This window comes from Rhineura floridana, chromosome 4 (assembly GCF_030035675.1).
Source record: "Rhineura floridana isolate rRhiFlo1 chromosome 4, rRhiFlo1.hap2, whole genome shotgun sequence".
Taxonomy (NCBI): Eukaryota; Metazoa; Chordata; class Lepidosauria; order Squamata; family Rhineuridae; genus Rhineura; species Rhineura floridana.
The window spans coordinates 167492781-167564869 of record NC_084483.1 but is presented as its reverse complement, the minus strand read 5'-3'; the positions used below and the strand labels follow the sequence as shown (position 1 = coordinate 167564869).

Sequence of the window (72089 nt, the reverse complement as noted above, 5' to 3'; positions counted from 1 at the left end):
AACAAATTTGGCAGAAAGCCACAAATTATTAAGATCTGATAATGGAGGAGAATTTGTGCCCAGGACTATGCAAGACTTTCTACATGAGGAAGGCATAGAACACCAGACGACTATTGTTTATACTCCAGAACAAAATGGGGTTGCGGAACATATGAACTGGACTCTTGGACAGAGGATTCATTCCTTGTTGGAAGATGGACAGTTACCACAGAAGTACTGGGGGGAAGCAGCTGTTACTGCCACCTATCTGCACAACTGACTTCCGGCATCTGCAACCAACAAAACACCTTTCGAGCAAGGCATGATCGGACACCAAGTGTGTCTCACCTTCGTGTATTCAGCTGCAAGGCCTTTGTACACATTCCAAAATAAAAGAGGTAAAAATTTGACAATACTGCCAAGGATGGAACATTCATTGGATACTCTTCAATGCAGAAAAGATACCAAGTCATAGATCCCAAAACTGGTGAAGTTGGAGTATACAGAGCTGTCCACTTTGAGGAAGGAAAGTGCGTACACCAACCAGAAGGGGTGCCACACCAAACAGTGAAAAGGAAGAAGAAACTGAGCTGTGATTCCACAACAGAAGGAATCACAGTAATACACCAGCAGAAGAAGACTAGGAGTCTGAGCCAGAACAGGCATCAGAGCCAGAAGGGACAGCCGAAGCACCAGCACTCAGATGCTCTGAACACACCAACAAAGGTGTACCACCAGAAAGACTTGCTTACCTCATGAGAGGTAAACTTGCAGAGCCAGAGACCTGGAAAGAGATCAAAGCCTTACCCAAAGCTGAAGCTGAGAGGTGGAGGCAGCCAGCCAAGGAAGAGCTGGAAGCTCTACACAAGAATAACACTTGGACACTGGCCAAGCTTCCTCAAGGAAGAATAGCTGTAGGCTGCAAGTGGATATTCAAGAAAAAGCTGGATGCTGAAGGAAATGTTGAGAGATACAAGACAAGACTAGTAGCCAAAGGATACTCTCAAAAGTATGGACAAGACTACTATCAAACATTTGCTCCTGTAGTCAAACACACAACTATCAGAACTCTTTTGAGTATTGTTGCTAACAAGAAAATGTGGATAGAGCACATCAATATAAGAACAGCATTCTTGCATGGAGAAATAGAAGAGGAAATCTACATGCAGCAACCACCAGGGCTTGAAGTTCCAGGAAAAGAAACCCTAGTGTGTAAACTTCAAAAATCCATCTATGGACTTAAACAGGCTGCCAGAGCCTGGAATGATAAACAAGCAAAATGCTCTTGAAAGAAGGCTTTGTACAAGGCAGAGCAGAGCCATGCCTGTACAGCAGATTCAGGAACGACAGATGGACTTACTTACTGATTTATGTTGATGATCTTCTGTTGGCTTATCAAGTACCACTGGACAAGGAACAACTAATGAATCATCTCAGTAAGGAGGTTGAAGTGAAGTGCCAGGTGCTGTCACTCACTACCTGTATTCCATGGGGCTCATGTAATCATTGCTTTTGCATATGTATGGCTATTATTATGTAGACTTGCCTTTAAGAGGTTAAGATTGCAAATGAAAGCTTATAATGTTGTTTTTCTCACTTTGAGCACCTGCAAGGAGGGCAGCGCGTTAGAGATTGAGTTCAAGTAGAGAGGAGCATGGAGAGGTCAAGATGGCCAAGTGGGTCTAGATAAGCTTTAATGAGCTGCATGTGTCAGGGAACAGGGGTGCATGTGCCAAGAAAGGGTGGCATAGACAGGACAACATGTCCTGTTTACACCAGCACAGTGTTCTTGCATGAAGATGGGATGGTCCATCAAGTGTCTTGACACCCCAGATCAAGGGACTGGGATACTTCGAAGATAGTAAGATAGTAGCATAGACTTCATTAATCATAGAATGGCTTTGATGCGTAGGTTGATGTAGCATAATCAATCATGTACTCTGTCAAGATATGATGATGTGATGTAAGATAGCGGCTAACGATGTATTCCATCACCATGTATGCCTTGCCAAGATTTTCTTTATGAAAGATGGCTGTGCTGTTAGCTCAGGGTTCAGACTTCAACGTCTCTGCGAGGGACCTTGACAGTCTGTTCCATTGGGTAGGCATGCCTGTTATATACCCAATAAAGTCTCCTTTGTAAGTAAACCGTAAATCTGTCTCGTTGACTCCTTGGTATTGAACTTAAAACTTAAGCAAGCCCAGGGCCCGGGCAATACACTACCTTGGAATACAAATGGAAAAAGAAGATGATGGATCCTTCTTGCTGAGACAAAAGATCAAAAGACAAAAGATCCAAGGCCTTCTCAAGAGTTTAGGACTGAAGGATGCACTTCCATTGGAAGTAGGATTCCTGAAACTGGACCACAACAAATAACCATGGGAAGACCATGAGAGCTACAGACAAGCCATTGAGAAACTGTTACCAGGCCAGATGTGGTGGTAGCAGTGGGATACCTGTGCAGAAAAACCGGATTGCCAACCTAGAAAGACTGGGAAGCAATCAAGAGAATGGCAAGATATCTGAAGGCACTACAACCATGAAATTGAAGTCAGCAGCTACCCAAGATCCCCAACTAGTGAGATATGCAGATGCTGATTGGGCTGAAGACACTACAGATCAAAAATCCACCAGTGGAAACGTCTTCTACTATGGATATTCTGTGATCAGCTAGGCAAGTAAGAAACAAGAGATTGTAGCACTTCTTCCACAGAAGCAGAATATATGTCAGCTTCCGAAGCTAGCAGACAGATGACATGGCTGCTTGAACTGTTAAAAGATTTAGGCATCTCTATACTGGGCCTGTTCTGATGCATGAAGACAACCAAGGATGCATCAGACTCATGGAGTCAGAAGGGGTGAGTTCATGAACCAAGCACATAGGGGTGAAGCACCATGTCATTAGAGATACCTACTGCAGAGGACTACTCAAGATGGAGTATTGTCCAGTGGAAGACCTGACAGCAGACACTCTGACGAAGGCGTTGGGCAAAGTCAGATACTGCAAGCTGGGAGACAAGATGAACCTCATGGGCTGAACCAAACACTCGTTGAGAAGGAGTGTTGGACGTGGGGCAAGAGCAACTCCTGTTTGGGTTCTTTTGTTTGTATTCCAGAAGAAAGATAGAGTTAAGGTCCTCCAGCTGGCTAGGCTTGCCTACCTTTACCTGTGCAGTTCTCTACCTAACTTCCTGCCATAGTAAACTGATATGCTCAGGGAAGCTGACCTGCTTCTCCTTCGTCTTTTTCTTCGACTGTCTGAGGAGAGAGGAGATATCTTTGTCTTTGGTCTCTCTCCTGAGCCAGGATGGCAATACCCAAGTCTGGGCATTGCAACTCCAACTTAGTTAGTTAGTTAGAACTAGGTATGCCCTTCCTATCTGCTATGTATTTCTATAAATAAAGAAGCTTTTCTTATTTTACTAAGTCTTAAGTCTCAGTGATCTAAATGCAGGGTAAAAGCTTGCTTCTAAGGTAAATATAGACACTGGCACACACACAGCTCAGACCACTGAGTATCTCTGCATATATATACACATATTTCTATAACTGAACTGAGGGTGCACCCAGGGCCAGCACTACTTTCAGATGTAGTGAGATGACTGCCTCAGGCAGCAGATGTTGGGGAATGAGGAGTGGCAGTGAGGAGGTTGGAGGGGACCCTCAAAATGCAAAATCCATCTTCAGGCGGTAGAGAATCATCTTCTTCTGACTGAAAATTCCTAGATTCACAACTCACCAGACTTGTACAGTGGAAGGAGATCAAAGAAATTAAAAAAACCCAAATGTTGAAATAGCCAATGACACTGTGCCCCTGCTTTTAATCACAGTCAATAGATAAACTGCATGGACAGATTCAGAGAAGGAGCAGAGTTGTTTGTGTGTGTTGGACATATTGCTGTTCTTAGCCAGTTGTCACTATTTATTCATGGAAGCAAATTAACTTTAATATATGCCTATTGCACATTTAGTGTAGGACAACAAAGAATAAATGCACAAGCCTAATCTGATTTTCCTGCTAGTTTCATATTCCATGTTTCCTACTTACATGAATGTGGTATTGTTGGATCAGATCACAGCCCATGTAGTCACGATAATGTAAGAAGATCTGTGTCAGATCAGATTAAAGGTCTATCAGTTCAGCATACTGTTTCCCACAGTGGCCAATCAGATGTCTCTGGGACACTCAGAAACAGAACATGAGGGCGATAGATCTCTGCTACCCTTATTCCCCTGTGACTGGCATGCTGTCTCTGATCACGGAATCTATATATAAGCACCATAACTAGTATACCATATCCTTCACAGATTTGTCTAATCCTCTTTTACAATGGTAGCCATCACTTCATCTTGTGGCAGCAAATTTCACAGTATTATCAATCAATCAATCAATCAATTAAATTTATATCCCTGCCTTCCTCCCAGAAGGAGCCCAGGGCAGCTATGCACTTTGCGAAGGAAGTACTTCCTCTTGTCTGTCCTGTATTTTATATTGTTTAGCTTCATCAGATGAAGACAGAGAGAAAACTTTTTCACTACTTTCACCACACAATGAATGATTTTGTAATTCTCTATCATGTCCCCCATACTCACCTTTTTTTATGATTTTAGTTTCTATGGGGGCAGGAAAAAGGCTGCTGAGCCAGGAACAGTTTTTTCAAGCCTTTCGATTGGCTTGGGAAAATTGCTCAAATTCTTTATATTTTTTTCTCTCCAGGATGAATTTGAGAAATTTCTAGAAAGGACTTACAGCCTGGTGCAGAAAGGTTATATTTGAATATTATCATAGTGTGCTAGAATTATGCTTAACTGAAAAAAACCCTAGTCTATTAAAAACAGAAAAAGGTAGTTGAACAAATAATTAGCTCCTATTTCCAAATCCTCATAATCTGAAATAACCACTTGCACATTTGACTGTTAACATTATTTTCCTTTCAGCACACAGATGGTTTATGAATCTCCCACTTTCATGATTTTCAGTGGGGCAATATTATATGTGCACAGTAAGAAAGCAAGGAGAAATAATTTATCCAGTCCTCGACTGCATACTAAGTTCATAAACTTTACTACATTTCTCTTGTCCAAAGTCCAAGAAAGCCTGCTCCAAGCTGGTTTCCCATTTCCTCTTAATTAGGGAGTTCGCTTTCGAGGTCAAGGAAAAAATAGTGGAGTACATTTTCATAACAATTCTATTCATAATAAAAATTAGCTAAGAGGAATCCGGCCAATTTTCTCTGGAAGAAGGGCAAGAAAAAGGGAATGCAGCGAAGAGTTATTGGATACCTTATCTGGAATTGCCACAAAATGTGTGCATTTTCCAAGGAACACATAGCACATTCTGGATTGGAGGAAGAGGAGCCAAATACTGAATTAACTGTACAGTTTCTCTTTCTACAAACTGTATTTACCATTTGAAAAAATGTAAAAAAAAAAAAAAGAGAGAGAGAAGATTAATTTAATTGGGGGGTCTCTTTCCCACCAAATACCATGGGAGAAAACCAGACATTATAGGAATCTCACATGATAATAAGAGACACATTGCCCCCTCCAACAGTGGAGACCTTTGGAGCAGTGGTGGTGGCGTGGGGACGGGGCATGGCCTGGGAGAGCTTGAGAGCTTGACAGAGAAGACTGGAAGGCTGCATTCATCCCCTGGACCTGAGAACTACCCCTGACAAATAAAGTGTTATATAGCCAAAGGAACTATCAATCTACCTCTTATGTGTCGGAGTTGGGAAGCACGGGGCATTTACACACTACGGATGGGGTTCACTGCCTAGTTTATTTTATTTATTTATTTATTAGATTTATATCCCGCCCTTTCTCCCAGTAGGAGCCCAATCTGCTTGTATTGTGATAGTCCGTCATTGGATCCTGATCCGCCCTTTTTTTAAATTTCAGCTTGCTTTGGCACTTGCTGATTCGATCCACTGTGTTTTTTGGGGGGAGGGGGGTTGGTTGTGAAAAAAATGTGAAGAATTTTTAACATAAACGCTTATGTGAATGATCATGGTGTTCCACATGCTTTATTTTTTCTATTGATCACACCTACACACTGTTATGAATACATCAACGTAGAGGAAATTATGAAGATAATTATGTAAAATTAGGAGGGGAATCGGGGGGGAAATCAGTGCCAATTATAGTTGCAGCCCGCTGCAAATAAAATCTGTGCTGATTATAGCTGAAGCCTGCCGCAAGAATTCAGTACTGGTCCAAAAAAATAGTGGACTGTTGAATTCAGTTGGAATCTGGTACCAGAGCTTGGCAGTACGAATTACTTGTAATTCATTACTTTTTTGAGGAACAAGTGGGTAATTCCTGTACATTTTGATTGTAATAGAACTAGGAGTAATTTTATTACTTTTGTGGAGTAATTGTAATGTTTCCAGCATTACTTTTCGGCATCACTTGGGGGAGAGCAGGGGAAGTCTTATGCTCCTCTGATTTGTGGATGAAAATGTGCCTCAAACTGGGCTTCTGTGCAGCGTTGCTCTTCCCTCATGCTCTGTGGGTGGGTAGGAGGCAACAAGGGAAGAGATGTAGAGTGAGACAGGGTGGAGTGGAGAAAACAATTGTCTAAAAAAATGGATGGTGGTGGTGAAGAATGGAGTGGAGGGAAAACGGAGCCGGAGGGCAAGAAGATGGATAAAGAAGGAGAAGGAGGCAGCAGCAGAATGGAGATAAAGAACGGTGGAGGTGAAATATGACAACGTGTGTGGTGTGTGTGTGTGTGTGTGTGTGTGTGTGTGTGTGTTTGAATACTGTGTTTGCACTTGCCACACAAAGTGGCCTCCACAACCCTCTCCGGCTACTGTGCTGCATTTGCAGTATTTTAACTTTTTTGCATTTCAGGGGAAAATGTTTGCTTGGGTGAGTGTCCCATAGTTGGTGGCAGGGCAGGGTCTGGGAGGTGGTTAGGTGAGAGAGATTATGCTTGCTGGCTGAGGTTGCACTTGGTTTGCACATGGTTTGACATGCAAAGATCTGAATAGTGGCCTCTGCTTCCCTCACCACCTCCTTTAGAGACCACCATTGCTATCTTATGGATAAAAAGAATTATTCTACTACCTCTGTATGTGTGTGTTTATTTTTAATGTTGTTTTAGGCTACTTACATGTGCAGCAGCCAAGACCAGCACCTTGTAGGCATTTTTTTAAAGTAACTGAAATGTAATTGTAGTGATTACTTTTGAGAAAAAGCAAAGCAACCAGTTACTTTCAGAACTATTGCAAGTGTAACTGTAATTACTACTTTTTTGGGCCATGTAATTGTAACTGTAATTTATTACTTTTTAAAAGTAATCTTCCAAGCTCTGTCTGGTACTAAGTCTGATTTAGTGGGTATTCTCCCCCATCCCAAGTACACAGATAGGAAGCTGCCTGATTCTCAGACTGTAGGTTCAGCTGGTATAGGACTGTGCCTATGCTAATTCGAAATGGTGGTCTCTCGTATTACATATCATAGTAAATATCTTTGACCTTAAAAAAAGAAAAATAGCAAATCTCAGTCTACATTACAGATAACAAGCTGATATTGATGCTACTTGTGAATGGCCTTGTTCTTGCTAATGCATTGTTTAGCCTAAATTTACCACCCTATAGTTTGTAAGAATTGCTCCTAGACTGGTCCTCTTCCTGGGTTAGGGTGAACACTTATTCCCTTTATCTTTCCCCTTCCTGCCCCCAATCCTTTTTAATATTTGGAAACTGACAGCAAATCTCCCCTTAATGGAAGCTATTTACAGTTGTGCATTCATATGCCTTTGGACGACTAGCTCCACATGCTCATCCAATTATAAGTGGGATAACAGTCCCTTAGCAAAACAGGCAAGAGAAAGGTTATCACTCATTTAAGGCCATCACTGCGACTTCCTCTGCTTTTTCCACTCCATTGCTGCTTATGTGAGTAAAAACAACAACCTCAATGGAGACCTTCTTGTCACCTGGGGCCAATTAATGGCACGTGACTTCCTCCTGGGCTTCCATGAAAATAACTATATTATAATGGTCTGCAATATTAATATCGGCTTTGGGAAAGTTGAGCAGCAGCTCCATAGGGAAGGAAGTGGCATGAGCTAGTTTTGTGGAATATGTAGCATTTGTCAGAAGAGACAAGGTGTCCTTTTATAAGTTGCATCTTGCTGTTTTTGGTTGGTTTGGTCTTCCTTTGCTCTTTCTGCCCAGCAGAGGACAAAGTCCTGTTCCTATTTATTTGTGAGCTGTTGCTTGCATAAAAAAACTTGGTTAGGATGACATAGAGAGGGCATTGATGCATCACAAAAGCAAAGAGGACAAAACAGGACATAGATTTGCATGAAATTTGGATATAATCTTAATAATCTGGATCCTTGCCCTTCTTGGCTAATAAAAGCTAGCAGGGATGGAACAGCCAGCTGGGCCAGGGAAGCGATTAATGCCTCTCTGCGAGAGGGGATGGTCCCTGGCTGCCTGAAAGAGGCAGTAGGGAGACCACTCCTGAAGAGACCCTCCCTGGACCCAGAAAATCTTAATAACTATAGGCCGGTAGCAAATTTTCCATTCCTGGGCAAGGTCCTTGAACGAGTGATTGCAGGCCAGCTCCAGACATTCTTGGATGAGACCGACTATCTGGATCCATTTCAGTCGGGTTTCAGGCCTGGTTTTGGCACGGAAACAGCCTTGGTCACCCTGTATGATGACCTTTGTCGGGAGAGAGACAGGGGGAGTGTGACTCTGCTGATCCTCCTTGATCTCTCTGCGGCTTTCGATACCATTGACCATGTTATCCTTCTGGGGAGACTGGCTGAGTTAGGAGTGGGAGGTACTGCATTGCAGTGGTTCCGCTCCTACTTCGCAGGTCGCCTCCAGAAGGTGGTGCTTGGGGAACATTGCTTGGCACCCTGGACTCTCCAGTATGGGGTTCCGCAGGGGTCAGTTCTGTCCCCCATGCTGTTCAACATCTACATGAAACCGTTGGGTGCAGTCATCCGGAGCTTTGGAGTGCGTTGCCATCAGTATGCTGATGACATGCAGCTCTATTTCTCCTTTTCATCTTCTTCAGGTGAGGCTGTCAATGTGCTGAACCGGTGCCTGGCTGCAACAGTGGACTGGATGAAGGCTAATAAACTGAGGTTCAATCCAGACAAGACTGAGATGCTGCTAGTGGGTGGTTCTTCTGACCAGATGGTGAATGTCCAACCTGTCCTGGATGGGGTTGCACTCCCCCTGAAGGAGCAGGTTCCTGGCTTGGGGGTTCTCCTAGAACCATCTCTGTCACTTGAGGCTCAGGTAGCCTCGGTGGCACGGAGTGCCTTCTACCAACTTCGGTTGATGGCCCAACTACGTCCCTCTCTGGACAGGGATAACCTGGCTTCAGTTGTCCATGCTCTGGTAACCTCCAAATTAGATGACTGCAATGCACTCTACGTGGGGCTGCCTTTGAAGATGGTTCGGAAACTGCAGGTTGTGCAAAATGCAGCGGCCAGATTGGTAGCAGGGACCAGACGGTCCGAACATATAAAACCGATTCTGGCCCACTTGCATTGGCTGCCTGTATGTTTCCGAGCTCGATTCAAGGTGCTGGTTTTGACCTATAAAGCCTTACACGGCTTGGGACCACAATAACTGATGGAACGCCTCTCCTCATACGAACCCACCCGTACACTATGTTCAAGATCAAAGGCCCTCCTCCGGGTGCCTACTCCAAGGAAAGCTCGGAGGGTGGCAACAAGGGAGAGGGCCTTCTCAGTGGTGGCCCCCAAATTATGGAATGATCTCCCTGACGAGGTGTGCCTGGTGCCAACACTGTTATCTTTTTGGCGCCAGGTCAAGACTTTCCTCTTCTCCCAGGCATTTTTGCATTTGTTTTAAATTGTTTTTAAATTGTTTTAAATTTAAAATTGTGTTTTAAATTGTTTTTAAAATATGTGTTTTAAATTGTATATTTGTTTTAATGTTTTTGATTGCTGTAAACTGCCCAGAGAGCTTCAGCTATGGGGCGGTATACAAGTGCTATAAACAAATAAATAAATGTGTAATATAAACAGTACACAGAGAGAGAGAGAGATGCAATTTTAGAAATAATTACTGTGATTTCAATAGAAATAAATCATAATAGATATTTCAATAGAAATAAATCATATCATAGTGCATTATATCATAGATAACCTGTGTGCCTGCTCAGTCTGGTGTCCAAGTCCTAACAACAAAACCTCTGGCATACCTCAGACATTCAACAACATTAAAAAGCCCTTACATGCATAGAATGAAATCATGATTGCAAGATTTATTCAGCCATTATACCAATGAGCAGCATTATGACATTTCCTTAAAATCCAACAGGACACATGGATTGCCCACCACAGAGCTCACAAAGCTAAACTGCAATGCTGACTTGGTAGTAGGCCTGGCACTGGCACCCAGCATACTAGGGCATTTGCCAGGGTCCACATAAGAACATAAGATACGCCTACTGGATCAGGCCAGTGGCCCATCTAGTCCAGCATCCTGTTCTCACAGTGGCCAACCAGATGCCCATGGGAAGCCCATAAGCAGGACCTGCATACAAGAGCACTGTCCCCTCCTGTGGTTTCTGGCAACTGGTTTTCAGAAGCACACTGCCTCTGACCATGGTGGCAGAGCACAGTCACTGATAGCCTTATCCTCCATGAATCCCGGCACAGACATTAAGCTAACCAGTCTGTAGTTTCCAAGATTTCCCCTGGATCCCTTTTTAAAGATTGGTGTTAAATTGGCCACTTTCCAGTCCTCAGGTATGGAGGTGGATCTAAGGGACAAAATACGTATTTTTTGTTAGAAAATCATCAATTTCACATTTGAATTGTTTGAAAACTCTTGGGTGGATGCCATTCAGCCCCAGCAATTTGTCCATTTTTATTTTGTCTACTGAGCCTAGAATTTCATCTCTCGCCACCACTATTTGCCTCAGTTCCTCAGACTCCTTTCCTGCAACTGTTAGTTCAGGTTCACAGATCTGCCCTATATCCTCCACTGTGAAGACAGATGCAAAAAAAAAAAAATTAGCTTCTCTGCAATCTCCTTATCCTTCTTTAGTGCACCTTTGACTCCCTTGTCATCCAAGGGTCCAATTGCCTCCCTAGAAGGTCTCCTGTTTTGAATGTATTCAAAGAACTTTTTGTTGGTTTTTATGTTCTTAGCAAAGTGTTCCTCAAACTCTTTTTAAGCATCTCTTGTTGTCTTCTTGCATTTGTTCAGAGTTTGTGTTCCTTTTTATTATCCACGTACGCTGGCATGGCCTGCCATTGTCTGCCCTTCAGTGCCTGCCACCACTTGGATGCTACTGCTGCAGCCAGCAGTCTTTCCCCTCTCCCTTGCACTTGCAAGTGATCAGGCTTTGCCATTAACTTCCCACCCCCTTGTGCTCACTTACATTCAGGCTGGGGGCCTAGCGGCCTCCTACAGTGCTGCCATTGGGGAAGCCCACTTGTAAGTGTGCACATGAGCACAAGGAAGAAGGTGAGGCTGGCAGCTTCAGCAGCATCACTGGGGGGGATAGAGGTGGTGCTGTGGGGGACTGGCTAGCCCTCAGGGGGGCCACCGAGGGCATCCTGCCGAGGATCTCACAAAAATTGGAATTGGGTCTGATGGCAGTAAGTCCTACTGTGTCCAGTGAGACTTGCCCATAAGTAAGTGTGTGCAAGATTGCATTTTGATTTGTCTTTGTTGGTTTTACATATCACTAAGATGAATACCATGTGGTTAATAAAGATGGAAGGATCTGTCAGTTTCGGTTGTTCGGAATCAAATGTTAAATTTAAATGTTAAATTTGATTCTCCACTTTTCTGCAGCAATTTGATTTTTTAAAATAAAAAACCTCATGAAAATTCAGCAGCATTGTACTGAAAATTTCTTCTACTAAACACATTTTTGTATGCAGTTTTGACTAATGTACACATTTTTGCAAGACATTTCTCCTAATATCATGGATTTCTGCATATTATTTTTACTAAGGTATTCATTCTTAATCACACTTTTACCTAATGTATGTGTTTTTGTAAACATTGGTTGGAGAACTGCATCACAAATCATTCAAAAGGATGGCTGTGTTTTGGTTTTCATCTTGTTTCAAAAAGTGCTAATTTGATAGATTCAGCTTTAAATGTAAACTGAATTTAATATCTCTTCCCCCCCCCAGTGGTGGGGTGGTAAGAAAAAAGTAGTAGCACTGTACAACAGGGGCCACCAACCCTTCACCTGCAGGTGCCATGACACCCCAGAATCTGAGCTTTCATTTTAAAAAAAGAGTAATTTCTAGGCCTCCTAGAAAGAAGGTTAGGGAGTAAAATGTGCAGGTACCCTTCTAAGTTATGTATGTGAAATGAGCCAACCTGGCTGTTCCTACCTGTCAGGGTTGTTGTTGTTGTTGTTATCATTTATTATCCGCCCTTCACAGATCCCAGGGCAGGTTACAACAATTTTAAAATACACCATTAAAAACAATTAAAGACGACCTAAAATAACAATATAGGGTGAGTCCTAAAAATATATGTCTCAGTTGTCAAAGGCCAGGATGAAGAGCTGTGTCTTCAGCATTCACCTAAAATTGTACAATGAAGTTGCCAGACACACCTCAGTGGGGAGGGAGTTCCAGAATTTAGGAGCCACTGCAGAGAATGCCCTCTGCCAGGCCACCCCCCCAACATCTGAGGGTGGTGGAATGACCAAAAGGGCCCCCTCTGTTGATCTCAACAGCCAAGAGGATCTGTAGGAAAAGAGGCGGTCTTTCAGATATTTGGGACCTAAGTCATTTAAGACTTTTAAACACTAGCATGAGCACTTTAAATTGAGCTCAGAAACAAACTAGCAACCAAAGCAGCTGTTTTAAAACAGGAGTTATATGAGATCTAAAAGCAACCCCAGCCAGTAATATGGCTGCTGCATTTTAGACCTGTAGACGTTTCTGAGTCGTCTTTAAGGGCAGCCCCATGTGGGGCACATTGCAATAATCCAATCTGGAATTAGCCAATGAATGAAGTCAAAGTTGTGATTGATGTGAGTTATTTGGATACCAGGCAATAGGCATCCCTGGGGTCCCAAAGAGTGCTGTTTTGCTCTCCCATTTAGTGCAATTTTCCTGCTGCTGTCTTTTTTTCTAGTCCTTGGAATCTCAATAGTTTGTCCTTTTCCTCCCTAGCAACCAAGATGCATCTTTCCTGTGCTGGATTCACCTAAGATCAGACAGTGCCTAGAAATTATTTTATGCAAATATTAATACACAATGAGTGTGAGTGAATGTTAAAAAATCCTCCTCCCACCCCCAAAGCAAATATGAACTCTTTGCAAAGAGGCATAGGCACGTCTCCTGCTTTGCAGGAGCTAAAGATTAGGTAAGGACTGATCAAGAATACACTGTATACTTAATTTACAGTATGAATGAATGAATGAATGAATCTTTATTTTTACCCCGCCCTTTTTCCAAAACTGGAACTCAGGGCGGCTTACAAATAAAAACTACACATAGGTAAAAAACATACAAAAATATACAATTAAAATAGAATTAAACTATTCGTAACATTAAAACCATAAAACATACACTTAAGATACTAAGACAATTTAAAACATTAAGAATAGTACAATTACAGTTAAAACATTAAGAATATTACAATTATATACATGTCTACTCAGAAGTAAGTTTCTTTGTGTTTAATGGGGATTACATCCAGGTACAGGGTGGCAGTCTAGGCTTTGGTTTAGGGTTGACTTTGGGGGAAACCAGTGGAGGTTTTTAATTTTTGTGCTTTTAACAGTATGGCAGACAGAATTCAAGAGGTCAAGTCTTTTCTAGTATGGAAATACAATTATTGGAAAAACTTCACCATGACTACTCTCTAATTTTGTGTTATGCAACCCCCATGGTAGCCATTTTATGTCATGTCATTCCCCCATGGTAGTCATTTTGTGACTGGTGCCCCCAGCACTCTCTCAAAATTGGAAATGTGCCCTCTGGTCCAAAAAGGTTGGCAACGCCTGCTGTATGATGATACATTTAGCCTATCATGGGTGCCAACCAGTCACCATTCTGAAGTTCTCCTTTGTCTATCCTGAGAGACTGCTCCTAGGGGCAATGAATGTGGTCACCTCCAGACTGCCACTATTTTGTGGGAAGGATCCAAGTGCATAATAGAAATTTAGGTTTGTGGAATTAAAGTAGATGAACTGCTCTGTCACCCTAGCACAACAAATCCACTTTTAAAAATGACAGACTTTTGCTGTTAGGAAAGTGATGAAATGAACTGAAAAGTGAGGAAAGAATGAATGATTAGTGGGATGATGTATAAACTGTGCAAGCAAATCAGGGTGAATGCTCATTGTATAACCTCCCTGCAACAAATTGGAACGAATGCTCGATAAAGAAGGATCATATGTACAAGTGCATCAGGATGAATGCTCTATAAATAAGAAGTTGTCTAGAGGAGCCCTATGTTTACGTAGGTGATAAATAGGCAGCTTCTACAGTGGCTGGCTAAATATATATATATGAATTTGTTTAAATGCTACTGGCAGAAGTGGGAGCTCTGTTCCCACCATCAGGAAACTAACACAACAACATTGCTGTAGTGTCAGGAACACCATTTATGGAACAATTTAGCATTGTGGCTTTGATGATTTCTTCAGACCCTGGAAGTAGACTGACAAATGGACTTTCAAGTGAAAGGTCATTGAAAAGAACTGAGAATAAAAGCATCTGGAGTTATAATTTAAAAATATGCAGGGGTTTAATGTTCTACCAGGTTTTCTGTGTAGGTGTTGTTCTGTCATGTAATTTGGCAGCTTCTTTAGCCCTCCAATTCAGAATATAGAAAATAAAAATTCTTGGTGGTTTGTTTGGATTTATTAGCAGTGTGTGCGTGTTGTGGGGAAGTAGATCAATTGCAGAGTTTTGGCAAGTTCACCATAAAGAAATGATGTGCTGGAATTGTTTCATAGTGCAGGTGACCTCAACAGTGAACTGTATAAGGAAAAATAATAGGCCTCTATTGTATAAGAACATGCATATGTTGAGTCAGTTATACACACAGATATATCATAGAATCATAGAATAGCAGAGTTGGAAGGGACCTATAAGGCCATCAAGTCCAACCCTCTTCTCGATGTAGGAATATATAATGTTGTGCACCACCGCAGTCTCATAACAATAATATATAATAGACATGATGCAGGGTTATTGATCTTGAAGCATCACTCACTGAGCCTGGGGTCCTTTCCTATTCTTGCAGCCTGAGAATCAAGTAGCAATGTCAGATCAAGGCATATGCATTCATCCTGCACCATATTATTTCCCCCCACCCCCCCAAAAAAAATTGATGAGGAGGAAGCGGCGTATTTTATACATAAAGTCAACCCACTCAAAAGCATCAACCAAGGTGAAGCTGCATAACTGTCATGTTATCAACTTGACACCAGTAGGCAGTGGAGGAGGTAGAGGCAGTCACCACTATGCTCAGGGAGGTGGTGGTAACTGGTTCACCATGCTATAGGCTATGGAATATCTTGCTCTGGCTCTGATATGATGTTCTTCATCATCTTATTCCCAGACTGTCATGTATTCCTTCTAGTGCTCTGAGTCGAAGGTATTAGTGCCTTCCAGCCCTTAAAACTCGCAGAGGCAATGACTGCTGGAGGTGCAGTATAAACCTCTCTCCCCATTCCTCCCACAGGTCCTGCATATGCTGCAGAATGTTGCAGCATGTTTACACATCAAGCCTTCCCATTTCCAGATTTGGGGAAATGACTTGCAAACCTTTTCCTTGTCTGAGGCGGTCACCCACAACAGTGAATATGTAATCTATTTACTTTCAGAACAGACAGTCACAGGTATTCATAGCATCCCTATTCTACTGACCTTTCCAACAATCATCAAAACATGGACTGCCTTCAAGGCAATCCCAACTTATGGCAACCCTACAAATAGGCTTTTCGTGGTAAATGGTTTTCAGAGGGGGTTACCATTGCCTTCTTCTGAAGCTGAGAGGCAGTGACTGGCCCCAGGTCACCCAGTGAGCTTCATGGCTGTGTGGGGATTCGAACCCTGGTCTCCCAGGTCATAGTCCAACATTCTAACCCAAGGCATACAAAGCCAAAGCAAAACGAGGAGCCTGTGTTCTGGGAACCCACATTTAGACAGTTTCCCTTGGAACTGTTAATGGAATTCAAGGGTGGGGAACCTTTTTGGCCCAGTGGGTCAGATCTTTATCTTTCCCCACCTCACAGGCCAACTTTGACAGGTGAGCAGGACCACCCATCTGTCAATCATCTGATGTTATAACCACAGCAGGTGACGGACAATGATCAAATTTAGCCTGTGGAAGTGGGGGGGGGGAGATAGTTCAAAGGGCCTGTGCTTTCCAAATGCCCAACAACCAGCTTATTGTCAGGTGTAAGTACTATGCAAAGCCCTTTGCCATCCCTGAGCATAGAGCTTCCCAAAAGCCAAGCATAGGGCTTCCAAAGCCCTTTGGGCAGTGCTTTCAAAGTAACCAACAATCAGCTGGTTGTCAGCTATGTGGGAAGCAGAGCTTGGAAAAGTTACTTTTTTTTAAGCTACAACTCCCATCAGCCCCAGCCAGCATGGCCACTGGATTGGGCTGATGGGAGTTGTAGTTCAAAAAAGTAACTTTTCCAAGCTCTGAACACTGCTGCAAGGGATCATGGCACATTAAAGTGGAAGCCTCCCTGTGCTGGTGTTGCCACCCACCATTCCTGCCAGGCAAGCCTGCCAGGGGTCCCAGTCAAGGATGGGGGCCACCAGAAGTCACTTTATAAGCCCCCCTTAAACCTTTAACAGGCCCTTCTTTTTGGTATACCATATAACAGTTTTTTATACAAAGCCATATCTGTGACAATTAGCTTTAGATGGTACATATATTTCCTTAATCCAGGGGCTGCTAAAATGGTGCCTTTCAGATGTTGCAGCATGACAATTCCCATTATCCATGAGCATTGGCCATGTTGACTGGGCTGATGGGAGCTGCAGTTGCACAACATCTGGAGGGCACCATGTTGGCTATTTCTGTCCTGGCTTAAAGCTATCCTCTTCTTAAAATCTGCTAATATCTTGATCTTCTAGATCTGATGGATTTAGCAGATAAAGAGAACCCTGTAGTAAATTGCATCATTTCCCCCATTTATAGCAAATGTTCTGCTTACCATGAATAATGGGTCTTTGTAGCAATTTCCCCATAAACTCACTCAGTGCCATCAAAAATCAATGGTGCTCTTTTGAACTCTCCCTCTTTGCTTCCCTCGGTTTTGTGTTGGCTTCCCTCTCCTGCTCCCAGTTTTGACTCTCTGGTATGATTGTCATCCAGATCTTCACCTTACACCTTCACGTAGAGGGGAACAATGTATTTAAAAACCAGATATGCCAACAAACATCTGCAGCTCACACTCCTGTTGTGTTACTGCTATATGAGCGAACCATTGCAAATTCTTTCAAGTCTGTAACTTGCTCCACGTTAACATACTGTGTGTTTTTACAGCACTGTTTCAAAGTTTATGGCTCTTTCCCCTTAGGTGCTTGTTCCAGTTGCATCTTATATTTCATCAAATATGGTAAAGAAACCAAGAGAATGAATTGATGCTCCATATGAACTTCTTTCTGTAAATGGATGGTGCCAAATTGCTACAAAATGGTTTTCCTTTTGAGCTTTGCTGAACTGTTAGTAGGTTGATGAGATCAAACTCTGCAGGGAATCATTATGTCCATGTAAGGTATCCTAGCCTTTTATGCTTCAGTACGAAATGCCTAAGGGTGAGGATTTAAAATGGATGAAGTGGAGAAATTTGCACTTCCTTAAGAAAACATGGAGCATTTCCTTCCATGTGTCAGAAATGAAAACGGAAAATACAAACTAATTCATCATGAAAATTTCATTTTATAGTTCTCTCTTTGGCCTGCCTCCCCTCCAACCCAATGAGCCGTATTTTATCTCTTTTTTTCTTGTCAGCTTTATGGCTTATAACTGTGATGGACGATCTTCCCCTCTATATATCATGTAAAAGAATTCCATCTAAAAAGTCTACTTATGTTCACTGCTTGCCTTCTGTTGCCCCACCAAGCCTCTCTACAACACATGGAGGCAAGTATCACATAGGGACATCAGCACAGCAAAGGATGACATTTTATTGTTCAGAATTAATTGGCCACTAGTGTAAAATGAGGAAACTGTCATGCCTAAGAGTTAATGTGAGTTAGTGATATATTGGGATCCATTATTTAAAGAACATTCATTCAAAATCTGAAACTTTACTTTTTTTTTTTTGGTCTTTCATTCAAACAGGCTTTTTCAAATGTAATTTCCTCTCCCTCTCCTTAGCCACTGTGTAAATGTCAAGAGATCCATAGCACCAATTGCAATACAACAACACACATACAACCATGGTTCAGTTGTGTAACTTGGAGTTGACATTTGAGAGAGCACAAAATTAGCAAAATGGTTGCCACTTTGAAATGAATGGTTTTGTACCTGTTTGGAGTGATACATTCTGAGTGTGATGATGAGAGCAATGAGCTTAGTGCCACAGGAACTGTTATATGGGGTTCTGTAGAGTCAATTCCATCACCTATATTGTTTAACATCTATATGCAGCTGCTGGGTGAGACTGTCCAGAGCTCTGGAGTTGGGTGTCATCAGTATGCAAATGATATCCAGCTCTGTATTGCATTAACTAAGCTTCTATAACCTGCTGTCTCAGTGCTAAACCAGCCTCTGGTTGAAATGGACGAGGAAGAGTGCTGCCTTTGAGGGTGGAGGGAAGAGAGCGACCCACTTTTGCTACTAGACTGTCCTTCATGTTCTTGAATGGACAGATGGGCTTGTGTTCAAGGTGCAGAGCTGGCCAGGCAGGAGTCTCCCCCAAATTGTTTTTTTTAAAGTGTTTTTAAAATTCTATATTTGTTTTTAATGTTTTTAATTGGTGTAAACCGCCCAGCCCCCTTTAGGATGCACACCTTAATGTGGTGAGGGGGTTTGAGAGTGTTGAAGAAGCTGAGAGCTATGCCATCAGGAGTCTAGACCAAGAGGCTAGACTCCTAGCAGGGGCACCCATGGCGGAATGGTCAAAGCTGAGACACCAGACTAAGATGCATCCATACTCAGAGGAAGGCAATGGTAAACCACCTCTGAATACCTCTTACCACGAAAACCCTATGAACAGAGTATCCAAAATGAGATGCTCTTGGAGGTCGCTGATTCATAGGGTCGCCATAAGTCGTAATCAACTTGAAGGCACATAACAACAACAACAACACCGCCCAGAGAGCTTCGGCTATGTGGCAGTATACAAATGTAATTAATTAATAAAATAAACCAATGGGTCATCAATGGGATAAGAAGAAATTGCCTAAGGCTAAATCCAGGCAAGATCCATGCCAATGTGGGCTCTCAAACTGCAATGCACTTTATATGGGGATGCACTGGAAGATAACTTAGAAGCTTCAAGTGATGCACATTTAACCAATCTGAATTGGTTATCAATTCAGGGTTCTGGTTTAATCTTTAAACCTCTTCATGACCTAGTTCTTACATACCAAATACTTCTCACAGTATATGTCCCACCCTTAAATAGGATCTTTTTTTCCCTGGTGTTCTTATTCAGCCTTCAATCTTTGTAGAAACTCATAATGTCCTCAGGAAGAAGACTTTTTTGGTAGTTGCCCCAGCGTTGTCTCTCAGAGGAGGTTTGGCAAAACATATCTTTGATGGCTTTTCAAAGGGATCAAGGGTGTAGTCATCCAGGATCTCTGGGGATCTTAGACCCTTTACTTTTATGGAAACCAGGTCCCAGCAGGGTCTCTATGTCTCCAGCATCCTATTTATTAATTTATTATTTATTATTTGATTTATATCCCGCCCTTCCTCCCAGCAGGAGCCCAGGGTGGCATACTATGAGCCAATCAGCGTGAAAGGGGAGTATATTTGCCACTGAGAAGAGTCTTTTAACATGCTTCCTTGTCCTTTCCTGCTGATTGGAGCCAATCAGAGTGAAAGGAGACGACTCTTCTCTTCTCAGTAGATAGCACACTCCCCTTTTGTGTTGATTGGCTCCTAGGAACATTTGTTGTTCTCATAAGAATCTCATTTTCACCAGGGATCAGGAATTTCCATGCTGACATTTCCTCCTAAAACTCCTAAGCTCTGCCCAAGTGCAGTTATTCTGAGTAAGGCAGCCAAGATGGGAAACTGTACATAGGGAGTTCCTCACCTTACACCATGATGATGATGATGATGAAAAACTAACTGCGCGAATGGGCTAAAACCTCTGTCTTTTTCTAACACTCTAGGTATGTGTGGAAGGAGGGGAGGTACCACAGGGAGATAGGAGAAGGGGGTGGAAAAATCCCTTCTTCTAGAAGGTGGCAATGTTCAAAATACAAATTCCTATGCAAAAATGAATGCCTGGTCTGCTTAAAGAGTGTGAATTCCTTCATTTAGGAAAAACAGGCTTTGTCTTAACCCAGCAGCAAAAAAGCCCCCAGAGAAAGAGGGGGGGGAGGCAATGCACCCAGCAGTTTTTAAATAGTTTGTAGGGCTTCCTGGGTCAGTTATGCAGGCCAAATGAGTGTAGATTGAAAGGAAGTCTTTATTAGCTCCTGCTTCAAAAAGGCAAGACAAGTTGTGGAGAGTGAGAATTCTGTAATTGCAGAAGAGAGAGTGCATTGTGATGACAGCATCCCATCTATATCATCAAGCAGTTGGGTAACAGCAGGAGATCAATGTGTAAACACTGAATTTATTAATTCAAGCAATGGTTCTGACAGTGAGAAATGACAGACAAATAGTGACCATGACAGAGGAGCAGAAAGCAATAAACAAACCTGGCCACATCATGCTACAATCTTAGAAGGTTGTATGTACAATCTTAGAAGGTGGCATGGCTGTGAGGGATGTGGCTGTGACTATCATGAAGACAACCTGCACTTCTGAATTTGCTGCTACACTATTGGAAGGGGTCATAAACCTGACTCTTCTGTAGTGATGCATATAGAGTTTGGATGGTAGAACTCATGATGCCGAACTCAGGGATTCATCCCCCTGAGCCCATTCCAAGCTTAGCTTACAACTTCATCTAAGTAATTTAGCACTGGGGATGCATCTCTCCTCTTGCCCTAATCAAATTGTCCACAGTGATCTTGTGGTGAAGAATTTAATCAAGAAGCATCCAAAGAAGGTATTATAGTAATGGATGACTTAAATTACTCTCACATACACTGAGTAAATAAGTGTTCCAATCACGATAAAGAGGTAAAATTTCTAGATACCATAAAAAAACAGTGTGCCGTAAGTCATGCAACTGACCAGAGGGGAGAGAACCTGGATCTTAAGTAGCACCCAAGACCCAGTGCAAGAGGTAAGTGTTGTTGAACTGATTAGAAACTAGGGCTTTGCTCTGGATTCTGCCCAGGCCCAGGCAAAATTGGGCGTCTTCAGAGGCATTTGGGCCTCAGCCGAATCAGGTTGAGATAGCCCTGTATCTGTATGGGTCAGGTATGGTAGCCCAGAGTGATCTGGGGCTATCAGAGGGCGAGGCATTGGGTAGAAAGGACAGGCAGGCATACATGGGAAGGAAGAGAGACTGGAAAAAGGAGGCACCTCTTTGCGGGAGAAGGTAGGTGCCTTCCCCATCTGAGGATTCATCCTGTGTGGTGCCAGTTGCTGCTCATTCGTGGGTGGCTTCTCTGCATACAGAGACACTCTTTGCGAAGGAGCAGTGACCGGCAATGTGTAGGATGGAATTGTCCTGCACACCAGCTGGAAAGCAAAACAATGCCATCCTGCTCTCAGGCGGGTGGGGAGAAGGAGATGTAAATAAATAAATAAATAAATAAATGAGCATGGTTTTTGTATGCACTTTCCCCCTAACATAATGGATTTGTGTTATTTTCACCAGTATATCAATTTTTTTTGCACACTTTCCCCTAATTATATATATTTCTGTAAACACTGGTTGGTTGGAGAACTGAATCGCAAAATTCAGAGAAGTGAGACTTTCAAAGGATGACTGTGTTTTGATTCTCATTTTCTTTCGGTAAGTGTGAATTAGGTAGGCTCACCTCTAACTGTGAACTGAATTTAATTCCTTCCCCATTCCTAACTGGCAGTAAACTGGCAGCCCAAACTTTAGCAGAAGTTCTAATGAGCTACCCCTACTTCACAAAGATACATTTACAGGGTTGGTAGAAAGGGCTGGCAAAGAGATTGCCTAGGCTTGGTCCTTCTGTGTTTTCTTGAAGAACTCTTGTAAAGACTCTGAGCTATCCCACAAAGTTTCCAAGGAAAATCAAGCTAATTGTGAGGTGAGCCCAGATGGGTGGATTAAAGGTCACTCCGCCCATCACTGCTCTTAAGGAAAGCATTTGAAAGGGCTTTCCAAGAGATTTGAATAACAAACTGCTGTTGCAAATTGGTTTGTTTTATGGTTTTTATAAGCTCCTGATAATGTTTTCTGTTTTTTTCTTGTTCCCTGCTTTGAGTACAGGAGAGCTAGGTTATAAATATTTTAAATAAATAAAACAATTCAGAATCAGGAATTTTCCCCCCCAGATAATTGGGTGATCAGTAGATGTAAAGAATAAAAGTAATCCTTATTGTCTATTCTCTCCTTTAATGAGGTCTCAGTTCGTTCAATACTCTTTTGAAGCATTGCTGTCCAACTGTAATAAAAATCAAGACATTAATCTTCTGTCTTATTTTTCATTTTCCCTACTTATATTTCATTGCATGATTTGGAAGTCAAAAACAGGATTTACCTTTCCCTTGATGGTCAATTCTGTTGCACTTTTTTCCTTATCAAAACTGTGTGGACTCCTGCCAACGTCAGCTGTAACATCCCACTTCACTGCCTATGCTCTTAATTCCTGCATTTTATGATCAGATATACAATACATGGAGCTAATCAATTTGATTGGAATTTCATAGCAGTAACTAGCATTATCATGTTAGTAACATGATGTTACTAATGAATTCAAGGCCTTTCCATTTCATTAATGTAGCACTATTTTTATGATCACTTTCTGAAACATTCACATATGTCATTATTTCTCTCTCTGTGTCTCTGTCTCTCTTTCTCTCACACACACACACACACTGTGGATATACACACACACACACACACACACACACACACATACTGCACTGTTGTTGTTATGTGCCTTCAAGTCGATTACGACTTATGGCGACCCTATGAATCAGCGACCTCCAGTAGCATCTGTCATGAACCACCCTGTTCAGATCTTGTAAGTTCAGGTCTGTGGCTTCCTTTATGGAATCAATCCATCTCTTGTTTGGTTTTCCTCTTTTCTACTCACTTCTGTTTTTCCCAGCATTATTCTCTTTTCTAGTGAACTATGTCTTCTCATGATGTGTCCAAGTATGATAACCTCAGTTTCATCATTTTAGCTTCTAGTGATAGTTCTGCTTTAATTTGTTCTCACACTCAATTATTTGTCTTTTTCACAGTCCATGGTATCTGCAAAGTTCTCCTCCAACACCACATTTCAAATGAATTCATTTTTCTCTTATCTGCTTTTTTCACTGTCCAACTTTCACATCCATACATAGAGATCGAGAATACCATGGTCTGAATGATCCTGAGTTCAGTGTTCAGTGATACATCTTTGCATTTGAGGACCTTTTCTAGTTCTCTCCTAGCTGCCCTCCCCAGTCCTAGCCTTCTTTTGATTTCTTGACTATTGTCTCCATTTTGGTTAATGACTATGCCAATGTATTGATAATCCTTGACAAGTTCAATGTCCTCATTGTCAACTTTAAAGTTATATATCTTCTGTTGTCACTACTTTAGTCTTTTTGACGTTCAGCTGTAGTCCTGCTTTTGTGCTTTCCTCTTTAACTTTCATCAGTATTCGTTTCATAACATTACTGGTTTCTGCTAGTAGTATGGTATCGTCTGCATATCTTAAATTATTGATATTTCTCCCTCCATATAATATCCATATAATATACTGCATTATATCTTTAAAAAAACCAACCCTGACTTGTTTGAGGTCAAAGAAATACAATCAAATTTACTGCTTCTAGCTGATGTTAGCAAAATAAACTCCATATGTTCTCAGAACTCTTAATATACACTATATACTTTTGTTAAGAAATGTATGTGGAACATTTTATAGATCACTACTATTGTGCTGGTAATGAATCAGTGAGCCAGGCTTAGAGGCTTGCTTCCCCACTTGCTGATTCAGAATAAGATCTCTGCTACTTCTCTGTCAAGCAAGTAGTGCCCTGCAAGAACATGTTGCAGCATGGAGTGTTTCTGTTCAGAGATCTGGCCACACCAGGATTTTTTTGTTCTTTTATTTTTTCTTTGGGTGGGGGGCAAGGATAGACACAATTGTGCCCAATCTCAGGTATAGTAAAATCTTTGATTTTTCTAATGATGTCTATGGACAGCTCTCACTCCATCTCTGGAGAAATTTTGAAATAGCTTTTCAGTATGAACCTGAAAATGACCTACCCAGACAATGAGACAATTCTATCTACACTTTTTATCTTCATGTGTTTCTTTCTCCCTCCAGCCACTCCATTCAGTTCTCCTTTCCCACCTGGTTTAAATTTTCCCCAGGCTGTACCATTCTATTACTGTTCATACCCAGTTGGCTGATTTTCCCCTCTAAAGCTACAGTCCTATAATGTTAACACTTATCTGGAAGAAAGTACCATTAAACTCAATGGGACTAACTTCTGAGTAGATGTGTATAGGATTGTGTTATAAGTCTGTCAACATTCCATGCCATTGAGTTATCATTGGGCACTGGGGTGGAGGGTCTTCATCCTTTAGGCTTTTTCAAAAATATTTTTATTACTCTCTCAAATAAACCTCATAGTCTGCTGATACATCCCATGCGTGTGATGGTTTTGGCTACATTTGCACAAGCACAGGAAAACTTGAATCAAGTATGAGAAAGAATTATGATGTTCAAAAACATCTAAGACAAAACTGTGTTTAAGAACTGATTTAGCAGTCATGAACTTTTCTGGCAGCATCTTTTGGAAACAAAGTCTGTAAATTTTATTACTATTAAATGTTTCTAATGGGAGTTGACAAATAGTTGAATGGATTGCTTATTCTTTGTACTTGGCAAAAGGAAAAGGAAAAAGTTTCCTTCTTATACAATGAGAAATGCTTCATACTGAAACCCATTCATCTCAATTCTGTAGAAATATCTTTTAAGAGTTTTTACAACTGTTGGTGAAATTACAGTGAGCTGCAGGGAAGTTGCAAAAATTTTATGAGTGTAATAAAATTACAATGACAATACCATTTCAGGGTGCAGGGACAATATAGATATTTTTGAATTACCCATTGTCTATATGCCAGGGCTTTTTTGGGAGGGGATGTCCAGAAGGAGGAATAATGGCTTGTAATAGAGACAGTTGTTGAAAGAAGGTAAAGAACTGGAATCCAGAGAGCTGGAGAAACTTTCTAAGAGCATTTGGCTCAAAGTTAATGTTACCATTTGTATCAACAGTACTGAAATCTGTACAGACAGCATGCTTTTTATCTTGGAAAAATAATAGCCAAAAGAGTAGCTAATTAATGGCACATTGCTTTGGGTAAGCCAGTGTTGCAACTGATAAATGATTACTGTGGTTTCATTAAGACTTGTCCTTCTGGTAGTCTGAAGTCTGGCTCCTGGTAATCGTAGAAGAGAATGCATGGTGGTCTGTATTAATTTCTATGCAGTTCGCTGTCCATAAAGGTCTTCAGTTCATCATGAAATCTTGCATGAGTTTAAAATAGTGCTTTCTACCAAAGTTATCTGGCACTTCAGAAAATTCTCACTTTTCTTGCTGATGCAACCAAAAATAAAAATAGAAACAATGGGAAAATAAAATGGGAACCTTAACCTTGTAAGCAAGCTATTTTTCATTAGCTGGGTTCACAAAAGTATTTTAAAAAATGAAATAGTTCAAGTGCTGCTCTTGACTGAGAGACAGACAGATGTTATACACGGAAGATTACACTTCCTCCAAATCCTTGAATTTGATTCCCATCCTCTCTTTCTTTTGTAGATGGAATGAAAAGCTTCTGATGAGACCATTATGTTTTAGTCTGAAAAAATACATAAAATATATCATCATGGATGAGAATGCATTCAGAAAAAAATAATAATGGAAATCAAAGGGATGTAGGAGAGATGAGATGTGAGACGAGCTGTACAATTTGTAACTTGATCTTCAATCCCTGAATGGATATCCAGATCTAGACGTTTGCATTAAACCTCCTCCCCATAATCACTTGAAACAATAATATGACATTTATTGTTGGTATCCTAAGGTCATTCAGTTAATTGCTTCTAATCTAGTTAATTCTGCCTGATTAATATAATGTGCCTTGTTATAATGATCTCTTATCCCGCATCTAACAGAGATTCTGAGCTTGGTTACTTATTTCAGGCAATTCACATTACTTTTCATACCAAGGGCTGTATCCACCACTGGCCTGATCCAGCAGGCTTTTCTTATGTTTTTAGTAGGAGTAGCACTGGAGTCAAAGACTAGGGGCCTGTCCACAGGACTGTATAATCTGCAGTGTTATTGCTTTGTGACCTCATTAATTCACCATTGTCCATATAACATTGCCATCTAGTATGGATTTTCGCATTCACAAATCCACATTAGAAATACCACCAAAAAACTGATATGCTTTCTTGTATTGTTAAGTAATCACATTAATGTTTGTGTGCTCGTATGCAATACTGGAGACTTTCCTGCAATAGGCGATTCATGGATGTTCCTCCATCCAACCCCCCCATCTCCTTCTCACCCAATAGCAAATCCACAAACCTGAGCATGTGTGGGAATTAAAAAAAGGATATACATTTCTGCACTCTTCTGAAAAAGCACACAAAAAGCAAACCACTGTTGTGGATCAATCACTGAAAAGGGGTGGACTTAGGGGAGTGGCCAATGCTAAAGCAATTTAGGCCAAAAAAAAGCCCACACATATGGATGCTTGATAATAGAGTTTTCACAATAATCCAACCATGTATGCATCTTGAGGCCACCAAGTGAGCATGAAAACATGGATTTTGCAGTTAGGTATGGCTGTGCCCTAGGTGTTGACTCAAAGAAGGCATACAATGCTACTATGCAAACAAACGAGAACAATAGCCCCACTAACAGCTCAAGAATGAGTCAGTGGTCTGATTCCATGTAAGGCAGCTTCCTATGTCCCTAAGGATAGACCTTCTGGGAACAAGTTCTTCTCTGGGGCAAAGCAGAGTTTATCTGTGGGAAAATAAACTCAAATTTCACTCAGCAATGAAGGTCACTCGGTAGCCTTGGGCAAGTCACTGTTCAGCAATCTAGGCTACCTCACAGGATTGGTTCAAGGAAAAAAATGAGCTCACCCTTCTATGAATAAATTAGTGACAATAACATACACAAATGCATTATATTAGGAGACATTGCTTGCCAAAAAAGTGAACATGAGTCAAAACTGCATACAAAAATGTGTTTTCAGGGCCGACTTATCCATTAGGCACAGTAGGCACAGTGCCTAGGGCCCACGATACTTTTAGGGGCCCACAAAAATGTTTTATTTTCTTTTAAAATCAGAAGAAAAAATCAAACTTTTAGGGTCGAAGAAAATCTTTTAATTTTTTTCTCACAAGAAAAAAAATGAAATTTTTAGGGCCCACAAAAATCGTTTAAAATTTGCCTGAAATAGAAAAAAAATAAAATGTTGAAGTATTTAAAGTTATATCAAAATAATTTTTAATATTGATATTATTATGGGGGAAGGGGCCCACGAAGGCAAAAGTGCCTAGGGCCCATGAAAGTCATAATACGGCCCTGTGTGTTTCTTGGGGAAATGCACATCTAAAATAATGAAGAATGTTCATGAGGATTTTTATTTTATTTTGCAAATTGCTGCAGAAATGCGGAGAACTAAATTCAAACAGAAAGAACCGATATGAACAGATATGTTCGCTGATATGGTGAAATGCCTTTTCCTAACGATACTGCCAGTGCTTCCCTCCTCAATAATGACAAATCTTCTGTTTCACACCCAGGTTTCATGCCTTGTCCATGAAGCATTTCCATGTGTTGCTGAATCCTTTTATTTATGCTTCCTTGTCTTTGGCTGCTTCCTTGGCAATCACAGGACAGTAGATTTTATAAAGCATGGCCAGCATATTTAATGAATATTTACTGAATAGCCTGTTAGGGTCCTCCCTCTCCCAGCTTTCTCTTCTCTTTTTCTGCTGCCCCTTAGTTTTTCTGTGGAATGATAATAATACACACACAGCAACATTGCTGGCTACAAAAGGATGAGGGGGAAGGCAGAAAAACAAGCAGTAAGAGGATCTTTCTGTGCTCACACCTGTTTTAAGATTTGTTATGATTAAAAAAGAAAGCTGTAGGGATTCACTCTGTTTCTTCCTTGTAGACCCCAGTGGAATATGCCATTAAACTGCAGGGAGGAGAGAAAGCCGTCAGTGCACTTCAATATACTTATGTCAAATCCATCCCATTCTTCCTGGCTTCTTTCCTCAATCTAGCCACCATTCCCAAGGGCTGGAGAACATTACAACCCATTCACTTTATATGAATGGGCACAAACAGACTTTTTCACCATTTCAATATGTCTACATTTGCAGGCATATCCTGTAGGCCAACTGAAACAGCCTTAATTTCAATTTACTATCTCCCACAGGGGCATGCCATTCCCCTGAATGTGGAAAAAAGAAACCCCCTCAATAGCCACCCCCTCCTCCCCTCGTAGGTTAGCGTTCTGATCAGGAAGTAAAATTTTGCTGAAGATTAATGGACTGCAGTTTTGATGCTTATAACAGGGGCACATGATATTTATTAAACAAGCAATGAACACATTGGCCCCAAAATGCTGTCTTTGAGAAGGTGTTTCAAACGACTGGATAACAACTCATCAGAACCATAAACAGAACGGTTTGAGATTGCAAACTGACACATACTTACCCAGGAGTAAGTTCCACTGAACTCAGTAGGGCTTACTTCTGAGTAGATATGCATATGATTGCAATATTTAATCCACCAACCCTGGTCTGGCTTGCTTTTTGTTAGGACAGAAATGGCAATAAATAGCATTAATAGATATAGATATATAGATACCCAAATCAAGTATATCAGCCATACTCTGATAAATAATAATTTTGAGAGTTTTGCTTTGTAACCAGTAGTGTAGTGGCAAATTCAGAATTCCAGGGTCCCTTCATGAAAGTCATGCCACACTCCCCCACTGCCATACACCCTCACTCCCTGTCAGTGTTAGTTCTCCCATTTTCTTATTTTTCCATTCTTAAATTCAGTTCTTCACATTTGGGCAGTAATGTGTGTTTGTGTGTGTTTTTAAAAAAGTTCCTCATGAAACTTCTTCAGCATTTTAGTGCTAATTTCTCCTAATAAACAATTTTTTATGTAGTTTTGACTAATGTACACATTTTTGCAGGCCATTTCTCCTAATATGTGTGTTTTTATGCTGTTTTCACTAATATATTCATTCTTATGCACACTTTCCCTTAAAAATGCATTTCTGTAAATATTGATTGGAGAACTGCACATTTCAAAGGAGGGCTGTGATTTGTCTCTCATATTTATTTTATTTATTTATTTGTTAGATTTTTATACCGCCCGACTAGCATAGCTCTCTGGGCGGTGTACAGCAAAAATACAAAAATACAAATACATACAATAAAAACCCATAATAATACAACAAGAACACATATAAGAAAATGAAAAATCTAAAATCAGTTATAGCAGATTTTAAACTAGATTAGAATTAAAATTAAATTAAAATGCCTTAGAAAAGAGGAAGGTTTTAACTTGGCGCCGAAAAGATAGCAAAGTCGGCGCCAAGCGCACCTCATCGGGGAGACTATTCCACAGTTCATTGTTTTGGACAGTGTGAATTTGATAGATTCCTCTTTAAATGCAAACTGAATTTAATTTCTCCCCCATCCCCAGAGATCCATCTTGAGGACCCTGGTTAACAGAAATGCAGGCTATAAATATGCAATAAATGTGTGAGGTTTTCACGTGAGGAGCGTGCAGTATCTGAGACCTACTTCCTATGCTCCTATCATCTGACAGAGAAAAGCAGGATGGGATGACTGTAGCCATTTGTATTCAGTGGAATAGAGAGCTCAGAGGCTCTCAGGTAGGCCAGGTTAGAAGGATTAGGATTACTGTGGTTTTGTGACTTCCAGCTGCCTAGACAATGGGCAGGGTATACTTTGGAAGACTGTGCCTGTGAAGGCCTGCCTGCTTGAGGCACATGCAGGTCAAGATAAGGCAAGGCTGCCTCTTGATTGCATAGCACTAGACAGCTGACCAATTACAGCATGCAAACTGGACCTAGGACAGAAATGGGCCCCCCAGTTGTGTGCACTAACAGATAAGATTAATTATGATGGTTTCAGCCAAAGTGACTACCCTAACTTCAACAGAACCATATTTATGGAGACTTAATTTTCTCCGAATTGCATCCACTGATGTCTCCAGCATTTAAAAACAGGTTAAATAAAACAAAAGTAACAGGCTTTCACACATTTCACACACAAAATAAACCATAACATAACATAACAAAGTGGAAATGGACTGCCTTCAAGTCGATTCCGACTTATGGTGACCCTATGAATAGGGTTTTCATGGTAAGGAGTATTCAGAGGGGGTTTACCATTACCTCCCTCTGAGGCTGAGAGGCAGTGACTGGCCGAAGGTTATGCAGTGGGCTTCAGGGCTGTGTGGAGATTCAAACCCTGGTCTCCCAGGCCATAGTCCAATACTCTAACCAGTATGACACACTGGCTCTTGGCTTTCAAATAATGGCAAGTGAAATAAGAGAGGAAGGTTTTCTCAAAATTCATATAACTTTAAGAGGCATGTGTATGATACCCCAGCACTGGTCTTCTTACCTAATAGTATATCTATATAGAATGGACAGCAACATCTTTGAGCATAGAGGCATCATAACTGAGCACGATGAACATCAATTAGCAGTGATTAAAGATTTTGGAGTTATTGGAAAGAGTAGCAGAATGTCTTTTGGTAAAAGTCTGAATTAACAATGCCACCCATATAACCTTTGTCAGAGATGTCTTTTTGGGGGTTTTTAATGCTCTTCTAGAACTGGTTCTTGTGTGGCGTATAGATCTCTCACACAAAGACGGTTCCTGATCCAGCAAGGGAGAATTAACATGCAGAAGTAGGATTGCGGGATCCAGAATCTGCATGTTGATTGGTTTGCAGATGTGAAACCACAATGCTGACTAGACTACATCTTGTGAATAGGGATGTACACCTATCTCTGCTTTATATCGCTGACAGGAATTCTTGATGAGCAAACCACCATGTTACATGCAGCTCTTTCTGAATCAGGGCCCAACACTCTACCTCTAGAGAAATGGAAGGAGCAGATCTTATGTTAAATTTACCAAAAGTGGACAAGTAATGTAGAGGTATTGCAATTATTTCTCAGCCAGCTGTTGTGCTAATTGCTCATCTACCTTGCAAACAATGAGACAAAGGCCATTAAGCTTCAATTAGGAGGCAAACAGGAAAGGTGTGGATGAGTACAGAGTAATTACTGGGCTTTTTGTCTGACAAGCAAGTTCCTGTACGCTCAGCCAGAGCAGGTGATTATGAAACTTGATATTTCAACAGCTGCAGGCAGGGCAGCACGTTTACGCAATGTAGCCTGCCCAGGATGATCTACCCATGAAAGCTCTCTTGCGGTTTGTTTAGCACCACATGGACTAAGCTACCTACCACAATGGTGATGCCAAGAGCTGGGAAGATATCATTCTTTCTGGAAAGTGCTGGCCTTTGTGAGACTGTCCCAGTTTTACACCAAGATTCCAACCTGGGATCACTGCAGTACTAAAGCCTTTAGTTGTTCCTTTTGTAGCTTCTCTGGGGAGGAGCATTTAGGCTAGCAGCTTGTACCCATAGCCCAGAAGATTGAGAATAATAAAATCAGCTTCAGTTTGGATGTCTCCATAGCTCAAAGTAGGGCTTCATGAACAATTTAGCAGTTGTGCGGTTAGGGCTTTTGGAACCTAGGGCTTATCCTGGGGTTGTAGCCTGGTTCTGGCTCCAGTTTAACAACCGAGCCAAAGCAAAATGCCAGGCTAGCTACCTTGAAAGTTGGCCAGGTCAGCTTCACCTTTGTATCTTTTCAGGTTTACTAATATCACTTACATTTTACAAACCAGCAGGCTGGCCCCATCATTAGGCAGAGTGGAACAGCTGGTATTGGGTGTCATCAAAGTGCAGAAAATTGTTATTTTAATTTGTTGGCGGTGGTGGCATCATCATCATAATCATTGTATTTTTACTTCCAGGGAGAAGCACTTGTGGGATTTTTCTACCTCAAATGCCAAAATAACTTGAGTATGTTGTACCTGTAGCTTCATTAGGTTCCTTTTAGACCTTGCCGCCAACTGACAGGGAAGTGAAACTGACAAGACCAGACCATTTTCTAGTGAATGCACAGGATCGAGAGTTCTTCCTTTCTCTCCTTTGCCTGTTGGCTATTCAGAGTCCTTATGTGTCAGATGTTGTGCTTGCCAAGCTCTCACTGTCTCCAACAGTAGTCATCTGATCAGGCAGGTTATTGGTTGGAGGTCCCACCCACATATCTGTGGGTCTTGGGAGGTACCGGAAAAATAAATGGGAAGTTGACAGCAGAATATCCTTATAATATTCTGTTTATTCATGTCTTACACAGTACCACTATTAAATGCATTCTTGTCAGCCTTGGTCAACATATCAAAATCAGAAATACATATCAGAAGCAAGGTACATTACAGTATACAATCAATATATGAAGTACAGAAACTTTAAACTTTCAAGTATAAAACCTTCAAGTCAGAGAACCTGTTCAGTTACAATGTGGTAAAAAGGATGAGCCCAAACACAAAGTCTTACTAAAACAGAGTTACAAAATATTTGGAAATACAGAAACATATAATAATACCTCTCACCATCAGCTGGGATAGGTGGGATACATGCTTCAGCCAGGCAAATAGCACTGGTCCTGAACACTGGGTGTTTGTCTTTTTTATTCCCGTTCTTGTCAAAAGGTGTGCCTCTTAGAACCTGGCCCGAGTCCTGAATCCCTGCTGAGCACTGAGCATTGAGCCCTTGCTGTAAGACATCTCTACCATTAACTACCTTTTGAGGAATTCTGTCTCTGCAAGTGCATGTGCTGGCTCTCTTCCCAGACTTGTTATCTCTGTGTGTCAGTTTTCAGACTTAGCAGACAGGCTGCAGTGCGTGAATGAGATTTGGGGGGGGGGACTGCTTTGTAACAGAGAGAGCTTGACAGAAAAACAGGCACTTCAGTGGGAAACAAATACAAAGAAATGAAAAGAAGGGGCTTAGCCCATAACAGAAGGAATCCTAGGTTTTCCTCTCTGCGACTTACTTTCTGCATCATCTGCATCGCTCCGTTACTGCACAAGTAATGTGGGACGATTGAAAACCCATTTGGGGATAATAACTTGCTCTTTTATTTGTCTGCTTCTGTTTTGTTACAATGGCTTCTGTCTTGCCTTTCTGTTAAAGAACAGCACTCAATGTGATATTTTGGGAGACCTATAGGGGGCCTGGTATAGCACAGTGGGGAGGAGAGCCTGGCTGGGAGTCCAAAGTCTGTGAGTTCAAATCTCCGCTTGTGACTCCTGGGTGTCAAGGGCCAACTAAAGATCACCCCCACAGTGAGTGGCTCAGGGGTTATGTGCCCTGCCACCTGTGCAGCCGTGGGCAAGCTGCATAGTCCCAAGGAGCCCAGTTGCCCCCCAGCTGGCAGTTGCGGACAAGGAAGGGGCTGGCTTGTGCAGCTGTGGCAAGCTGAGCAATCTCTAGCCAGCTGGGGAGGACTAACCTCAGAGGGAGGCAATGGTAAACCACCTCTGAATACCGTTTACCATGAAAACCCTATTCACAGGGTCGCCATAAGTCGGGATCGACTTGAAGGCAGTCTATTTCCATTTCATAGGGGGCCTATGTATTGCTATGGATGGAAGAGAAATCTATATTTATATATGGAATCTGAAGGGTATGACCTGATCAAGCTTTACCTGCAACAAACCACTTCTTGCACAGTGTGCCCGCTTCTGCTCAAGCCGCTTGTGTATAGCCATTTTTTAAAATAAACCTGACTGATTATATGCAAAATCATATGAAAAAAGAGAGTTTATTATACATATAATACCTATAAAAGAGTCAAGCCTCATATGGTACTATATTTCTGCACCATAATTTGAGAAGTATTATCTTAAATATTTTTATATGCATTGTTGTATGTGTCTCTTCATGTTACTTTAGGAAACTTGGGATGCATATGCATATAATATACATATAAGAATGTGTATAATAATGAACATAATATTGAGAACTGTTTGTAAAAGTATAACTTGCTTTTCATCAAGATCAAGGAGTGAGACATGAATTAGAAAAAAACCCTATTTGGATAAGCTTGACATCAAGACTTTCAGAAAACCCCATCCCAAACTGTTGCAGAAGAGTCTGAAGCAGCCCTGTAGCCAGCCTTCCTCATTAGGTGGGGCAGCCACATTTCTAGATGGGGCATGGGGGGGTGAGCGGTGCATAGCACCAGCCAATCCCTCCCTCAGTGGCATCACTAGGGGGGTGCGGGGGGTGCGGACCGCACCAGGTGACACCATCAGAGGGGGGTGACTCTCAGCTTTAATTTAAAAAAAATTAAGTTTCTAGGTGGTCCGGTTCTCGAGATATACATAAAAACGTCAGCCGCCCCCGTTAAATCTTTTTTTAAACTACTGTATAGCACTTTGTAGCTTTAACCCCGCCTGTTCAAGATTGCAGCCAATCAGTGAAGTGTTTGTTTGACCTGTGGCAGTGTCTAGTAAACCTCATTGCAAGGCCAGAAAATGGTGGTTCATCCCCCCCCCCGTTTATCTGAAAATCTCATAAATTGGGTAAGTATATACATTTCAGTTTTTTCCCCTCTTGTCTTTAGGAGTCAGATCCTGGGCAGTGTTTTCAAAACCTTCCCAATACTTGTTTTTGCATTTTAGCATTGCTAATCCCATATCTCCAGAGTAAATCCCATTGAATTCAATAGGATTTACTTTTGAGTAGACATGGTTATGAATGTGCTGAAAATCAATGGGACTTTGGAGTGAATGTAAAAAAGAATTGTGTTTGTGTTGTCTTTCTGTCTCCCCCTCCTCCAGTCCTATTTTAAAGCAAGTAGGCAGGGCTTACTTAGGTATTACAGTTTTTATTCTGTAGGAAACTAATACTGATTTTTTAAAAACTAATACTGATTTTTCTGCAATGACCAACTGGTTTGACAATAAACTATTATATGGGCTGTATGTATTTATACATCTGCAGTGTGTGTGTGTAGTCTTTCCAACGACCCTGTGAGGTAGGGTTGGAAACCAGGGCAGCTCACAACAAGAAATAAAGCCATTTAAAATCCAATAACCATAAAGCAAGAATAAACAGTTGGAAAACAGCCTAAAGCGGCATGATTCTGAATTTTGGGTTGGGTGAATGAAGTTTATTTATTTATTATTTGATTTATATCCCGCCCTTCCTCCCAGCAGGGGCCCAGGGCGGCAAACAAAAGCACTAAAAGCACTTTAAAACATCATAAAAACAGACTTTAAAATATATTAAAACATCTTTGAAAATATTTTTTAAAAGCTTTAAAAACATTTTTTTAAAAAAAGTCACTGAAAAGAGTCTTCTAATATGCTTCCTTGCCTTTTCTGCAGATTGGAGCCAATCAGAGTGAAAGGAGGTGAGTCAGCCACTGGGAAGACTCTTCTCAGTTGCTAACGCTCTCCACTTTCATGCTGATTGGCTCCTAGAGATGTTTGTTGTTGTGAGAGAATGCATTAACAAAGATCTCATTCTTAATCCAGGAGCAAAAAAGGGTGTACGTGGCTGTAACAGAGCTTGGAAAAGTTACTTTTTTAAACTACAACTCCCATCAGCCCCAGCCAGCATGGCCATTGCACTGGGCTGATGGGAGTTGTAGTTCAAAAAAAGTAACTTTTCCAAGCTCTGGGCTGTAACTATCATGAAGGGACCCTGCAGCTCTGAATTTTCTACTAAACAACTGATAAATACCTATGTAACTTTGTGTCTGGAGACTTATTATTAAGAATCACTTTCCATAATTGTAAGGAGGTATGTCCACACGCATGCATCCCAGGCACCTAAATGAGGGGAGAGAGCAGCATAGGGACATAAGCAGGTGTCTTATTCCAGGGGTTCCCAAACCTTTCTTCTACATAGACCACTTGAAAATTGCTGAGGGTCTGAAAGTATCTGAAAATTTACTATGGGCATATGCAAGATAATTAACTCCCATTAGTAATAAGAGCAAGAATTTGAGCTGTGCGTATGATATTGTAATTTAAAGGTGTAATTTTAATTTTGCTAGTTGTTTATGTCACTACTATTGCCATTACATTCAGTGATATATGGGAATTACAATTTACGAGTAACATTAGTACAAAAAACATTACTAAGGATTCTGTATGGTCTGATACGGGAGGAGGTCCATGGGGGTGACACCAGGAGTTACCGCACCTGGTGACACCAACCCTAGTGACGCCACTGCCCTCCCTGCCTCACTGGGGGAGAGGATGTGAGGGCCAGGCCAACAGAAGAGAAAGACAGTGACCTTCCCCCTCACTCCTCCTTCACTCAGGGTGTGTGTTCACTTACATAATGGGCTATGTAAAGGTCAAGTTAACAGAAAATTTAGTATGAACACCAGTAATTAGGTATTTCTTTGTTTCATCAGAAAAAAGGATGTTAAGGATACAGTGAACAAGGGGTCACTAAACAGTGTTAGCTCCTCCTTGAGAATTCCTCATTTTATGCCATGTTCCTGACCCTTAGATTTTCCTTCCTATTGGACAGTCAAGGGAAAACGTTTTAACTGGTTGCTGTATAAAGGACTAACTAAGCAATTGGATACTAATTCTGGAAAGCAATTAGATTTTTTTTCTGGATGTTGGGTTGATTTTTCTGCCAAGAGACCCTGAAAAGACCTCATGCTGAGCTGCACACACTGGCAAAATCAAAAGATAGCCCTGAGTTATAACCTAGGTGGCTAGCCAGCAGCTAGCTGCAGTGTGCATAGCAGTGCTTCTATTCCTCTAGGACTGTTTTCATCCTTTGCCATCAAGTACTCAAGAAAAAGAAGAAGACCCACTGTGATTATGTGTTTAGTGAGTCCTTTAAAACAATAAAGGGTAACTTAAAGTATATTTTTTCCAGATCACTTTAAGCACCCAGTACTTCTCTACTCATAATTTCTGCAGAATAAACAAACCAATTCTTACTGCAGGCAAACAAACATGCTTCTTTATTGCTGGCTGGGTAGAGAACACAACTGAAACTGATAAGCAGAGCAAAATAAAGTCCAAAGGGTCTAACTCTAGCCCATATTACAGAATTCTAATATTTAATTATTCAAGGGACATGTTACTTATACAGGGTGTTCTTTTCAGGAACACTTCAGTAAGTATAGGGTGATTGTGATAATGAAAAATCCACCTTCAGTTAGGGAAAATCTTGAGTGAGCAGACTTTTGGGGGCTGTTCAAGATGAGGCTTTTGTTGTGCACTCGTCCTGCCATATTCACTGAATTTTCAGAGGGTCCTGTTCTTAAATTGCTCCTGTTCTAAGTAAGCCATCCTTTTTTACATGGAGGCTATCACTGTCTGCCATGTGACAAATTAAAAATATAATTTCCCCAAAAAATCTGGGGGGGGGAGAAGCACAGCTTGAGGGGAGAGGCGGTGTTCCCCAGCCTGGCTACAGAGATGGTCAGAAGTAACTGGAAACCACATGAGGTCACAATAGTCAGAAAGCTGTCGGCCAGGTGGGAAAGCAGATCATGGATTGAAATAGGAAAGAGCAGGAAAGTAGGGCAAGAGCTTGGAAAAGTTACTTTTTTGAACTACAACTCCCATCAGCCCTAGGCAACATGGCCACTGGATTAGGCTGATGGGAGCTGTAGTTCAAAAAAGTAACTTTTCCAAGCTCTGAAGTGCTATATTGCCACTCATTCTCAGTTGGAGAAAAACAGGACTTGCAAATTTGCAAAAGATAATGGGTGACTTATTTTATTTTTAATCCACCTTTCCTCAAAGAAGCCCAAGGCAATATCCATGGTCTCCCCCTCCTCATTTCATCAACATCATCACAACACTATGAGATTGGTTAGGCTGAGAAATAGTGACTGGTCCAAGGTTCCATATCTGAAATTCATTGACTAAAGAGTTGAACCCAGCCCTCCCTAGTCCTAGTCCAGCACTGTACCCACTACACCAGGGATACGCAAATTTCAGACTTGCCAGGTCTACCTTGCTTTTTCACTAGAACCCCAAGATCTACCAAGCAGAGCCAAATGCTGAAGGCATAGAGTTGGAATGAAATAACAGGGTGTCTCTGAGCATGTTCTGTGGCTAGGAATTTGTTTTCAAAACTGAATTTAGCAGACAGTCCTTTTCCTGGGGAACCTGAAGATGTTCCAGATGGTTTACATAGACTATACTCATCTGCTGTAGCTACTTGTCTCCTACAGGTCTGTGACCTGCCCCTGGTGAAATGTCCTCAATCTAGCACTGAATCACAGCTGGCTTGGATGCCAGAACTCTAACCAACACTAAAGCTGACCTTCCTTAAAGCCTCTTGACACTGCAGAGAATGGGTAATCTGCCCATCTGAAGTGGGGAGATTGCTTTGGACATGGGAGACATCCACATTTTTTTTTACAATAGGTATCATCAGCGTGCCTGGCAGAACCTCCTCTGGCACCCGCAAAAGGTCTCAGTAAATATCCATAAATCCACAATACACAACAGACTGTTTAGTCTTCTTGTGCAGTTCCTATTTGTACTGGCTCAGTCTCTCCTACAGTGCACCTGCCCCTTAAACATGTCCTCATTTCTCCTCCACTGATGGGACAGCTAATGGGAGGGGGCATGGCTATACCTTTTTGTGCCCCCTTCTTCTCCTTCTCCTCCTTCGACATGGCAGTCATTTTACATTATACTACATTCCCACAGCAGCCATTTTGTGACTGGTGCCCATGACCCTTTCTCAAAATGGCTTCTACCTTGGAAAAGGTGGTGATCCCTGTTCTACAGTAATATATCAAATTATCGGTAGGCAAGAATGCTTTCCCCCAAGTCCCAGCGTTCTCACCTTTTAACCTATGCACCAGAATAAATGCCTAATTCTTTGTATTCATGTTCTGGCGCATACAAATTGTAAAGAATTGCCTTCCAGGTGTTGTCTAGATTTCCTGGCATCTGGTTAGGGGCTTGTGTCAACCTGAATAAGGAACAGAGCCTCTACTGCTACTATTGCAGCAAAGTAAACTTAACTTCCTTGTAATTTGGAGTGGATGTTCCACGCCATTGAGCCTGATGTTTTTCTTTAACTATGGGAAATAGAATTTGTGTGCCAGTATCAGCATATGACAAGTTAAATGCAACCGTTGCTATGCATGTACAATATATGTTTGCAAAGGGGCTTACAGGAAGGTAAGTTATGGGGCACATCCCTCAGTCAGACAGGTGGGCTTAGTGGCTAAAGCTACATGTTGCATTCTTTTGAATTTTAGTAACCATCAGTTCACTCCTCACCGGGAGGGGGGTGTTAAACATCTGTCCTTCATCTTTCAAAGAGAGATAATTTAGGCTTTATTGAGTTGCACCATGTGTGTTGGCTTTTGAAGGGAGGCTGAAAAGAGTCAAAGTTTTGCCTACTCCATATTAAAGATCCCAGGACACTTTTTGTAAGAGTCAAGTTGGTCCTGGGCCAACATTTCTCTCTTCCATTCACTGAGGTACCATTCTGTGAGCCAGACAGGCATTTCAGTGGGGCTGTATAGGATATTGTCTGTGAAAGTGCTTGGAGGTTAAAATTAATAAATATATCCTGCCAGTTACACAGCACAGAGCAAAAGAGCAAAAGAGCCTAGGAAGGCCTTAGTTGACTATCATGGCCAACAATTTGATCATCAGCAACCAGCCAGTGAGGGGGTGTGCTGGGAAGTTAGAGGTGAATGAGGGGAGGAGTGACTGATGGGCATTGCAAAGTGGCAGTGGTTGCATGGGGGCTGTTAGACGAACACTGGGGAGATACAAGGGCTGCTGATTGGCCAGCAAAGCTCAGTGCAGACCATGACAGTAGCTCCCATGCTAGGTGACTGACAGCCAGCAATCAGATACCTGCACAGTGCTGACCTATCAGCCATGTGTCTGTGCCACCATCTTACAATGTCCCAAGATGGATGCCGACTCCCTCTCTCCCTTGGTTGCCACTCAGTGGAGTCAGCAGCCTCTTATTTTCCAGTGGTTGCTGCCACCTGAAATGGGCTCAGTTAGGTGCGTGAAGGAAATGCATCATTAGGGCAAGAATTATGTATCCCAAAGTGTGTTTTGAATAAGCCCTCCAATTTAGCTGCCTGTTGCTCTTATCGGCCATACGATGCGTGAATCTGTCAATTCTGGTTACTCTCAATTTCTGATTTTTCCAGTCTGAAAGTCAGTTCCCCACCTTTCCACATCAGTTTGCAATAATATATATATATATATATATATAATATATATTTAAAATCCTCTTGAAAATTCATCAGCTCTTCATTGTCAATTTTTCCTAATACACACATTTTTATAATCAGTTTTGCCCAATATACACCTTTTTGCAAAGCCATTTTCTAAGGCTGTGCACAGCCCTTATGACCCAACACAAGCCCTGAGCAAACCTATAAATTATTCACTAATAGGCAAAAAACCTTGTGGTTTAAGAACATACCTATAGCCCACAGATATTTCTATGAAACTTTAAAAAGTAAGGAAATTCGGCAGCTATAGTGAATGCACCAGGGGAGCAGGAAACCTGACCTCTACTCTGAGATATTGTACAGCTCTACAAATTTGTCAAAATGCAAACACAATTTGGGTTGGTCTTTCACAGTCCAATCCACTTCCTGTGTAGCGTGGAAGAATTTGGTAATGTGTGCATCTGAGCATATGGTGAGTGGTGGCCACACCTGCCATCTTCAAAGATGGAGAATTGTATTTTTGTATGTTTGTTGGTGTTCTTCTGACTTTGCTTCTTTCCTGTGTTACTAATATTTTTACAGAGAATCTAATCTAGAAAATTTTATTTCCTTCATTATTCATCCTAGAAATCTGTGTCAAATTTATTTTCAATAATGTCAAAGCCTTTTTATTGGTCAATGTCATATGATGGGGAAGACAGCCTTTTGTGTTTCAAATTGGAGGTTATGCTCTATTTCTATTTTGGGTGCATTAACACTTTATTTATTTTATTTATTTATTATTTAATTTGTATCCTGCCCTTCCTCCCAGCAGGAGCCCAGGGCAGCAAACAAAGCACTAAAAACACTTTAAAATCATAAAAACAGATCTTAAAATACATTAAAACAAAACAGCGTAAAAAAAACAACTTTAAAAAAGGGTTAAAAACATTATTAAAAAACATATTAAGCAATTCTAACACAGATGCATACTGGGATAGGGCTCAACCTAAAAGGCTTGTTGAAAGAGGAAAGTCTTCAAAAGGCGCCGAAAAGATAGCAGAGATGGCGCCTGCCTAATATTCAAAGGGAGGGAAAATTCCACAGGGTAGGTGCTGCTACACTGAAGGTCCGTTCCCTATATTGTGCAGAACGAACCTCCTGATAAGATGGTATCTGCAGGAGGCCCTCACCTATAGAGCGCAGTGATCGACTGGGCATATAAGGGGTAAGACAGTCTTTCAGGTATCCTGGCCCCGAGCTGTATAGGGCTTTGTACACCAAAACTAGAACCTTGAACCTGGCCAGGTAGCAAATGGGCAGCCATTTGCTTGAATCTGAAACTGTAGTTTGATGTAAAATCAGACTGATTACAATATGTTGCTACTTCAGCAATGACTCTTAGCTATTGGAAAAAAGAGGATGCATGTTTTCAGCCTGCTTTGTTTAAACCACTTCATTTAAGGAAAGGTGGGCACGGTCAATTAAAAACATAGAGCACACCTAGAATATATTTTACCTCCCACTGTTTTATGTTGTGCAAACTGAGACACTCCTGATGTCCACTGGAGACTATTCTGCAGAATAGTCAATGCCATTATTCCACAATTATTTTTGGAGTTTTTTTAGTGTAAATTTTGCAAAGTGTTGCCGTACTTCACATATTTAAAGTGACCATCTGAACTCTATCAACTGTCTTAATAATGTTGCTTTCTCCCTGCTAAAACAAGATCAGCAGAACACATGTCTTCTTTCTGTTATTTTGGCTGATTACAGGTGTTGCCACCACTCACCATATGCTCAGAGGCACATTTATTTATTTATTTATTATTTTATTCAGCTTATATCCCGCCCGACTAGCAAACAGCTCTCTGTAACCAAATTCTTCCAAGATACGCAGGAAGTGGATTAGAAGTCTTTTTTAATCTGGGAGGTAAGAAATGGGATCCTGTGCAAGTTTGCTAAGAATGGATTGATCATTTGCATGCGTATTGAGTTTAGTGGGATTTACTCCCCTGCATTCATGCTTAGGACAGGTGAAACTGACCACAGGGGATGGGGAGGAGGTGGAGGAGTGAGGGGAGGAAGGGCAGAGGGGAGGAGGGTGATGGGAGCAGGCAGGGGGGAGGAGAGGAGAAGGACAGGTTTGATCATTTGGATGTTTATTGAGTTCAGTGCAATTTACTCCCGTGCAATCATGCTTTGGATAGGTATAACTGACAGGGCGGAGGGAGGGAGGGCTGTAGTGGGAGGAAAAGGAGGAAGAAGGAAGAGGGGAGGGGAGGAGGAAGGGAGAGGAGAGGGGTTGGAGGTGAAGGCCAGTCATCATTTGCATGCTTATTGAGTTCAATGGGATTTGTACTGCCTTCAAGTCGATTCTGATTTATGGCAACCCTATGAATAGGGTTTTCATGAGGCTGAGAGGCAGTGACTGGCCCAAGGTCACCCAGTGAGCTTCATGGCTATGTGGGGATTCGAATCCTGGTCTCCCAGGTTGTAGTCCAACACCTTAACCACTATACCACACTGGCTGTCTCAATGGAGTTTACTCCTGTGGAATCATGAATAAGATAGGTAAAACTGACCATGGGGAGGAAGAAGGGGAGGGGGAGGAGAGGGGAGGGGAAGGAGGGTATTGGAAGGGGAAGGGGGCAGTGGGAGGAAGAGGGAGGAGCAAAGGAAGGGGGAGGAAAGGGGCAAGAGGGAGGGGATAGGAGGGAGGAGAAGGGAGGGTGGGTTAGATCATTTGCGTACTTTTTGAGTTCAATGGGATTTATTTCTGTGCAATCATGTTTGAAAATGGAAATGGACTGCTTTGAAGTCTATCCTGACTTATGGTGAGCCTATGAATAGGGTTTTCATGGTAAACGGTATTTAGAGGTGGTTTTACCATTGCTTTCCTCTGAGGCTGAGAGGCAGTGACTGGCCCAAGGTCACCCAGTGAGCTTCATGGCTGTGTGGAGATTTGAATCCTGGTCTCCCAGGTCGTAGTCCAACACTAACCTGGGGGAGGGGCAGGGAGGGTAGGAGGAGGGGAATGGGAGAAGATTGGGTGGGTGGGCACTGGGTAGAGGGAAACCCCCTTTTCTTTCCAAAAGGAAAACATTGTGAACAGTATCATTGCTTTTCAGCTTCCCCTCACCTTTTTATTCTACAGCAGGCACATGTAGTCTCCCACCCAAATTTAAACCAAATCTGTCCCTGGCCACATCCACACCAGGGCTTTATTTCACTTTGGACAGTCATGGCTTCTCTCAGAGAATCCTGGGAAGTGTAGTTAGTGAAGGATGCTGAGAGTTGCTAGGAGATGCCCTGTTCCCCTCACAGAGCTTCAATCAGAGTGGCTGACTGTTAAACCACTCTGGCCACTGGAGGTCTGTCAGTGGAATAGCAGTCTCCTCTCAGCACCCTTCACAAACTATACTTCCCAGGATTCTTTGGGGGAAGCCATGACTGTCTCAAGTGAAATCAACGTCTGGTGTGGGTGTGGCCCCCTGATTAGCCAAGCCCAGCAGCTGTGAGCCTGGCTTTTAGAACACTGACAGTTGATTCTTACTGAGCATGCCTGACACTATCATTCAGTTCAATGCAAAATTTCTTAAATTAATTAAAAATCAGCCAGGCATTTTTTTAACTTTTAAACTGCAGACGATGAAGGTCAGAGTATGGGGCAAGGTCCGTATTAGGATTCCAGGTACTCTGTGAACATGGCTGATTTTTAATGAATTTCAACAGATTATGACAACTCTGACAGAAAAAAGGTGAAAAGGGCTCTGGGTTTTTTTCTCTGTTTTTAGACTTTGAACTCTCTGTTCTCTCTGACTGTTTTATCGCCATGAATGAATGAATGAAATCCTTATTGTTCAAAGCCATAGGCTACCACAATTAAACAGATATAAAAGGAAGATACAAAATACATATTAAAAAGCAGATTATATTACAATAAAACACAGTTCAACAACACAGAGTGGAAAAGCAGTGGTACAGTTCAAATAAAAGTTTTCTCTCGTGAGAGGGAGATACCCTGACCCACCCCATGTCTTAGTGTGTAGATACTACGGTCAGACTAGCGCAGGGGCACATCCCACTCAGCCCACAATGTGTTTTAGGTAACTTACTCTTACTTTTCCTGCAGCTAGAGCAAATTTTGCCACCTGAGTGGTTATAAATATATCATTACCTGCTAACAGGATGCATATCTGCTCCAGGGGAGGTCTATTTGACAAGGAGCGAAGGATGCAGGAAAGAAATTTTAATCTTGGAGACTTATATAGGGGACATTTTAGTAGGTAATGTATAATGTCCTTTATCACCATGAAAATTGACAGGGTTGTTAAGCAAGCGTTTCTGAGTTCAGGACTATAAGTTTTGTAAGGTTTTGTTTTGAAATGAGCTTATGGGAAGGATCAGAATGGCATGGGGGGTATTTTTAATTTAACATTGCAGAATGTGAAAAATCCATGCTGGCTATAGTATACAGCCACTCTTGTGGTTGTATAATCACTTGCAAAATTTAGGCAAATCTGTGTCCTCTTTTGTTCCCCCTTATGTAGTTGCTATTTGTTCCAGAGGGAAGCTGCCTGCTTCTTTCTCAGGGTGTCAGGAGTTGCTGGATCACATGTCCCAGTGGCGTCACTAGGGGGTGCGGGGGATGCAGACTGCACCAGATGACACCATCAGAGGGGGGTGACTCTCAGCTTTAATTTTTTAAAAAATTAAGTTTCTAGGTGGTCCGGTTCTCAAGATATACATAAAAATGTCAGCCGCCCCCCAGTGGCATCACTAGGGGGGTGCGCGGGGTGCAGACCACACCAGGTGACACTATCAGAGGGGGGTGATTCTCAGCTTTAATTTAAAAAAAATTAAGTTTCTAGGTGGTCCGGTTCTCGAGATATACATAAAAACGTCAGCCGCCCCGTTAAATCTTTTTTTAAACTACTGTATAGCACTTTGTAGCTTTAACCCCGCCTGTTCAAGATTGCAGCCAATCAGTGAAGTGTTTGTTTGACCTGTGGCAGTGTCTAGTAAACCTCATTGCAAGGCCAGAAAATGGTGGTCCCCCCCCCCCCGTTTATCTGAAAATCTCATAAATTGGGTAAGTATATACATTTCAGTTTTTTCCCCTCTTGTCTTTAGGAGTCAGATCCTGGGCAGTGTTTTCAAAACCTTCCCAATACTTGTTTTTGCATTTTAGCATTGCTAATCCCATATCTCCAGAGTAAATCCCATTGAATTCAATAGGATTTACTTTTGAGTAGACATGGTTATGAATGTGCTGAAAATCAATGGGACTTTGGAGTGAATGTAAAAAAGAATTGTGTTTGTGTTGTCTTTCTGTCTCCCCCTCCTCCAGTCCTATTTTAAAGCAAGTAGGCAGGGCTTACTTAGGTATTACAGTTTTTATTCTGTAGGAAACTAATACTGATTTTTTAAAAACTAATACTGATTTTTCTGCAATGACCAACTGGTTTGACAATAAAGTATTATATGGGCTGTATGTATTTATACATCTGCAGTGTGTGTGTGTAGTCTTTTCAATGACCCTGTGAGGTAGGGTTGGAAACCAGGGCAGCTCACAACAAGAAATAATAATAATAATAATAATAATAATAATAATAATAATAATAATAATAATAATAATAATAACAATAATTTAATTTGTGGGTCGCCTATCTGGCCAATGGCCACTCTAGGCGATGTACAATTTAACAACAATACATTACATCATAATAAAATACATCATAAAATACAATATAACGATAAAACAATAAAACAATTCCAGTACAGAGTAGTAGGCTATTGGTCGTAAAAATTTAACCCTCCCCGTAAGTCCCAAAGGCCTGTCTGAAGAGCCAGGTCTTCAAAGCTTGGCGGAATACATTCAGGGAAGGGGCATGCCGAAGGTCATACAGGAGGGAGTTCCAGAGAGTGGGGGCCGCCACTGAAAATGCCCTCTCTCTTGTCCCTGCCAACCTAGCTGTTTTAGTTGGCGGGATTGAGAGAAGGTCCTGTGTGGCTGATCTTGTTGGGCGGCATGGTTGGTGGCGCTGGAGGCGCTCCATCAGGTAAACTGGGCCGAGACCGTATAGGGATTTAAAGGTTAATACCAACACCTTGAATTGGGCCCGGAAAATAACTGGAAGCCAGTGTAGGTCGAACAACACTGGAGTGATGTGTTCCTGGCGGCGACAGTTTGTAAGTAGTCGAGCCGCAGCATTTTGTATAAGTTGTAATTTCCGGACCATTTTCAAGGGTAACCCCACGTAGAGCGCATTACAGTAATCCAACCGAAAGGTGACCAGGGCATGTACCACCAGTGGGAGCTGATGAGCAGGAAGGTAGGGCTGCAGTCTACGAATGAGGTGTAATTGATACCAAGCTGCCCGGCTCACTGCCGAAATCTGAGCCTCCATGGACAGCTTGGAATCAAGAACAACCCCAATGCTGCGGACCTGGTCCTTCAGGGGCAATTTCACCCCATCGAACACCAGGTCAACATCTCCCAACCTTCCCTTGTCTCCCACGAGTAGCACCTCAGTCTTATCAGGATTCAACTTTAGCCTGTTCCTTCCCATCCATCCACTCACGGATTCCAGGCACTTGGACATGGTCTCCACAGCTGACTCTGGTGAAGATTTAAACGAGAGATAGAGCTGAGTGTCATCCGCATATTGGTGACACTGCAGCCCAAATCTCCTGATGATTGTCCCCAGCGGCTTCATATAGATATTAAATAGCATGGGAGAGAGGATAGAGCCCTGTGGCACACCACAATTGAGAGGCCAAGGGTCTGAAACCTCCTCCCCCAATGCTACCTGTTGATGCCTATCGGAAAGAAAGGAATGGAACCACCGTAGTACAGTGCCTCCTATTCCCGATTCCTCCAGGCGATGTAAAAGGATACTGTGGTCGACAGTATCAAAAGCCGCTGAGAGATCCAGGAGGACAAGAAAGGTGAATTCTCCCCTATCTAATGCCCTCCTCATATCATCAACCAGAGCAACCAATGTTGTTTCAGTTCCTTGTCCAGTCCTGAAACCCGATTGGTATGGATCCAAATAATCTGTTTCATCCAAGTGTGTCGACAACTAATTAGCCACCACTCGCTCAATGATCTTGCCCAGGAATGGTAGATTCGAAATTGGGCGAAAGTTATTCAAAACTTGGGGATCCAAGGAGGACTTCTTTAAGATGGGCTTTACAATTGCCTCCTTGAGTGCTAATGGCATTACACCCTCCTCCAAGGATGCATTGACCACCGCCTTAATCCCCTCACCCAGTTTCTCTTTGCAGCTCACAAGGAGCCACGATGGGCAAGGATCAGTTAGACAGGTGGTAGGCTTCACAGTCGAGAGCACCTTGTCCACATCCTCAGAAGGAAGAGGTCGAAACCAATCCCATTTGACCGGATTGCAACTGGCCAACTCTGTTTCATTTACTGTATCCACAGCGTACGGAATCGAGCTCCGTAAATGTTCGATTTTATTGGCAAAGTGCTTTGCTAATTTGTCACAGGAGGCCTTAGACTGTTCCAAGGGTTCCTGAGCAACTGGACCGACCAGGCTTCGGACCACTTGGAACAACCTCCTGGGACAGCACTCTGCGGACGCAAAAGAGGAAGCAAAGAACCTCTTCTTTTCTGCCTTTATTGCCACTTGGTAGGCAGTTACTGCTGCTCTAACCTGTGTCCGGACATCTTCGGAATGGGATTTCCGCCACCGGCGTTCTAGTCGTCTCACCTCCTGTCTCAGATTACGCAACCGTGGAGTATACCATGGTGCTAACTGAGTTCTATTCAGGGGGAGAGGACGTTTCGGCGCCACGCGGTGCAGAGCCCTGGTGATCCCCTCATTCCACTCCATCACCAGGGTATCGACTGTGTGGCCTTCAGCAGGTTCCAATTCCCCAAGCGCAGTCAGGAATCCTTCTGGATCCATTAGGCATCTGGGGCGGACCATTTTAATAGGTTCTTTTCCCCTACGGAGGGTGTGTGGTATCGAGAAGTCTATATTTACCAGATAGTGGTCTGACCATGACACAGGGGTGGAAGAAGCCACCCCCAGCTTCAGAACACTTCCCTCCCCTCCCAGGACAAATATAAGGTCGAGAGCATGACCGGCTACATGGGTGGGCCCAATATTACTAAGGTGCAGTTCCCAGGAAGCCATGGTTTCCAGGAAATCCCGAGGGGCTCCTACGAGAGTGGCCTCAGCATGTACGTTGAAGTCCCCGAGAATTAACAGCTCTGGGGACAACGCATGTACAGCCAAGACCACCTCTAGCACCTCGGCCAGGGAGTCTGCTGTGCAGCGGGGTGGGCGGTACACAAGCAGGATCCCCAAACTGCCCTTCGGGCCCAACCTCCAGTACATGCAGTCAACAAACTTAGTCCTATGAAGAGGAGGTCTGGTAAAAACTAGAGACTCCCGATAGATGACTGCCACACCCCCTCCCCGCCTTCCCACCCTCGGTTGTTGTGCATAACGGAAACCCGGTGGACACATGGCCTCAAGAATGGGAGCTGAGGCCTCATCCAGCCAGGTCTCCGTAATACATGCCAGGTCTGCTTGCCCATCCAAGATTATATCATGGATATGCGATGTTTTTTGTACTACAGACCTGGCATTACACAACAACAATCGAAGGTCGGTAGGAATCCTGCATCCCCCAGTTGTCGTCTGGTTCTGAACAGACCCGGAACATGGGATGGGTATTACACATCTATCCCATGTTCCCCTCATCTGGCATGGTCTGCCAACAGTACCATTCCAGCGTCTGCCGCCCACTCTTTCTATAGTTTGGCCCCTCACCCTCCCTGTCACATCTCCCCCCTGACTTGCACATGCCCCTGTCCCTGTTCGCCAGTCAGACAGGCCATCCACCCTAAAACAATAATGAGCCGGAGACCCGCCTCTAACACTCTGATACTGCTAAATTAAATTAAAATTAAAATTAAAGGTCATTACAATTCCCCCACAACCACACATCCACACATCCATACATCCCCAAAGTACCAAAGCCATTTAAAATCCAATAACCATAAAGCAAGAATAAACAGTTGGAAAACAGCCTAAAGCGGCATGATTCTGAATTTTGGGTTGGGTGAATGAAGTTTATTTATTTATTATTTGATTTATATCCCGCCCTTCCTCCCAGCAGGGGCCCAGGGCGGCAAACAAAAGCACTAAAAGCACTTTAAAACATCATAAAAACAGACTTTAAAATATATTAAAACATCTTTGAAAATATTTTTTAAAAGCTTTAAAAAACATTTTAAAAAAAAAGAAAAGGCTTAAAAACATATTAAAAAGCAATTCCAACACAGACTCAGACTGGGATAAGGTCTCAACTTAAAAGAACAAGTTGAAAGAACAAGTTCCTTATCACTTGAGGCTGTAGTTCTCTGCACACTTCCCAGTTTGAGTAAGCCCCATTGAATACATTGGGGCTTGCTTCTGAGTAAACAAACATCGGATTGCACTATAAATATATTTACAGATTGTGTAATTCATAAACATATTTGAGAGTCATGTTTATATAAATATTAATGGTAATATTAATTATTGTTGCGGTCCTCATTGGCTTTTATTGTATTTTATTGTATTTTACTGTGAAGTTGTACGTCGCCTAGAGTGGCCGTTAATTCGGCCAGATAGGCGACTCACAAATAAAATTTTATTTTTATTTTTTTATTTCTTCATACTGTGTCCCAATAAGTATTTGATTTCACACTATGGTTGTAGATGATTTTTTCCTCTACATTTTAAGTGTGCCCTTCTTCCTGGGGGTGGTCATGGTTCTCTATTTTTTTCATCCTGAGGGGAGGATAGGCTGAGAGATGGTGAGTAGCACATTTAAGGTCTCTTCACCTCCCCCCTTTTTTTATTTGTAATTATTTTATATTTCTCCAATATCTTCCCCTGGCTGTTTTTATGTATTTTAAATATCTTTAGATTAAATAAATAGGAAATCATAATTGTGAACCTCCCTAAAAGCAATTTACCTATCCTTATGTTTTGGCAAAGTGATGGTGTGAAGGCATGCTGGTAGAACAAGAGACCATGTTTGAGGCATGTTATAAGGTGTTTGAGGACTTTCTCACACATTACTTTTTGAGACCTGTAGATTCATGTCGGAAAGAACATGTGCACGTATTGAATGGTGGCTTGGGTGCTGTTTTTTCAGTCTACGCTGCATGCGTAGCGAAGGTGATACATCATCTGGCAGCTAGCTTCATAACGTGAGAATGAAAAACATTTGGATCACCATTCACTTGTTTACTTTTCTCACTATTGAGACCACTTCATATATTACTTTTTCATACACAGAAATTTAATCTTGGTATAGGAAAAAGTATTTTGTAAAATATGAAGGACAGTGGCTGCCCAGTCAGTATAACCACTGTACAAGATCTACTCAGCCACTGTAATTACCTTTTTGTTTTGAGTGCCCTTTTGTCTGGGTCTTGGATCAGGTGTGTATCCAACTTTGATGTGCTTATGGAAGAGGTGTGCAAGTAGTGCCCCCCCAAGTGTGGAGGCTTGGACAAACATTGTGTTATGGAAAACCAAAGTCTGTGTGAAAGAAAGTACATATTTGGGAATGCCATCAGTGTAATCCTAAACACACTTAATAAATAATATCGAACTTACTCGTCACAAAATATATTATGGTCATGTCCATAAGCACCAGGAGGGTAGTCGCCCAGGGGATCTTAGTCCCTCTGCTTTTTTAGGAGCAGGGTCCCTATGTCTCCAAGCATCCTACAGTCAGCAGGATTACTGCAATGCGCTCTACGTAGGGCTGCCTCTGAAGACAGTTCGGAAGCTACAGCTCGTGCAAAACGCAGCGGCCAGACTGATAACGTGGACCAAGTGGTCCGAACACATAATACCTGTTCTGGCTCGCTTGCACTGGCTTCCAATATGCTTCTGGGCCAGAGTGCTGGTTTTAACCTATAAAGCCTTATACGGTGCGGGACCACAATACCTGCTGGAACGCCTCTCCCGATATGAACCTGCCCGTACACTACGTTCTACATCGAAGCCCCTCCTCCGAGTTCCGACTCATAAAGAAGCTCGGAGGGTGGTAACAAGAACTAGGGCCTTCTCAGTGGTGGCCCCCGAACTGTGGAACAGTCTTCCTGATGAGGTGCGCTTGGCGCAGATGTTACTATCTTTTTGGCACCAAGTCAAAACCTTCCTCTTTTCTAAGGCATTTTAATCTAACTTAATCTAGTTTTAACATGTGCTGTAACTGTTTTTAGTTTTCTTACTCTTTTATATTGTTGTTGTATTTTATTATGGGATTTTATTGTATATGTTTGTATTTCTTTGTTGTACACCGCCCAAAGAGCTATGCTAGTGGGGCGGTATAAAAATTTAACAAATAAATAAATAAAATAAAAGGGAGTGTGTTAGTCACTGAAAAGAGTCTTCTAATATGCTTCCTTGCCTTTTCTGCAGATTGGAGCCAATCAGAGTGAAAGGAGGTGAGTCAGCCACTGAGAAGACTCTTCTCAGTTGCTAATGCTCTCCACTTTCATGCTGATTGGCTCCTAGAGATGTTTGTTGTTGTGAGAGAATGCATTAACAAAGATCTCATTCTTAATCCAGGAGCAAAAAAGGGTGTACGTGGCTGTAACTATCATGAAGGGACCCTGCAGCTCTGAATTTTCTACTAAACAACTGATAAATACCTATGTAACTTTGTGTCTGGAGACTTATTATTAAGAATTACTTTCCATAATTGTAAAGAGGTGTGTCCACACGCATGCATCCCAGGCACCTAAATGAGGGGAGAGAGCAGCATAGGGACATAAGCAGGTGTCTTATTCCAGGGGTTCCCAAACCTTTCTTCTACATAGACCACTTGAAAATTGCTGAGGGTCTGAAAGTATCTGAAAATTTACTATGGGCATATGTAAGATAATTAACTCCCATTAGTAATAAGAGCAAGAATTTGAGCTGTGCGTATGATATTGTAATTTAAAGGTGTAATTTTAATTTTGCTAGTTGTTTATGTCACTACTATTGCCATTACATTCAGTGATATATGGGAATTACGATTTACGAGTAACATTAGTACAAAAAACATTACTAAGGATTCTGTATGGTCTGATACGGGAGGAGGTCCAGTAGTTACCGCACCAGGTGACACCAACCCTAGTGACGCCACTGACCTGTCCCATTTGGTGAGCCGCAGGAGGCAGCTTCTCAGTGAAGTACCTTCAGTCCCTGGACTCACTCTGCCCTCCTGGGCAGAAAGGCATATCAGAGAGCTTCCTATTCTAGTTGAACTTTGCTGAAGCAACAAGGTCTTCATGAACACTGGTATGTTCCTGCATCATTGACTGGTTTTTGGTTCTGACTTCTTTCATGACCCTCCCTCCTGGTTCAGGCCTGACTTGCTCATTGGTCCTGACTATTGGCTTGTCCTATGGTTCCTGGCTCACTTCAGACTATTGCCCAATGCCCAGCCCTGACACAAGATAAATAGCAACTGCAGGATGAGGGAAGGGGTTAACTTCACATGCACTGCAGTCCTAATTCTCATTGCCCCCCTCCAACCTCCTGTGAATTCTTAAAAAAAAAGACACATGAAATGCAATTAGAAGTTTCTCACATCATTAGTTTGGCTGTAAGAACTAGACTTATTTTATCTCATGGTATATACAATAGCAGATACCACAACATTTTTGGGACATGCTGAATTAATCCCAATGGTTTTTCTGGTGGGGGAGGGAGGAAGGTATGTGCAGTGGAAATACCTCTCAAGTTTGTGACCTAATGATGCTAGACCTCCCAAGGAAGTTTAAACATACTCACATACTCCTCACTGAGCTATCTTGGTATGAATAATCACTCATTAACTACATGATGCATAAAGCGAGTAAGAGGAACTGCATTATCTGTAATATGATTTAAGTGTTCTGCAGTGCTGGAAGTAGGTTACATGTGTTCACCAAATTCCCCATAACATTATATTAGTGCTCTAAGCTTAGTAGGGGAGCTTGAGGAATTCAATCTTTCAATGAATTCAATATGAACTGATCTGATCTGCACCTGCTGGAGCAATGTATAAATCAGAACTTAGTTATTCACCTAACTTCACTGTTCCTGAATGTTCCAATTCAGTTCTCAGCTTTAAAAATGTATCAAAATACTATTTATTTATTTATTTATTTATTTATTTATATTACATTTCAAGGCCACCCTTCATCCCAAGGTGTGTATACTTAATCCAAAAAAATGCAATGCTTTTGCCCACACACCCAGAAAGGAGACTAGAGAGACATAAACAGGCTATATTTATTATGCACCAATAAGAAGACCTGCAGCCAATTCAACCAATTATGAAAGTGTGGGCAGGTGGATTCTGGATAAATCAGATAGTGACATGCATCCCTCCATTCCTGTGGAAATGTTCACCCAAATCATCCTCCAGCCAGTGGAGTCACTAGGGTTGGTGTCACCCGGTGCAGTAACTCCTTGGCAAGCCCCCAAATGTCCTGCTGAGTGCGCGTGCACACGCGTGCACAAGGCCAGCCACCCATGCTCCTGGGAGGGCACACACCGGAGGGGCACCCAGCTGGAGAAGCACCCAGCCAGAGAAGCAGGCCTGGTAATGCCAGCGCACCTCCCTCGCCCCGCCGACGTTGCTCCCAGTCTCGCCTGCCCACCTGCCTGACTCTGAGGAGGAGTTGGCTGCTCCAACGCCAACCCGGAGCGCTTCTTGGCTCCTTTGCCGGGCAAAGGTGCGGGCGCCCTGCCCCACGACTGGGCTGCTCTGGGTGTCACCCCCCTCATGGTGTCACCCGGGTGCAATCCACACTCCCTGCACCCCGCTAGTGATGCCACTGCCTCCAGCCCCAAGCAGAGGATGGGAAGGATCTTATTCCATCCCCCAGAATGGGAGCCATGGCTTTGTGTGCCTACATGTGTACTGAGCTCCTGCAATCTAGGGTTCAGCAGGATACTCATGGCAGACAGCAACAGAAGGTGGTTAATGAGTGCCCTTCATCCAATGATGTCTCAGAGAGATCTTTTACATCTTAAAAGCTACTCACCTGCCCCTACTAAATGCCAATCAGTAAAGAACCACAATGACCTGGAATCATTCCCCAAAGCCAATCAAATCCCACACAGTATGGAGTAGGTGACAAAAGAAAGCCCCAAAAGCCAATCAAGGACACCCCAAACTCCTCCTCAAATCCCTGAAGGGTGACTAGCACAGCCCAAGTGGCCAAAGGTGGGAGGGCAGATGCTGCAGAAAGGAGAAGGCTGGTTGGAGGAGTGGAACTGGTGTATCTGTGAATGGCCACGATGGCCAGATAACCTCATTCCCTTCTCCCTTCAGGATGAAGTCTCTCAAGACTTCAACTGGGGTGGGGCACATTTGTCCCCATTTTATAATGGGACTAGCATTCTGAAGCCAGAAAACCATTAATACACTTGAAAAATATATTTTGAGGGGAAACACACTTAGAAATGTGGATTTTGAGAAAAATATACTTACATATTGAAATATGTATTTAAATGTGAAATTTTCATATGGATTTTATAACACACATAAAATATGTATTTAAATGTGAATTTTCATATGGATTTTTAAAATACATACACACATTGTATGTGTGTGTGTGATTATATGTATTTGTGATTAACAAAACAGAGGTTTTTATTTTTCTAGCATAATGTTTTGGCTTCTGCCTTCATCATCTGCTAACATACAAATGGTGGCAGTTATAGAGTTTTGAGGATGGACTGCTCTGAGGGGCTCCATTCGCAGCCTGTCTGTATGCACACATATGATTAATGTGGAAACAGCACAGAACGGTGAGCACATATAAAAGTGCAATGGACTGGATATAGACTGATTTCCCCATCCCTAAAGCTTAGTCATGAATATGGGTGAAATGTTTGGCTGGTATTACATGTTTGCCTGTTCTTACCCACTTTAACCCCTGATCTTCCTGGAGATATCTTGAATGCAGTCCTTACACAAAGGCGAGCTCTTCATTATATACTATTGTTGGGGGATGTGATGATGTGAGAAGGGACTTAGCTGTGGAGGTATTCCAGCTGTGGAATGCCCTCCTCTTAGAAATGCACTTCCTACCAACACTTTTATCATTTTGATGCAAAATAATGATATGCCTATTTGACTAGGAGTTTTCAGGATTTTACAGTGCAATTCTATACATGCCTCCTCAGAAATAAGCCCTCTTGAATTCAGTGAAACGTACTTCCATGTAAGTGAATATAGGATTGCAGCCTCTTTGTGTTAATTGACTTAGGCTACAATCCAGCACATGTCTACTTAGAAGTAAGATCTATTGGGTTCAATGGGACTTACTCCCAGGTAAGTATGCATTGGATTGCAGCCTTATTGTGAGCAGCTGCTCTATATGTTGAACTGCTCTTGCTGTTTAAATTGTTTTTGTGGTGCTTTTTATTCCTATGTGATGCCTATGTCATTTCATGTGATTTGTATGCTGTACTCAGCCCTGGGATCCATTGTGATGAAGGGCAGGTTATAAATGGCCTTAATCAATCAATCAGTCAATCAAAGATATTTTAGCATCTAAGTTATAGCATAACAGCTGCCCTGGGTTCCTACTGGGAGGAAGGGTGGGATATAAATCTAATAAATAAATAATAATAATAAATAACAGCAGGTCAACTCTCTTTAAAAGAGCATAATGTTTCTCTATTGCAGCAAATGCAGATTAATTTACTTTCATTCAAGTAGAACTTGAGAATCCAACTTAAACTTTAGTTTGGGTCATCGGAAATATCATGCTGTTTGACCTTCACTGTTTGCTTGGTAGAGTAGGCTGGAAAGGAGGAGGAGCCATCACAAATAGCAAAGCCAGATTCTTTAACGTATAAAAGAAAGAAAAGGAAAAAACAAACCCATGAACAAAGGAACCAGCTGTTACAACTGCAAGAAGCTGCACTTACACTTTGAGAAAGTGAATGAAACCAATTACCTGCAGGAGTCTTTGAGTTGTAAACTGCTGTAATGCTTTCCCGGAACACATTCCTTCCAAACCACAGGATGATTCCAATTCAGTGACAGGCTTCCTGAAGAGAGCCTGTGTTTCTCAGAGGTGTTCTTTAGACGTCTTTAAATATGTCTCATGTAGGCTGCTCTCTCCATGCGAGAGGGTCAGATTTTGCACTCATTTCAAATCAATGTAAGCTGGAAATTGTCAATCATTGCCCACAGTCTTCTTTAGGGCCAATTCTTACAACTATTTCTTACACGCAGTGAAAGATCTTAAGCCAGCCACGTGATAAAGAAGACCAGAATCCCAGAAGGCTTGCTGTCTAGTGTGAACTGTTGAAGCCTCTGTTATTTTACTTTACTGGATATATAGACTGCACCACGCCAAGGGCTTAGGGTGGGTAGCAATTTGCTAACTATTCTACCAAATCCCTCACTATCCCTGTTTTCCCAAAAAATGAGCTGGAATTAAATGGCTTTATATTGCTTCAGAAATGCACATGGCCTCAAGCTTTGACAAGTCTCCAGGAGAAAAGTATCCAAACGTTAGGAACCTGCCTTATAGCAAGTCAGACCAATGGTCCATCTAACTCAGTAGTGTCTGCACTGACTGGCAGCATGTATTCCCCCCACATTTCTTTAAGTGAACCACCTAAGTGGGATTTACTTGTGAGTAAACATGCATAAAATTGCACTGTATGAAAGCATTTCGAGTGGAACTTAAAAGATTGTGGTAGACCAGAGGGGTATGATCTCTCATGTAAACTGGCCCCAGGCCATTCATCTGTGAAAATTGTGTATATAAAAATATATGAGCTGAGGCAACAGGACTCAAGTAATCTCTAAGTTAAGATACTATAAAACCTGGAAGCCTTGGAGGATGGTACATATTCTAGTTCTTGTGAATCACAGTACAAATCAACTCAAGTAAAGCGAAGAAACTCCTGAGATTTCTTGACTAGACCTGACATCTCAAAGAGTTTAAAAGCACTTTAAGTCCAGTAAAAAATTCATAGTCCTTTCCTTCAGTGCAAAAGACTTCATAGTTTACTCTGCCACCACTCACATATGCTCAGAGACACGTTACCAGATTCTTCCAAGCTACACAGGAAATGGATTGGTCTGTGAAAGACCAACCCAGATTGTGTTTGCATTTTTATAAATTTGTAGGGCAGTACAATATCTCAGAGAGGAGGTCAGGTCTCCTGCTCCCCTGGTGCATTCACTATAGCTGCCTAATTTCCCTGCTTTTTAAAGTTTGATAGAAATATCTGTTGGCTATAGGTATACTCTTAAACCATAAGGTTTTTTGCCTATTAGTGAATATTTTCTAGATGAGTTGCATAATATAAGAAGCAATATGAGGCTTATGAGGAAGCCAAAAAAGTAATTAATCCAGGCTATTTTATTTATTTATAAATAATATAGAAACAATATAAAATATTGTTTTATATAATGCAATGGCATAAATAAACTCTAAAAGTAAAATGTGGATTGACAAGGTTAGCTACTTCATTGTAAACAGTAAAATGGGATGCAGCGGCGTCACTAGCGGGAGTGCAGGGGGGGTGCGGACCTCCGGTGCACGCCCTCCCAGGGGCATGGACGAGGTGGCTGGGCTTGGTGCGTGTGCACAGCTGTGCGCACTTGAGGCCAGCCACCCCGTCCATGCCCTTGGGAGGGTGCGTGCAGAAGGGACACCCAGCTGGAGAAGGCCTGGGAATGCCGGCGTGCCTCCCTCGCCCTGCCGATGCTGCTCCCGGTCTTGCCCTCCCGCCCGCCTCCGAGGAGTTGGAGCAGCCTTGCCAGGCAACGGTGTGGTGCGGGGAAGCTCTGGGTGTCACCCCCCTCATGGTGACACCCAGGTGTGGGCCACACCCTCCGCACCCCAGTAGTGACGCCCCTGATGGGATGCTTTTTCTGCCTTTCTGATGAAGCTTTTTCAGCACCAGCACCTTTTCACATAGGACAAAAAAAGAAAAAACCAATACCCAGCAACTTAGGGGACTCCTGCCCAAGTTGCTCCCCCAGTAGGTGCTAAAGCAGCCCCACCCAAGTGAGTAACACTACTGAGTTGGAAGAGGAAGTATCCAGGGGTCTGACTCCTGTCTCTCCAATGCCCAATCACAGATAGATTTTTCTATACAGTGAGATAATTCCCTGTTGACTCTTTCTCACCTGAAGGAGCCACTCACATCGACATGAATCCTCCCCCTACAGTAGGTGTGGGGAACACTTTTTCAGCCCAAGGGCCAGGTACCCTTCTGGGCAAGCTTCTGGGGGCCACATGCCAGTGGTGCATGAGGCCGGAGGCAAAAGTCAGCAGGACAACAAATGGGCATTTTGGCTTTGTATAGTAAGTTCGTTTCTACTCACACATGCACATCTCCATCCAGGCAAGCAATAAGCATGATCAGAGGTCAAAGATATGTTCCTGTCGGACAAAAACACTCAAGGAGGGTGCAAAGCAGGGCTGGTGAGGGATATGGCTCAGGAGGGGAGTTGGCCTGGTGAAGAGTCCTGAGGGTCAGATAGGGAAGCCTGGAGGGCTGCATTGGGCTCCCAGGTCTGAGGTTTCCCATCATTGCCTTATAGTGTTGATGAGTGATTGACAATCATTTAGGATCTCTCTCTCTCTCTCTCTAACCTACAGGTAGCCACTTGAGACAGTTTATGCCAGGAAGACATTTCCCCGTAGCATTGATTACGCAGGGGTTATGAGCTGAAAGGGGCTATTATTATTGTCCAGTCCTTTGCACAGCTCCCTATTCTTGCTCATTGCCCCCCCGCCCCCCCACGACATCCTGTATATTTTGAGATGTCATCACTCAGCCAGATGTTGGAGTCATGGCCATCTAAATCCAACTGGCTATTTGGAAATAATTCTGGGTTCTAAGGGTCGTAACTCATCATGTGCAGGTTTACCAGAATTAGGGATTATTCCTACTAAATTGTTAATAGGTCCTCCTTGTTAATGCTGCAGCTGTTGGTGATAAGTGTCTTTTGAAGCATTACCTAATCACCCTCTTTGCAAATCCCTGTAATCCAGCCCTCATAAAATGTACATGGATTATTGATTGAGAGGCCCTCGGGGATCCCTAAAACAAGGTTCAGCTCAGATGCCTGTGCAGAGGAGGAGGCGCACTGCAGATTTGCTCCCTGGAATGTATGCCAGGTGTTTGCAGTTTTGACTCAAAAGGAAAGGAGAGCAGGAGGGAAGGAGGGAGGGGTGAAGGATCATTCCCTTCCAGGAGGACCAGACTGCAGCAGAGGATGGTGATGGGAAGACTTGAGGAACATGAGCTCAAGACATTGAATATGGAAAGGTTATAGGGCTGGCTTCTTTCCCTCTGTGGGATCATTTCATGCACAGCCATAAAATGAAAGAACAGGAAGATAGATATATATCCCTCTCCAAATTATACCACATGACATGCAGTGATGCCTCTGGCACATTTATGAGGAGCGAAGCTTCACAATGAAGCAATCACAAAGAACAAATGTGTACGCATGGTGGGATCCGCAGTAGAGGTGGGAAGCAGCTGAATGAAGGCTCATAAAGCTCTATGAGATCCATGCACAGAATTCAAAGGAGAGGAGGTTTAAGATTAGTGGTACATTTATGAATGCAGCTGCAAGACATTATGCTAATGATCAGACAATACAAGGATGGCCCCAAGTCATAAATGTGTGTAATTTACATAGTCAAGAGCGTGTGATGTGTGTCCTCCCAGGCAGAACACATGAGCATATGTTCATATGCTCAGAGGCACATGTTACCAAATTCTTCCAAGCTACATAGGAAGTGGATTGGACTGTGAAAGACCAACCCAAATTATGTTTGTGTTTTTACAAATTTGTAGGGCAGTCCAATATCTCAGAGAGGAGGTCAGGTCTCCTTCTCCCCTGGTGCATTCACTATAGCTACCCAATTTCCCTGCTTTTTAAAGTTTGATAGAAATATCTGTTGGCTATAGGTACATTCTTAAATCAGAAGGTTTTTTGCCTATTAGTTAATTTCTCTGCTTTTTAATCTGGGAGGTAAGAAATGGGATCCTGTGCAAGTTTGCTGAGAATGGATTGATCATTTGCATGCTTACTGAGTTCAATGGAAAATTGTGTCTATTTTGGAAGTGTAGGTATTAATCATCTTAAATAAAATTAATTTAATGTTGGAAGACCTTTGTCAATACATATCCAATCCTTTTTTCTGGGTGCCAACATCTAAACATAAGAAGAGCCTGCTGGATCAAACCAATGATCCATCTAGTCCAGCATTCTCAAAGTGGCTAACCAGATGCCCAAGGGAAGCTTGCAAGCAGGACCTGAGTGCAACAGCACTCTCCCCTACCGCAGTTTCCAGCAACTGGTATTCAGTGGAGGTAGATCTGTTTTGTCTTGACCTGAATAAATACCACCACCACCACCACTACTACTACTACTGTATTTACAGCAATGTGCTAAATCTTAAGAATAATCCAAAAAATATGAAAGAGGTATCAAACACCTTCTGTAGCTGGAACAAATGCTTAGCTTAATATAGGCAGATGTTTAATAATGTTCCTACATCATGATTATTGGAAAGATTCAAGAATTTGTCCAGAGGGCCTCCAGAAAGATGTTTTTACAAGTGAAATCATAAAGTAGAAAATTTGAACAATAAAGTATCCTTTTCAGGTATATCATTGACTCTTCAGGCAGTCTTGTGACCTCATAATTCTTCAGTTGGCCCAATAAAATGGTGTCACATTAATATCCAGAACACCTCATCATCATATTTTTTCTCAAGAGAACCCAGTAAAGCCAAGCAAGCACTTTCCAAAGACGAAACACAATTGAAGCACTGTAACTATGTATAGGCACCCTGTGCTTGAAGGGAAATATGAAAGGTATGAAAGGATCTGCTCACACTTTTCGCTATTATAATTATGTAGAGAAGCCAAACAAGTTGCTATAAAGTGTGCAAAAACTGCTAAGGCTGAGCTGAAAGTTCTCAATGGAAGACTTTTGGCTTACCTTGTGTATGAGAGAGAGAGCAAGGGAGAGAAGAAAAACACTGCCCCCAACTCACCTTTTTTTGGCATTGCTTTTTGAGTGGGTAGTGGTAGCCATACACACACACCAATCCCCTGAGAATGGCACAATGTGATGGTGCCATGTCATTGCCAGAGGATGTTAAGGAAATAAAAACAGCAGCTGGCAAACACTTCTTCTAAGTTAAGGGAGGTCCATTGAAGCCCCCCACCCCAAAACTCCAGAGCTAGCATTGCCAGATATAGAAAATCAAATATTTCAGTGCTGTAGTTGCCCATCCTAAGGATTTTGTGTTTTCCCCAGTATTCATGATATCCTCATTGGTTGTGTCTAGAGTGATGGACGAAGATTAGGGAGGCCATAGTTCAAATCTCTACTAATAAGATTGCACTGCTGAATTTTATTGTTTGTTTTATTATTATAATGGATTTTAGTTTATGGTTTTAATTCTGTTTTTCATATTCACAGAAGCCCTGGGCTCTCTATGAGAAAGGGTGGGATCAGCTTTGTAGCCACATTGGGGCAAATGAGCAGGGCCGGCTCCAGGAATGCCGGGGCCCTTGGGCATCAGCTTGCCCTGGGCCCCTGGTGTGTCTGTGCACGCACGCACGTGCATGCCCACGCCCCCCAAACCCCCACCTACCTGTCTGCTGTCTTTTACCATTGCCCTTAATGAAGATGGTGGCCGTGGTTTCCCTAAGGGGATGACGCCTCCGCCGCCATCTTTGTTGATGGCACGTGTGCGTGCTACGTGCGCGCATCTCTGCCATCAACTAAGATGGCGGCAGGGGCTTCAGTACCTTAGGGAAACCGCGGCCACCATCTTCATGAAGGGCAATGGTAAAAGACAGCAGACAGGTAGGTGGGGGTGCGTGGGGGGCAAGGATCATGGAAGGGGAGCAGAGGGGTGGCTGAGGGGCCCCCTGTAGCTCCAGGGGCCATCGGGCCAGTGCCCCACCTGGCCGCCCTTTAGAACTGGCCCTGCAAATGAGTGTACTGCTGTCCCCCAAGTTGTGCTCCATGTACCCCCCTTGGATTTTTTTGAACGATTGCCTTTTTAATTTGTTATGTGACAGACAATGACAGCCCAGATTTAAAGAGTAACAGCTTGTTTTAAGAACAGGAGCAATTTAAGAATGGGACTAGAAACAAAGCCCTGTGAGGTGTTGTAACTGGGGCAAGAGCAACTCCTGTTTGGGTTCTTTTGTTTGTATTCCAGAACAAAGATGGAGTTAGGGTCCTCCAGCTGGCTAGGCTTGCCTACCTTTACCGGTGCTCTTCTCTACCTGATGTCCTTCCGTTGTAAACTGATATGCTCAGGGAAGCTGGTCTGCCCCTCCTTCCTTTGTCTTCTTCTTTGACTGTCCGAAGACAGAGGAGACATCTTTGTCTTTGCTCTCTCTCCTGAGTCATGAGGGCAATACCCAAGTCTGGGCATTCTGCCTCCAACTTAGTTAGAACTAGGTATGCCTTTCCTATCTGCTATGTATTTCTATATATAAAGTAGCTTTTCTTATTTTACTAAGTCTTAAGTCTCAGTGATCTAAATGCAGGGTAAAAGCCTACTACTTAGGTAAATACACACACTGGCACACACACAACTCAGATCGCTGAGGATCTCTGCATATTTCCATAACATGAGGAGAGACTGAAAGAACTGGGCATGTTTAGCCTGGAGAAGAGAAGACTGAGGGGAGATATCGCAGAGCTTGGAAAAGTTACTTTTTTAAACTACAACTCCCATCAGCCCCAGCCAGCATGGCCACTGGATTGGGCTGATGGGAGCTATAGTTCAAAAAAGTAACTTTTCCAAGCTGTGGAGATATGATAGCACTATCAAGTACTTGAAAGGGCCAGGATCTTTCTCAATCACCCCAGAGTGCAGGACATGGAATAATGGCCTCAAGTTATAGGAAGCCAGATTTCAACTGAATGTCAGGGAAAAATTCCTAACTGTTAGAGTGGTACAACAATGTAGCCAATGACCTAGGGAGGTGGTGGGCTCTCCAACACTGGAGGCATTCAAGAGGCAGCTGGACAGCCACCTGTCAGGTCTGTTTTAACTTGGATTCTTCCTGGGGTTCCCAGGCTCAGGGCCTGAGAATGATTCTATATCTTTAATAGGGGAGAAAATTCAGCTGAGTGCAGGTTTTCTTGCAACACTGTAATGGGAAAAACCACAAGGTGAAATCCTCCCTTCTCCCTGCACAACTTTTAAAAATACAGAAGACCTTTTGGAGGTTGGGCCTGGCAACCATGAGGTCTTCTGTATCTTTAAAAGTTGTGCAGGTGGAAGGGAGAATTTCACCTTGTGGGTTTTCCCATTACAGTGTTGCAAGAACACCTGCACTTGGCTGAATTTTCTCTTCTCTTAAAGATACAGAATAATTCTCAGGTCCTGAGCCTGGCAACCCCAATTCTTCCACTGAGCAGGGGGTTGGGCTTGATGGCCTCATAGACCCATTCTACTCTTCTATGATTCTATTTTTCTCTGAAAAATTCGGTGAGTAAGGGAGGGGCAAGTGCACAACAAAAGACTCATCTGGAAGAGCCCCCCGAAGTCTGCCCACTCAAGTATTTCCCTAACTGAGGGTGGCTTTTTCATGATCGCAATCACCTTATAATTACTTCAGTGATCCTGAAACAATCCAGCCTGTATGGTAACATATCCCTTGAAGAGTTAAATATTAGAACTTTGTATTATGGGCTGAGAGCCAGTGTGGCATAGTGGTTAGAGTGTTGGACTACGATCTGGGAGACCAGGGTTCGAATCCCCACACAGCCATGAAGCTCACTGGGTGACCTTGGGCCAGTCACTGCCTCTCAGCCTCAGAGGAAGGCAATGGTAAACCCCCTCTGAATTCCGCTTACCATGAAAACCCCATTCATAGGGTCACCATAAGCCAGAATCGACTTCAAGGCAGTAGAAGTGCTTTACCCTTTTAAAGCACTCACTATACTCAACATAGTGGCTATTTTTTCTTCTTTTTCTTGAGTACTTGATGGCAAAAGATGAAAACAGCCCTAGAGGGATATTGTGTATTGTGAACGTACCACTCAGATAACTTTCTTGCATGTTTATCAATAATAATAATAATAAATAAAATTTTATTTTTAGGCCACCTATCTGGCCAAATGAACGGCCACTCTAGGCGGCGTACATAATTAAAAATACAACATATAATACAGTTTTAACATATAAAACAATTATAATCCACCAACCTACATCTATACACTGTAAACTAAAATTATCTAGGAGGCTTGTATGCCCGCTGAAACAACCAAGTTTTCAATCCTTGGCGGAAACCTACCAGGGAGGGGGCATGGCGAAGGTCGTATGGCAGAGAGTTCCAGAGGGTGGGGGCCACAACTGAGAATGCCCTCTCTCTGGTCCGCACCAGCCTAGCTGTCTTAACTGGTGGGACCGAGAGAAGGTCTTGTGAGGCAGATCTCGTCAGGCGGCATATTTGGTGATGCTGGAGGCACTCCTTTAGATAAACTGGACCGACACCATATAGGGCTTTAAAGGTTAACACCAACACCTTGAATTGGGCTCGGTACACAACTGGTAGCCAGTGCAGATCTTTCAGCACTGGGGTGATATGATCCTGGCGGCGGCTGTTTTGAATCAACCGTGCCGCCACATTCTGTACCAGTTGTAATTTCCGGACCATCTTCAAGGGTAGCCCCACGTAGAGCGCATTACAGTAGTCTAAGCGAGAGGAGACCAGGGCATGCACCACCCATGGGAGCAGATGGACCGGAAGGTAGGGTCACAGCCTCTGTATCAGATGTAATTGATACCAAGCTGCCCGGCTCACCGCTGACACCTGAGCCTCCATGGACAGCTGGGAGTCAAGAATGACCCCGAGACTGCGAACCTGGTCCTTCAGGGGCAATCTAACCCCGTTCAGCGTCAGGTCAATATCTCCTATCCTTCTCTTATCTCCCACAAGCGGTACGTCGGTCTTGTCAGGGTTCAGTTTCAGCCTGTTTCCTCCCATCCATTCACTTACAGACTCCAGGCACTTGGAAATAGTCTCCACAGCCAACTCCGGTGAGAACTTAAATGAGAGATAGAGTGTCATCTGCATATTGGTGACACTGCAACCCAAATCTCCTGATGATAGCTCCCAGCGGCTTTACATAGATGTTAAACAGCATGGGAGAGAGGATAGAACCCTGTGGCACACCACAATTGAGAGGCCAAGGGTCTGAAACCTCCAGTCCCAATGCCACCCTCTGGTGCCTGTCAGAGAGATAGGAACGGAACCACCGTAAAACAGTGCCCCCAATTCCCATTCCCTCCAGGTGATCCAGGAGGATACCGTGGTCAACGGTATCAAAAGCCACTGAGAGATCCAGGAGGACGAGGAAGGAGTGTTCTCCCCTATCCAACGCCCTCCTTAAATCATCCACCAGAGCGACCAAGGCTGTTTCAGTTCCATATCCAGTCCTGAAGCCCGATTGGAATGGATCTAAGTAATCTGTTTCCTCCAAGTGTGTCTGTAGCTGTTTGGCCACCACACGTTCAATCACCTTGCCCAAGAATGGTAAATTGGAGACTGGGCGAAAGTTGTTTAAATCTTGGGGATCCAAGGAGGGTTTTTTCAAGATGGGCTTTATTACCGCCTCCTTGAGGGCGGATGGCAATGCACCCTCTTCCAAGGAAGCATTTACCACCGCCATGATCCCTTCGCTCAGTCTCTCTTTGCAGCCCACAATGAGCCACGTGGGGCAAGGGTCAAACAAACAAGTGGTCGGTCTCACAGTAGAGAGCACCTTGTCCACTTCCTCAGAGGGAAGAGGCTGAAACCGATCCCACCGGACTGGATCACAACTGATCGCCTCTGGCCCGCTTCCTGTGTCCACGGCGTGCGGAATTACGCTCTTCAGGCGATTGATTTTATCAGCAAAATGTTTTGCAAATATGTCACAGGAGGCTTTAGAGTGCTCCATGGGTTCCTGGGCAGCTGGACCGACCAGGCTTCGGACCACTTGGAACAACCTCCTGGGACAACATTCTGCGGATGCAATAGAGGCAGCAAAGAAGCCCTTCTTTGCTGCCTTTGTTGCCACTTGGTAGGCTGCTATTGCTGCTCTAACCAGTGTCTGATCGTCCTCGGAGCAAGACTTCCGCCACCGGCGTTCTAGCCGTCTCACCTCCTGCCTCAAACCCCGCAACCATGGTGTATACCATGGTGCGGTCTGAGTTCTATTCAGGGGGAGAGGACATTTCAGAGCCACCCAGTCTATTGCCCCGGTGAGCTCCCTATTCCACTCTGTCACCAAGGTTTCGACCGGGCGGCCTTCAGACAGCTCCAAATCTCCCAGCGCATTCAGGAATCCAATTGGCTCCATCAGGTGTCTGGGGCGGACCATCCGAATCGGTCCCTGTCCCCTGTGGAGGGTGTGTGGCAATAAGAGGTCCATTTTCACCAGATAGTGATCTGAACATGACACACGGTTCGAAGAAATAGCCCCCATTTTCAGAGCACTACCACCCCCACCTGAGACAAATACAAGGTCGAGAGCATGACCAGCTACATGGGTGGGCCCACAATTACTAAGGTGCAGTTCCCAGGAAGTCATGGTTTCCATGAAATCCCGAGGGGCTCCTATGAGATCCGTCTTGGCATGCAGGTTAAAATCCCCCAGAACCAAAAGTTTGGGGGAGAGAACCCGCACAGCCGAGATAACCTCCAGCACCTCGGTCAGGGAGTCAGCTGTGCAGCGGGGTGGGCGGTACACAACGTTTTTATAAGTCTACAAAAGGAAATCAATTCTGTAGTAAATATTTCACAAAGTTAAGCACTCAAGTCTCATTGGCTTCAGCAAGAAAGTAGTGCACATTGTTCTCAGTTCTCCTCTCCCTAAATCCTTGGCTATGGTTACAATGTAATGTGCTCTTACTCTGTTTCTAAACCTGTTTTTTTGTATTGTGTTGTCAACTTTTGAGGAAACAAGCTCCACACTAGTTTTTAACTTCTTAGTTATGGCATAAACTATTTTGTTTGTTTTGCACCTTCTGGTAAACCTTTTTCATTGTATCCTTAACATCCTTTTTTTCCTTGTGAAATAAAATATATGTCAGTCATTTAATTCCTGGTGTTTATACTAAATCTTCTGTTAACGGGACTTTTACATAGCCAGTTATGTAGATTTACACACTCTCTGGATGGAGATGGAGTAGGGTTGCCAGTCTCAGGGCCTGAGAATGATTCTGTATCTTTAGGAGAAGTGAAAATTCAGCCAAGTGCAGGTGTTCTTGCAACACTGTAATGGGAAAACCCACAAGGTGAAATTCTCCCTTCCCCCTGCACACCTTTAAAGATACAGAAGATCTCTTGGTTGCCAGGCCCAGCCTCTAAGAGGTCTTCTGTATCTTTAAAAGTTGTGCAGGGGGAAGGGAGAATTTCACCTTGTGGTTTTTCCCATTACAGTGTTGCAAGAACACCTGCACTTGGCTGACTTTCTCTTTCAGAGCTTGGAAAAGTTACTTTTTTGAACGACAACTCCCATCAGCCCAATCCAGTGGCCATGCTAGCTGGGGCTGATGGGAGTTGTAGTTCAAAAAAGTAACTTTTCCAAGCTCTGCTTCTCCTAAAGATACAGGATCAGTCTCAGGCCCTGAGCCTGGCAACCCTAAGATGGAGTGAGGGGGAAGGCCTTTTCCTTTCCTTGGCCTGGTCCTCACGTCCTCTCCACCAGCAAGTGGGGGAGAGGGATTGGTTGTTGCTATGTGCCTCCCATGCCCCAAATGCCCCACCTAGAAATGGGGCTGGCCCGCCTAACAAGGAAGGCTGGGGTAGAAAATAAACATCCTCACCCTCACTGCGTGACTTGGGGCAAGTCACCATCACTTATCCTAACCTACCTCACACGGTTGTAGTTAGGATAAAATGGGGAGGGGAAAGACCCTGTGGAAACATTTTCTTCCCTCTCCCTGGGAAGAAGGCCCAGATTCCCCCCTCCAAATTTATAATGTTCTGCTCCATTTAGAACGATTTTATTTCTTTTATCATTGTAATGGTTTTATTAGTTGTATTTCTACTGTTGTAACCCGCCCTGGTACCTTATGGTGAAGGAAGGGTAAGAAGTCCTACAAATGAATAAGATTAAGTTAATAGAAATGTACTATAAACAAACAGAAGGGGAACAGCTACAGTTCGTCTTCTCATTTCCTGATGCCATTTCAGAAGACCTGATGCTTCCATACACAACATCCTAATTAAGGGCACCTTGCTATCCCTTTGGGAGTACGTCAGTTAACACACAGCATGCGGCACATCAGTTGCAAACCATTTGCCCTGAGAAAGAGAGCAAGCTGGCGAATTCCCAAGGAAAGATTCAAATGTGCCTGTTAATGGCCTCTCCCCCCAAACGTTAATGATCTTAAGCTACCAGGAAATGTCAGAACTAAAGGCTTATTTATTTACCTAATGCCTTTTCGGGTGTCACATTAAAACTCCCTTCTAATTGGAAAGCACTCATAAGCAACAGAAAAGCAGTTCCGACCAAATGACTCTGCTCTTAACTGCTATGGGAGTGGAAACACAGAGGGAAGGGAGGAAAATGGATAGGAAAAGTGGAAAAAGATGCCACCAGCCTTTTGTGAATGCCATTTGCATTGACCTATAGGCTAGGGCTCAATGAAAACGGCCTCCCAAATTTCTTCACACTAGTGCAAGTTAGTAGAATTACCAAATGCAGCATAGGAACAGGGACCCTGTAATTTTAATAGCTGCGTTGGTTAGGATGAGGGTGAGGGGGGGAAGCTACATTGAACAAAAATTCCCTCCAGTGCCTAGGCACTGGAGACACATCTAGACTCCTTATCTACCATTACACCTGATTACCTCATTGAAACAGACAGGTAAAAAGTGAACTGTAATGTCAATATCAATAATACTCTTTTTTCTGCTCAGTAGCTATAATACAATACCGTTACACTCAGGTTCTGCAGGATTGTCACAGTCATCTGGTTGGGCATTATGAGAAGACAATGCTGAATTAGATGGGCCTTTGGCCTGATCCAGCAGGCTTTTCTTATGATCTAAATACACCCAATGGCCCTGATATAGCTATAGACAGGCAAGTTGTATACAGTTTTGGCTGGATGGTCCTTCACCGCCATCAGCATTAATGGGGATGGGGGAGCAAAAATGTTCACTTCAATTAATTGTTGTCATTATTCTTATTGTTTTATTTATTACCTATCCTTCACACTGAGGTCCTAAGACTGGTTACAACAATTTAAAATGTATCCTTAAAAATGATTTAAAACAACTTACAATCACACTGATAGGGTCTGAGTTAGCGGTGACTAACCACTAAATGGATTTTGGAATTGTGATGAGTCATTCAAAGACATCACCAGTGTTTGGTAACTGTGAAAAAGGCAAATGCCATTTTAGGGATTATTAGGAAAAGGGACTGAAAAGACTGTGCATATTATGATGTCCTTATACAAATCTATGGTGTAACCACACTTAGATACTGGGCTCATTTCTGCCTGCCCTTTCTCATAAGGATATTGAAAAGCTGAAAAAGCTACAGAAAATGTCAACCAAAAAGATCAGGGAACTGGAACAATCTGGAGTTACCTAATGAAACTCATTCTCTTTTCTGACTCCTAACTGAGCAGAGCAGAGGTAGCTGTCTCAGCTGGTCCACAGGAGAGGAGATATAAGCAAGCCAGCTTTCAGAGAGAGAGAGCAAACAGGCGTTTGACAAAGGAGCTGTAGTGAGGAAAAGAAAAAGGCCAAGAGGACTGTGAAGCCATGTGCTCTAAGCCATGTGCTCTGAAGGGCTCCATAGCAGCTTGATTGGAAGGGGTGTGGCTTGATTGGAAAGGGTGTGGCTGAAGGGCGTGGCCTGAGAACTGCTGAGGGCAACAAGCAGCAGCTGTGTGTGCTGGGACTTTCATTCTGTTTCCTGATTTCTAACTGAGCAGAGCAGAGGGAACTGTCTGAGCTGGTCCACAGGAGAGGAGATACAAGCAAGCCAGCTTTCAGAGAGCAAGGGAACAGGGAGAGCAAACAGGAGTTTGACAAAGGAATTTGACAGGGGAGGTCAAGGGGGAAGTCCCTAAAATAAATAAATCTCATAATTTTGTCTTTGACAACTCTATTTTATATCATGTTTTAATATAACATAACATAATTTTATTCTACAATGTTTATGTTTTTAACAACCTTATTTGATTTTATTCTATTCCTTTTTATTGTATTCTACCTTTGTGTATATTGGGATAATTTCCCCCCCCCCGATAGTTTTATGTTCTATACGTTTTCCTTCCCTTTTTCCTTATGCTGGTCACCGACCATAACAATAAAGATATATAGATAGATAGATATAGATATAGATATATGATAAATAAAAAAATAAAATTACTAATTCTTCTTGTATGGCACACCGCATACCAGTGGGACTCTCAACTTTACCCTGAAGTAGCACAGGACAAAGCACAGGCCACTCCAAAACAAGTAGTTAGAAAGAAACAAAAGGTAGAAGAGAGTATGAACGGGAAGGGTACTCCAGTGGTTGTGACCTCCAAGGTGTGTACCATGTTTGTTTTCTTGCCTGAGAACATGGCATACACTTGCAACAAGTGCAACCTCATGGTACTGTTGGAAGAAAAAGTGAGAGGCCTGGAACAGCGGGTGGCCACACTGAGGACTATAAGAGAAGATGAAGAGTTCTTAGACAGAACGCTGGAACAACAGCAGCAAAGAGAAGTAGAGGTGGAAGAACAACAGCATGTGGTAGCAGAACAGGAGACTGCTTTGGAGAGGAACAATGAAGTGGAGGAAACTCCGTGGGAAAGGGTGACAGGAGCAGAAGAGCTAGAAGACACCCTTCACCAGTGGAACTATGGAACCGCTTTCAACCATTTGAGGATGAGACTGGAGGACAGCCTGTAGTGAAGAATTACTGGAGACCCCATGCGACAATGAGCAAGAGGCTGAAGCTCAAGCAAGCAAGGGCAATGAAGCCACACCCCACAACAAGAAGAGAAGAGTACTACTAGTGGGAGACTCCCTACTGCATTGGATTGAAACCCAAGTATGCCAAGAAGATCCGTGGATTTGCCAGGTATGCTGTCTACCAGGAGGATGGATTAGAGATGTGACGGAAGGGTTGCCATCACTTATCAAGCCCACCAACAGGTATCCCTTTCTCCTCATCCATGTGGGAACAAATGGTACTGCCAAATGGAGCTATGAAGAAATCACATCAGATTTTGAAGCTCTGGAAAGGAAATTCAAGGACTTTGGGGCCCAGATAGTTTTTTCATCCATCCTTCCAGTACTTAGAAGAGGAGTAGAAAGGGAAAGAAAAATACTCCGTGTGAATGAATGGCTACAAAGGTGGTGCCGACGTGAGAGATTTGGATTCTGGGACCACAGGCTATGCTTCCTGGAAGATGGACTACTGGCAAGTGATGGGTTGCATCTCACAAGGACTG

General features: G+C 42.8%; 1 long non-coding RNA gene across 2 annotated transcripts; it reads right to left on the bottom strand.

Moving 5' to 3' along the window:
• Positions 1 to 24993: 24993 nt before the first annotated feature.
• LOC133384494 (uncharacterized) lies at positions 24994 to 56979 on the bottom strand. Of its 2 annotated transcripts, XR_009762587.1 has the most exons (4): positions 56568 to 56979; positions 32409 to 32653; positions 28352 to 28441; positions 24994 to 26074 (listed from the first exon to the last, which is right to left on the bottom strand). It is a non-coding gene; the product is annotated as an uncharacterized LOC133384494 (long non-coding RNA). The 2 variants fall into 2 exon arrangements; XR_009762586.1 differs by lacking the exon at positions 24994 to 26074 and having other exon boundaries at positions 27876 to 28441.
• Positions 56980 to 72089: the final 15110 nt, after the last annotated feature.